We start from the raw sequence: 60,948 nt of genomic DNA on the forward strand, positions 1-60,948 counted from the left end.
ACATGTGCACATTCCTTGGCTTTGGAAAGGCTGCACAGCTCTTGTCTGGTGCCAAGACATATTTCTGGACAAATATTAACCAGGACTCCCCTGTATCCACAGGCTGAACACACAAGATGCACTCGGACAGACCCCGAGTAAGATTCATAGAGGACAGGGTTGGTACACTTATGGCTTCCACGGGCACCTGCATTTAAAAATAAATCTTTGAAAAAAAAAAAAAACCTCTAAAATGTACTGTATTACATCCCCATGAGTGATGGCAGTCTAAAGTCCTTTACCTATTATTTAAAAGAAATTCTCTAAACTTCCATCACAGGAAATTTGTAGGATTAGGTAACATCTATAACTGCTTTAAGAGCCAATTACTATGATGTTCAGCTATTCCTGAGACATGAATAAAAGATGGGGAGGGGCTATCCTTGGAATGTTCCCCTCCCCTACTTTTGCAAAAACAAAAAAATGAAATGATCTTCTATGGTCATGATTCTCAACCATGCACACTGAGCTTACTCTGCTTTTAAGATAGAGAAAAATAATCCAGTCATGTAGTGTTCAGTCTGACATCTGCTATTATTTTTTCCCTTAAAAGAAAAACAAAAACCTGATTAGTTCCAAAAATAAACCCCAAAGGAAAAAAAGCTCAGACAAGAAGGAAACCTCGTGGTTGGAAATTCATCACTGTGATTAACAGCGCACGAGCGTTACCTGCCGCATGCGCTCCTATCTTCAATGCAATTAGCACAATTTCCTCGTGATTCCCCACTGTTCTGAGCATTTATGTCGAACCCTTGAAGCAACCACTCTAATAGCAATGAATGGCAGGAAACCTCTTCTGGTACATAAGCAGACTTGTTAAAAACAAAAAAAAAAGTCTCAGGCAGGCAGCCCCTAGATGGTTCCTGGGCCCTGTTGCCTCAGAGATTTGCAAGGTGGTATTTCTCTGCCTCTCTGAAGTCACAAGGAAGCCCATTGCCAGCAACCGCTGCGCCAGCTGAGGCAAGTGCAGCCTCTGACACCGTGGGCCTGGGCTCTGGTGGATCTTTCTGCCATGATGGTGGGACCTTGTGCAGGGTGTTCCGGTGGGGGTTTGCAGCGATGGTGCAGGGAGGATAGAGGTGCAGACAGAGGAGTGACGTGGCTCGCTCGTTAGAAGCGAAAGCTCTTTCAGCCGCCAGAACAGACTGAATACCAGCAACACTGGGAAGGATAACGAGCAGGACTCCTGTTCAAGTTCACACACAATCCGTGCCTATAAGTAGTCACTGTCATTAACTGGACTCTGACATTGACCATGCTCTCTCTTACCACAGAGAGAGGAGTAGTGAAAAGGAGATACCCATCAGCCAGAGAAACCACACAACTGGTCAGGGACACCCAGCAACAAGGCACTAACTACCATTGCCAGGAGACAACTTTTGGGGATGTAGGGTACTCATCTTGCCTGTGCAAGGCCATGGGGGAGATACTTGGGGAGGGTCCGCTTTATCCACCAGTCCTTTGGTGCAAAACGAAGCATTGGCTCAGAAGATTGAGTCAATCAAGAAGGGACACAGAAGTAATTAAGTCAGCCCAACAGAGTAATGTGCATTTCATATCAAACGAGGGCTGGGTCTCAAAATCAAGATTTATTAATTCTTCAGATGTTCCAGCTGTACAAATTTTGTTTTGCAGATGTGCATACAACATGTTTACATCATAACAAAGGTAATGGTTAATAAAATATTATCTCCTTAAGGACTGAAGAGGCCAAAAGTTTCAACCATGAGTTATATAGGATGTACATTTATAGGAACTATCAAAAGTCTGACGTAAATACATATGTAACACAGCCAAAAAAAAAGCTGTGACCCAAAAGACCACACACTTTACTACATCTGTAAGAAGATAGAAAACAAGGTGACATCACACAGACTGAGCTGACTTAAGGACATTTTTTATTAGATGATAAACGCTATGGCCATGAACCAACATTTCTCTAAGAATTAACCATACAGTGTAAAGAAAGACCTTAAATCCCAAACTATAATATACTCCTCATTGTCCGTGTTATCTTCTAGACTGGTTGACACATTACATCTGACCCCTCTGATCTCTGCAGTGACCATTACTGGTGGCTGTCAGCAGTGTGAGAATAGCAAGTGCATTTTGCATAACCACCGCCATTGAGAAAAGGATCAATGAAAAGAATGGTTAAAACCAATGCTTCCTTTCATTTTCTTGACCATGTGTTTGTCTTTTAAGAATAAAAGCCCAAAGCACACCCATGCTGCCTCTTCTGTAACATCTTTACATGGTGAGATACTTTTAAACCCAGGTTTAGATTATCCACAGTAAGACAAGTGATTCTTTCTTGCATGCATGGATTCTGTCACGGCTGACTCATGAGGCACACAGAAATATGAGTCACAGGAAAGTCTATGTGACCATACGAGGCTCTATTTTAAGGCAAGTCAGTCTCTCTCTCTCTCTCTCTCCCACACACACATACACAGGACAATTCATCCACTAATGGACTTCATCATATAACCATGCCAACTAGAAAACCAGAAACAACGTACTCAACATAAATACAGTTACCAAACTGTAGAGACATTCATGGCTATAGCCCACAATAGCCAAGTGTTTTTTTTTATATGCCCCCAAATACCCAAGTCTGAATTCTAGAAAAAATACTTTAAGTTCTTCGATATCTTTGCAATAAGGCTTTCCACATAAGGCTACCTTTATGATAAGGTTACTTGGACAGAATTTTTGAAAATAACAAAAATGGGCACCAAAATTCAAGCTATTCTGAACTAAAGAGAGAGGTGTTGGTTTTATTCGGGATGGCAGGGTGATTTTGCTCATGGACCCAAAATTATACTTAAGCCAAAATCAAAATTAGGGTACATAGAATAAAATGCTTATTATTCTTAAGCATAAAACTGAAGAATCATGATATAGTTGGTCAAATAAATAAAGCACTATAGTGCAAAGCAGACACACACTCTACCTTTACATATATAATTCAAATAGAGCATAATCTATAACACGTAGATTACAGCTGGTTTTTAAATTCGTCTTAGTCAAACTTCACAGAAGTAGATCTAGTCTTTACTTTCAAGTTAAAAACAAGGCCTAGTGGCTTCTTTGAGGATTTCCAGTCAATGGCTTTCTAAAATGAAGTAACACAAATTCACGTCAAAAGTCATTTGGTGCATTAATGCCTACGCCATCAATTCAGGACCTTGGAAGCAAGGAATGATTGATACTACAAGACACGGACAAAAGAAAAATAAAAAAAAAGATAAATTTCTGCTCTAACCCAAAGACCTAGAGAGTCTATGTATTCTTAATTACTGAACATGTTCACACAATGCTATTCAGGAAAAATAAATCTGATTACCAATTACACTCACATTCAAAATGTTTTCCTTAAGACGGAAACAGTCCCACAATGCTCCAAACACAAAGCTAAACTAATAAATAAATAATAAACTAACGTTAAGGGAAATCTTTTTTTAAAAAGTTAGACAGTACTCATTTCTTCTACCAAACTCTCCATGACATTAAGAGAAAAAAATCCTAATTATTTTTGCCCAATAATTTAATCAAGTACTATAGAAAAATGTTGTTTTAAGGGCAGGTTTGGCAGGAATTGCTTTATTAAGTTTCCAAATTAGATTAAAAAAAAAGAAAACCGAATTCAAAAATATATATATAAAGATGATGGTGATGATGGTGGTGGTGATGATGGTGGTGGTGATGATGGTGGTGGTGGTGATGCTGACAAACACTAACACAGCTAGCTGTACACTGAGTAGCTGTAAAGATTCACAGCCCAAATTCTCCTTGCCCAGGATGCCAGGAGTCATCTGGCTGTGAGGTCACTGCTGATCCTGCTGCAGGCAGATATAAAAATCATCCTCGGTGTCGCTGGTCCCAATTCCACAGAGCTTTTCCAAGGCTGAGATGTGCTAACAGGTGGGGCGAAGGTGGTGAGGCCAATTAAAACGCATGTTCCTTTATTCGGAGCCATCTGAAGCCTGCTTGTTTAGTAATTAATTAAACATACCCCAGCTTCAATTCAAGCACGCTCGCACCTCGACACACAGATACCAACCAGCCACACCTTCTGCCCACAGAATGATTCATTCTTCTTGTAACTGGATAAGGAGAGCAATTAAGAGATTTGAGTAAAACCCACTTTCTAGTCTTGAGGGTGGCAGCCAGGTCAACTGTTATGACATCTAAGTAACTTGCTACTTCCTGCTCGTCTTGTCCAGTGATCTTACGTCATCAGCTCGGTGGCCAGGGTAAGTCCTGCTCAGTGTCTCCAGGGGCCATATTATGGTGCTCATGACACACCCTTGTAAAAGATACTACCCACGGTGACTTTCTCATCCCCACTTCCTCTCACCAGGGGCCTGGCTGCGGAAAACCTCTTCCCCAACCTAGATAATGGTAAGGCCAAGTTGATACCACTACAGACCCTAAACAGGAAAAGTAGAAAGAGAATCAAGCAGCAGAATCCAAGGAGTGAAGAAGCTAGAAGAGAAGAAAGATGCCTCGTGGACCAGGACTATACCAGTCCTGATGATAAACCCTGAGGGACAGAAAGAGAGACACCAGAATCAGCCCACTCAGCCAGGCGGCTGCACTAAGGTCTTATAGCAACATCTATAAACTTATAGTAGTATCTATAACCTTGGGTAACTTCTGTGCTTCTCTGGAACAAGTGAGTTTATTAATATAGGGATATAGATATCACCATTACACACACACACACACACACACACACACACACACACACACACACAGCATAAGTAGTACTTGCTTGAAATCTCAGCATTTGGGAGGCTGAAGCAAGAGGGTTTCAGATGCAAGGACAGACTGGGCTACATGTAATCTTAGATTTGAGACCCTGTTTCTAAAACAAAACCAGGAAGAGAGAGGCCTAACCAAGCAGCTTGTGCACAGTCGGCAGGAACTCTGTTATACTCTACCAGAGCTGAACTGCAACCCAAAAGATACATCTCTAATATTTATTTAATTTTGTTTCTTATGTGCACGGGCGTTCTATCTGCATGTGTGTCTGTGTACTACATGTGTGCAGTCCTCAGAAGAGGGTGTTGGGGCCCCCAGAACTGGAGGTACAAACAGCTGTGAGCTGCCATATGGATGCTGAGACTCAAACCCAGGTCCTCTGGAAGAGCAACCAGTGTTCTTAACTGCAGCCATTTCTCCAGCCCCCAAAAGCGGAAGCCAGAAGGCAGTGTCGGATCCTGCGGAGCTGGAGTTACAGGTGGTTGTGAGCCCCCTGATGTGCGTGCTGAGAAGCCAGCTTGGGTCCTCTGCAAGAGCAGTGCACACTCTTAACCACTGAGTGTCTCTCCAGCCCCCAGAAAGGATCCTCGAATTCAAACAGGAAGAGGGCTCTTCAAGGTCCGAGGTTTTCTCAGACAGTATCTGCCAGGCAGAGCTCCCCAAGAGTAGTCTCTGTGGACCCCACAGAACAGCGGCTGCATTTCCCATGACCTGACCATGGCGAGCAGCTTGTTCTCAAGTAATCCTCCTGTCTTGGTCCTCTGAGTGTTGGGATGACAGTGTATAAACAATTGCATATGGAAACAACGCCCATGAAGCAAATGTTCCTACTATGAACACACAAAAGAATTAAAGAAAAAAAAACTATCCAAGTATCTGTACCCATATGTAGTTTAACTTTTTTCTATGGCAATACCCCCTTCCCGAGGCAGGTTAACTATTAAGTCTTATTTTTTGAGACCTTTCTCCCCCACCACCATGTAGAACTCAGCATCATGTTTCCTTTGTAAAAACATACTACAGAAAGGTGCAGGGTTCAGTTCCACTAGGAAACTCAATTTTCAAGCTTTTCTATGGAGGCCTCATTAAAATATATAGGAAGGAAGGAGAGTGGAGGGAGGAAGGAAGAGAAGGGAGACAGGGAGAGAGAGAGGGAGGGAGGGAAGGTGGGAGGGAGGGAGAGATGGAGAGGGAGAGAGAGAGGAGAGAGAGAAGAGAGAAGAGGAGAAGAGAGAGAGGGGGAGGGAAGGAGGGAGGGGGAGGGAGGGGAGGGGAGGAAAGGAAAGGAGAGGAGAGGAGAGGAGGGGGGAAAAAGAAGGAGAGATTTCACTACCACCGACCTTTCAGCGTGAGAGAGGTACCCTGTCTGACTTAGAGAATCTAAGGTCAGATAATAAAAAAGCCTTCAAAGGAACCAACTAGTAAAAACAAATCATCCTGTGTCTTCTACGCCCAAGCTGTCTCTGTCTTTAGGCGAGTGAACAGAAACTCAAAGGAACCTGGGTCAGTGCAGAGGCAGCTGAACACACTCGGAAACAATTCAGTGTGCATCAACTGAAGAGCCGTTTAAAAGTCATCAGCGAGCACTGTCTCTGACTTGATTAGTGCCTTGTAAGGGACTTAGAGACTCTCATCAGCAGGACAACTTCTCGACTCACCGTAAAGCCTTCCCATCTGTTCCTGAAAACACATTGTTAGGAACTAATAACCTGCCACGATAAAAACACCATACATCTAGGAATACAAGGAAAATTCCCCAGCCTGAAGAGATCCATTGCCAGCATTACACTAATGGAGAAAGACTGGAAACTTCCCTCTGGGGCCGGGAAGAACAGGATGTCGCACTAGCCACTGACATTTGACACTGTACTGGAAGTCCCAACAGGGGCAATTAGGCAAGAGAAAGAATTAGAAAGTGTCTGGATTGGAAAGAAAGAAGTAAACTATCTCACTGAAGATGTTGTGACAGTAACAGAAAAACCCAAGAACCCCTTGGAAGCCATGAGAGCTGCTGAGGTGAATTCAGCAAGGCCAGAGGATATAATTAACATATAACTATCAGGATTACCGCGTGCTAGCAATGAACACTCTGAAGACGGAATGAAGAAAACAATACCCGCTGGGCATGATGGCACACACCTTTAAGCCCTGTATTTGAGAGGCAGAGGCAGGTGGATCTCCACGAGTTCAAGGCCATCTTAGTCAACTTCCAGGCTCGCCACAGTCACACAGTGAGACCTTATCTAAAAAAAAAGAGGGGGTGGGGATTCCATTTACAATAGCAGCAGCAGAGGTAGGCGGATCTCTGAGCTAGAGGCTAGCCCAGTCTACAGAGCAAGTTCCAGGACAACAGAGATTTACAGAGAAACCCTGTCTTAAGAAAACAAAGAAACAAAAACAGGAATAAATTAAACTGAGGAAGTGCGCACAGAAAGGTAGGACTCTCTGTCTAAGAAGCGAATGGAAAGACAGCCCACGTTCATGGTTAGAACACGTGGTACAAATGGGAAGATGGCCCACGTTCACAGTTAGAACACGTGGTACAAATGGGAAGACAGCCTACGTTCATGATTGGAACATGTGGTACAAATGGGAAGATGGCCCACGTTCATGAACAACCTGAGTTTCATGCCAAGATCCCACAGTGGAAAGGGAACTGAGTCCCAAGGGTCCCCCCCCCCCTAATCTTAGTAAATTAAATTTAGAAAGAAGAAAGTGATACAACTCTACAGTTCATATAGAAATACAAGAGACTAAGAACAGCTAAAGAGGGCCTTTGTTTTGTTTTGTTTTGTTTTTCGAGACAGGTTTCTCTGTATAACAAACAGTCTTAGCTATCCTGGAACTAGATCTTGTAGAGCAGGCTAGCCTTCAACTCATGGAGATTGACCTGCCTCTGCCTCCCGAGTGCTAAACTTAAAGGTGTGAGCCTCCACTGCCCGGCTGAAGAGTTTTGAAAAGAAAATTTCCTGTTTCTTGATTTCCAAACTTCCTAAAAGCTGTTCCTTCTGTACGGTTCTGCCATAGGAATCGCTGGAAATAAAGCCATAAAATAAACCAGTTGGCTTGCATCCGGATTCAGGATCTCACACTGGGAATATGACTTTTTCCCTATGGAAGTCAAATTCTCTTGCTGACTGGGTCAGATAGGAGGAAAACAGCAAATCTCATCAGAGTGACAAATCCAAATGGAAGACAGACAAAAACGTACACTTAATAACTCATCAAATATCAGTATACCAAATAAATCTGTTACTATGCTTCCTGTACTGGCTGGTTTTGTGTCAACTTGACACAAGCTGGAGTCAGCAGAGAGGAAGGAGCCTCAGTTGAGGAACTGCTTCCGTGAGATCCAGCGGTAAGGCATTTTCTCAATTCATGATCAATTGGGGAGGTCCCAGTCCATTGTGGGTGATACCATCCCTGGGCTGGTGGACATGAGCTCTATAAGAATGCAGGCTGAGCAAGCCAGGGAAAAGTAACCAGTAAGCAATACTTCTCCACGGCCTCTGCATCAGCTCCTGCCTCCGGGAACAGCTTGAGTTCCTGTCCTGACTTCCTTTAGTGATGAACAGCAATGTGGAAGTGTGAGCTGAATAAACCCTTTCCTCCCCAACTTGCTTTTTGATCATGGGGTTTTGGTGCAACAAAAGAAACCCTCACTAAGACACGTATCCCTTCTTATAAACAAATAGAGCACTTTAACATCCACAGCATGCAAATGCCTCTACTCTGTCCTGGGCAGAACTGTGGGCATTAACGGCAAAGCCAAGAACTAAAGTCTAAGAAAAGGAATCTCCCTATGGCAAAATAACAGGGAGTTCTAGCTTTAATGGAATGGGCATAAGTGAGGCTACCAGAGTCCTCCCTCAGACATAATGACAGAGTCAGATTTTGTAGGTGAAAGTGGAATAATAGTCCATCTGAATTCTACCCACTAATATCGCTTATGTTTTGACTTGGATTATTGGACTCAAGATGATATTTTTAAATTCCCACCAGAGCTACTAAATCAAATTTGAGTATAAGAAATAGATGCGATACATGTCTGTAAATCCTAGCATTCGGGAGGCTGAAGCAGCAGGATTGTTACCCAGATGAGGCTAGCCTGGGTTACAAAGCAAGACTCTGTCTCAAAAACAATAAAATAAGATGCAGTATAAATGCAGATGATCACATCTCATTTCCTAAACTGGCCGTGAAGCTGCATGAAAGATCAAAAGTTAAAGTGCACTCCTAGGAAGTGTAGCTCAGTGGTAGTGTGCTTGACCAACAACCTTGAGGTCCCAGGTTCAATCCCCAGTAGGAGGAAAAAGTACAATGCATCCTGGGATTGCCTGAGAGAATTGGGGAATCTCAAAGTGTATGTCATCTAGTGACACTTCACCAGTTTATGGAAGGTTCCCACGGCAAATGGGACAGTAGAGCATTAGCGTTCCCTCTGAAAGGGAACTGTCATGCCCATTCCCACAAGGGCAGATGGCGTCTAGAAAGGCAGGAAGCAAACACCGTATGAATGCTCGCCTAAGGAACCAGTGTATGCAGCTTTCCCTTACCAACTGGAGCCTGTCCAGAGTTCTCCATTAAAGCTTCCTGCTCCGCTATGACTGTCCTAAACAAGGCAACGACAATAACCAACTGCCTGTGCACACGCATGTGAACACACTCTCGCACATAGGAGCTTTTCTGAAATTCGACTGAAAGCCTAGGAGACTGGCTCAGTGGTAAGAGGGTTTGCTGAGCATGTATAAGGTCGGTTTTCAGCATTGGGCGTATGAACGGGATGAGGAAACATGAGAAGAAGAAAACCAAAGTCAAACATCCCTTAAAAGTAAGAGTTCCTTCTGGGTATGGTAGTGTGTACCTGTAATTTTAATGTTTGGGAGTTAAGACACCAGAGAGTTACTAGTTCAAGACCAGCCTGGGGTTGGAAGGCAGAGGTAGGCAATCTCTGTGAATGTGAGGCCGGCCTGGTCTATAAAGTGAGTTCCAGGACAGCCAGAGCTTAATAAGACCTTGCTGAAAGAGAGAAAGGGGGGGGGGGGGTCTAAGATATTCAGAATCCTAGTTCATAAAATCAAAAATATCAAACAAACAAAAATAAAATAAAAATCTGGGTTCCCTAAGGCATTGCACAATCCCAAAGCCTTTCTGATGTTTAAAGCCTCTGAAAACAATGACTTTTTAATTAGAACTAAAAGTGGGGAAGGAATCTCTAAAGCGTAAAAAGAAAAATATAGTTTAGAATATGTAAGTATGTATGTGTGCATGTACATATATGTTTGTGTGTGTGTGTGTGTGTATATATATGTGCATCATATGTATGTGTGGCTGGTGACCTAGGAGGCCAGAAGAGGGCATTCAGTTCTCCTGAATTCAGAGTTGGGTTGTGGGCCACCAAATTGATGCCAGGTCATTGGTAAGAGCAGTCAGTGTTCTTAACCACTGAGTCATCTCTCTAGGCCCTAAAGAAGAACTATTTTTAAAAGAAAGCCTCCCTACCTTTAACTTTGTAAAACAAAGTGGGGTGGGAAGGAAGGAGTAGATAAAAAGATCAGCAGTCTGGAATCAACTCTCTGCTGCCTGGCCTGACCTGACAGAAGTATGACCTTTCCCAACTCAGTCCAGTGGAGTAGACATCAGCTCTTGCTAGATCTGGGTTTGGGATAAAGGGTGTAGATTTTGGGCAAGGTAGACCAGAAGGCCTCCCGCATCTGTTCAGTTCTAGCTTCCTATGAGCCTGTAGATAATACTTCAGATTTGACTGGGTGGTGGTCTGCTTTACTGCACAAAGAATACACACCTATGTCAGGCCAGAGGGGGAATACTCTGCCCCTGTGTGTTAAGTTTGAAGCTGCACAGTTTAGCTGTATGGCAGAACTAGGAGTTTTCAGTTCTTTATTTTCATTTCTACAACAACAAAAAGATAAACAAGCTTCTAGAAAATACCCAACCAACTAAGAAAATTCTCCACATATCAACATTCAATTTCTGCTCATCTCCACTCCGCAGGGTCACAAGAGACTCGGGCAAGATGTGCGCTCAAAGATTTAAAAGGGCTGAGGAGATGGCTCAGCTGGTGAAGGTGATTGCTGCCAAGCCAGACGGACCCCAGAAACCACACAGTGGGCACTGGTAACAGACACCTATAAGCTGTTCTCGGACCTAGACTCTGCTCTCTCTTTCTCTCTCTTTAACACACACACATACAAACTACACACAGTAAAATAAATACATGTCCTTTTTTTTTAAAAAAATGATTACTTTGATATACTAACAGTTATTATGAATGAATAGATTTTAACATTTTTAAATAAAAATTTACAAATGTACAATCACATGTAACTACTAACTCCAAGGACAAATGGAAGTGTTTGAACAAGCAACTCAACAAAAGTAATAATAATTAAAAAAACAAAAACAAACAAACAAAAAAAAGAATCAGGCATGGTAGTGCGTGCCTTTAGTCTGAGCACTCAGGCAGCAGGTGGATCTCTGTGAGTTTGAGGCCAGTCTGGTCTACAGAGTATTCCAGGACAGCCAGGGTTATATGGAGAAACTATGTCTCAAAAAAGAAAGAAACAAACAAAAACAACAAAAGAGAAGTTATTAAATTATATGCCCACTTTCACACATATTCCCTAGTTCTGTTTTTTTCCCCCCTTGTTTCAGGGAATACAAATCAAATGTGTAAGAGTGATCAATCACATATGTTCAAATGCAGTAAATTCACAACAAAGACTTGGGTATCTCCCCTTCTCAGTGTTCTAGCTGAGGATATCTCTGACTCCCTGGGGTGGGTGTGGGTCCTCATGCAAGCATTAGTGCCACGAAGACCAAGCTGTGAAAGATTGCTAAAGGACATCTAAGAAGAAGACGCCACCCTGACAATTTTTGAAATTTGTTTATTTTTAAAATTTATGCACATGTGTGTGCGTCTGTGTGAGTATATGTTCGTTACATGTGTGCAGAACCTCACAGAGACCAAAAGAGGGCGCCAGATCCCCTGGAACTGGAGTTTCAGATAATTGTGAGCTACCACATGGGTGCTAGGAACTGAACTTCAGGCTTCTGCAAGAGCAGTAAGTGCTCTTAAACACTGAACCATCTGTTCTGGGTTTGTTTTTAAAGCAGCTGGATGTTGTGGCATGCACCTGTAATTCTAGCACTTGGGAGGCAGAGGCAGGAGGATTGTCACAAGTTTGCGGTCAGCCTTATGTATACAGCAAGAGACCCTATCTCCAAAAAAGCAAAATAAACAAATGAAAAAAATAAGTAAAACAAAAATCCATGATACCCAGAGAAAACTGCAAGAAAATACCAGTCCCTAACATGCTACAACAACCTACAGGATAAACCAACTCTGTTGTATTTTCTCACTTATGAATGAACCAGTTTATCACACCTTATCTCTTTGTTTATAAACAGTAGGTGAACTGCCGTTAGCAACATCCAAGTGCTTCCTGATGAAAGTCGGCCCCTGTGAAAAGTCGAGCATCCTCACTTCCTACCCAAAAGCAACTTAGAGCGCCTGTGTGGATTCCTACGCGTGGCTAACCATGTGCACATCCAGCCATGACATCTCCTTGTCTCTTCATACCAGTTTCTGCCACACATGAGCCTGTCTGAAACACACACTGTGAGGATATGGCAATGTGTGTGTGCCCTCAAGGGTTCCAGCTCACAACAGTACTATGCGTAGAGAGGTGAAACATATCCACATGAAGTATCACAGCGCCAGTAAAACTAAAGGTTACCATATTCTTACTAATAATATAGATGAACTATCATCTGCATACAATTTGCATAAATCACAAAACTTAAAAATAAATAAAACTATGCCATATGTTCAGTTAAAATGCAACAAAAATACATAAATAACAATCTAGTGTGTGAAGTCAGCATACCAGTGAAGGTGGAGGGAAGAAGCGGTGAGGTTTTTTTTAAAGGCCAGTATCACATGAATTCAGAAAAGGGAATTAGGGAAAGGGAAACGGTCTTGCTATTATTACCTGATCGTGGCAACGAGAAAGAAGTGTGGCCTATGGCAGTTTCTGTCAAGCCTAGAGAGGTCTGCAGAAGAAACTGCCGAGTCTGCTCACAGGAGACAAAGGTTTCGGCCCTAGCTCCTTAATTAGCACATCCTCTCTCGCCTTGGTTTTTCTACCTGTAACAGTGAAAGTTAACTCATGGCTAATACTCCTTTAGTAGACACTTCTGGCAATTCTGAGATTGAAAAGCACATCCAGGTCCCCACCCATTCCTTCACCCCTGATAATCACAGTATGCAAACTAAATTATTGGCGAATCAGTGACTTTGATGTTTCTGTGCGTTCACATGATTTCTTTATTAAGAGTTGTTGAAAATCCAATAGTCTCATTCATAGTTATGAAAATTGAGCACTGAATGGCCATCGCTTTTGCTCCATCTAACACTAGAGTCTAGATGGGGTAATGTGGTCTGTTGTCTGACATCCTCTCAAGAAGAGGTTTGGGGTGACTGATTCACGATGGGGAATCAGGCCAAATAATTGCATCTGTGCTGCCTAGAGCTGGCTTCGAGCTGACTTAGCGACACTCAACTAAGACAGTCAGCATTTCTCCTTTAATGACAACCTAGACGACACATTAAGTACTACTGTTGTGCCAAAAGGCTAAATAAATATCTTTTCTTCCTTTAAACCCGTGGTGCTGAGGGAAAGTAAAGAACTGGAGAGGAGACCTATGGGCTCTAACACTGAGAATATCAAACCATTTCTATTATCATTTTATGTTAGGAATTCCTGGCTATCTGAATGTTAGGACTCTTATGGCCTAAGTCACAGCAATGGATTCTAATATTGCCCAACAAAACACTGAACAATATAAGCTCTCTCCGTTCTCACATACTCTTTGGAAGTTACTTCAGGAAAGTGGGCAGCCTAACGAGGAAGAGAAAACACACTTCAGGTTGCACGAAGTTATTAAGATAAGGGAAGTGACAGGCACAGAAATGAAGCTGGGCACAGAGAAGTGTGCAAAGTTTTTCCAATAATATTTTTGCTTGTCTCTAGCTCCATGCTACAGTTTAAATTTGGGCCAACTTTTTAAAGTATTTGTTAAACAGTTCGCACATGTGGCATATGTTTCCAGGATACTTCTGACATTGATATGAGAAATTATAAAACATTTAGAAATGAAAATGTTAGTCTCAAAAATAACACTGTAAGTTCCAAGCTTCTTCTGAATTCGTTAAGACGGAAAAGCATTTGGAGAATGGTGTCTTTCTACTTTCAAGCGTTCAAATAATGGGCTTAACAACATCCCACAACAATGGGCCTGCGAGATTCTGCCAAGGCAGAGACAAGACCAAATAAAGCCAGGTCCTAAAGTTTACTCTTGGTGTCACCGGTGTGTGTGAGTGGTCCCCGTCCTGTTTACTCCATAAGTAGACTGCTTTATCCCTTCAACTGTAAAGAATATCGTTCGCCCCATCAACACGATGACAACGCCACTGCAGGGCTCACCCAGGGAGAAACACATGAATAAGAAGTCGTGTCAACTCTCAATCAAATCAAGTGTGAGCAAGGACTGATTCACAACACATTAATTCAGGAACTCAGCCGAGAGGCTCCTACTATACCTAGCCGATCTAAACTTGAGCTCGTGATAACACTGCACAAAGCTATGGTAGATGAAAGTGATAGGTAATGCCAACAGAACAATCCCACTGACAACACAAACTCCTCCAAGAATTCTTCCAGGCACTGTGATAGGATACATATCTCCATAGCCAACTGTAGTCATGGAGATAATCACCCACCAGCAGGCAGCAGGGATGCTGGCGAAGTCCTTGTTGGATGTTTCCAGGTCCAACCCGTGTTCAAGAAGCTGAGAAAGTGCACTAAAGATTGCCATGGCAACACAGATGAAGACAAGTAACATCACCATCTCTCGGTAGCATCGCTTGAGAGTCAAACCCAGCGTCTGCAGGCCAATGAAGTGCCGGGCGAGTTTAATCACCCAGAAGATCCGCATCATCCGGAGCACCCTCAAGGTGACTCCAGCCCTCTGGAGCTGCGAGTTCTCGCCTGTAAACACTGTCATTAGCACAGAGATGTAATAGGGCGTGATTGCCAGCAAGTCAATGATGTTCAGGGGTCTCTTGACAAACTCACACTTGTTTTTGGAGACGATGAACCTCACGATGCACTCCGCGGTGAACCAGCCTATGCAGATAGCTTCAATTATCCTGTCGCGAGAACAAAGGAAGAATTGATCATTTTATTTTTAAGCATTTTAATAGCTCTCAGATTCTTCACATAGTACTACACTGACACATTAAATCAGTCACTTTTTCCAGAAAACATGAAGAACAGATAATGGTAACATCACCAGACTTACCAGGACGCAACATGACAATAAGTACTACAGTGATAACTGAATTTCAAAAAGTTCTTAGGCGCTAGCCTACAGGGAACACCGTTTGAAAGGAGGAGGGTTTTGGTTTTTCACCCATCATTAGCACTTGAGAAAAATCTCTCTAGTATTTGGTGGTGTGAACTTAGCTTAAATTGGTCTAACCACGTGAGATTTCACATATTCTTTGAAGACAATGGTCCCCAACTATAGGTCCGTCAGCGGAGAGTGGGACAGGAGTGTTTGTTCCTAGAAAGTGAAAAATGTCCTAAAATGTGACTCTTCTTCTACCCCCAGTAGGCTTGTGTGGGAGACCCCGAGGCTGGGGAACTCTTGGGAAGTTCTGGGTTCACTTCCCTCAATCTGGAAAATAGGCTAAGGACTCCTGGGCTGGGCCAAACCACTATTGAGATCTCCCCCAAAGACCACCCCCCCCCCAAAGACGACAACTATTTGGTTTGTTACTTTTATAATGGTTTTTATGCAGCATATAGGTTTAAGATTTAAGGTGGTGCATGTCTTTAATCCCAGCACTTGAGAGGCAGAGGCAGGCAGATCTCTGTGAGTTCGAAGCTAGCCTGGTCTACAGAGTGAGTTTCAGGATAGCTAGGGCTACACAGAAAAACCCTGTCTTGAAACACCAAAAAGATTTATTTATTTTTATTTTATGTGTATGAGTGTTTGCCTGCATGTATGTATGTGCCCCATATGTGTGCAGTACCCGCAAGAGTCCAGAAGAGGGCATCCAATCTGAACTGGAGTTACAGCCACCATGTAGGTGAGAGGAATCCAACCTGAGTCCTCTGGAAGAGCAAGTGCCATTATTTCTCAAATTTCCTATACCACTGTCCATGTTAAAATAATATTTGCAGAGCCACTTAGAAATAAGGGGCAGGATTCTTAGAAGAAGTTGCCACTTGAAGCACCCCCCCACACACATTCAATTTGAGCATAGTGATTAGGAAGCTCTGACCTGGAAGAACAGCTAATCCAGAAATAACTGTAGACTGACTTAAACATTTTAACTCCAAGTCCAAGGTACTGTTGGTATCCATCATTCACTCTTCACATGTAACCAAGGAAGCAGGTAGAAGGAGGCAGACAGCACTGTGTAAAGAAATAGTCTCAGTTCATACCACAGGAGCCAAGCTGCCCTGGATGGCACGTGAACATGTGAAAACGAGTAAATACAATTAACTGGGCTTCCTTATTGCGTGGCTTTCTGGGGCCGTGAAGATAAACTTTATTCATTTTTACCTATTTTTTGAGTAAGTATTCATCTTCACATGGTTCAAAGCTACAAAGTGGTGGTACACGCCTGTAGTCTCGGGACTTGTGGAGTGGAGGCAAAAGGATCAGGAAATTACTACTAGCCTCTGCCACATAGCAAGTAGGAGGTCATTTGGGCTTCATAGAACCATACCAACACCCTCCCCCCTAAATGCAAAAGAAGAATGCAGAAAGGAAAATCTCAGCTAGGTATGATGATGTGTGTCCGTAGACCCCAGGAAACCTCAGCCAGGCATGGTGATGCGTGGTAGACCCCAGGAAAGTCTCAGCCAGGCATGGTGATGCGTGGTAGACCCTGGAAAGTCTCAGCCAGGCATGGTGATGCGTGGTAGACCCTGGAAAGTCTCAGCCAGGCATGGTGATGCGTGGTAGACCCTGGAAAGTCTCAGCCAGGCATGGTGATGCGTGGTAGACCCTGGAAAGTCTCAGCCAGGTATGGTGATGTGTGCCTGTACACCCCAAAGTTTGGATGCTGATGAAGGAAAATCACTATAGTTTTTAAGTTAAGGACCAGTCACAGGAACCTCTGAAAGAGTCGGATGGTCTCAGTCTCATCCTATCCTCCAGCCTCCCAGTCGCCCTCCCTGGAGGCAAGAAATACAGTAGATTCTTATAACTCCTTACAGAGTTACTTTATGTATGATACAAACACATAGTACCCATCCCCTCAGCATCTCTTGGGGGTCATTTCTTTCAGGCCAGTGAATAAGTTTTCTCAATGGGGAAGTGGGAAGAGTATACGTATGGCTGGGTAGGTGCATGCATTCACGTGTTTATATACTACTCTCTACCTTATGCCCTTGAGACACTGTCTGTCACTGAACCTACAGCTAGGACAGAGGCCAGCAAGCCCCCTCGCTCCTGTTTCTGCCCACCCCAGCACTAGAATTACTAGTGCACAACTATGTCCAGCTTTTTACATGGCTGTTGGGGTTTGAACTCAGGTTTTTACAGCAAATGCTTTTACTCACTAAACCAGTGGTTCTCAACCTGTGAGTCGCGACTCCATAGGGGTCACATATCAGATATTTAGACTGGGAGAGCGCTAAAAAGAAAGGGGGTGGGGGTCGCCAGCCTAGTGCAGAGGAAACAAGACATAGAGGAGGAGAGGTAAAAGCCACGAACCACGCAGCGGCATGTAGATAAATAGAAATGGGTTAATTTAAGTTATAAGAGCTAGTTAGAAACAAACCTAAGCTCAGGTCAAGTTTTCATTATCAAGTTATCAAGTCTCTGTCATTATTTGGGAGCTGGCTGGCGGGACAGAGAAAAAGATTCATTACAATGCCATCCACTAAGAAAAGTGACACTAGAGGAGAATTATGAGTTCCGGGACAACACGGGAAACATGGTTGAGATCCTGCCTCCAAAAAAAGGAAATGGTGGTGAGGGAGACAGAGGAGCGGGGTGGGGAGGGAGGACATACACACACTAGGGATGAAGAAGCTGGACATATTAATATCAGCAACTGAGGGCAGAAGGATCAGGAAGGGGGTTCAAGGTCAACCTATCTTAAAAGCAACACAAACTTAATTTTTTTAAAAAGCTTCCTTGTTTCTTAAATATGGTTCCACAGAATGCCTGAATGTTTGTATAAAACCAGTTCAGGCAGTTCCCTGGGACATTAGACAGTTCTTAATCTCTGGCTCCCCAAACTAGGGTGAAACTTATACTGTACATGTGTTATGTGCTTCATATTTTTATTTATTTTATGTATGTGAGTGCTCTATCTTCATGTATGCCTGCAGGCCAGAAGACGGCACCAGATCTCATTACAGATGGTTGTGAGCCACCATGTGCTTGCTGAGAACAGAACTCAGGACCTCTGGAGGATTAGCCAGTGTTCATAACCTCTGAGCCATCTCTCCAGTCCCATGGGTTTTTTTTTTTTTCTTTTTGAGACAGGCTTTCACACTATAGCCCAGGCTGGTCTAGAACTCACTGGGTAACTTGGGCTGGCTTCAGACTCACAACAATCTTCCTGTCTCAGCTTCCTTAGTGCTGGGATTCCCAGTAAAGGCTACTAAGCCCAGCCGAATCTCCTTGCTTCTCATCAGTTCCCATTTTTTGCAAATATAACTGTAGGATAAATCCTAGACTTGGAAGAAATTTCTGCTACATCTGCCCAACCATTCCCACAGAGGTTATACTACACGGCCCTCCTACCAGCAACACAGGCAGTACCCACAGCACCCCAAAATGTAGCAGCATGGAACTTGGAGATCTCAGTCACTCTAACAGATGGGAGCCACAGTCTTGCTTGAAAGGGTACTGAGAATACCCTTATGTGCTTTTTTCTGTTCCATGACCTACGCCACTTGCCCCAGGCCTTTAATCTCCTAGCATACGCGATGGAGATACCACAGATACCACAGGGCATGTGAAGTATCAGACCAAGTCAGCTTACTTCTCCATCTTGGAAAACTGTCCACGGCTTTGCCTATAAATGTGTTTGTCCTAAGAGGCAACAAGCTACGGTCTGCAGTCTGAATCCATTCAGTAGTCTTTTTTTTTTTCATATGACATGTTTTTAATGGTTAGAGGAAAAATGAAAGAAAAAGAGTTAGAGTCTATGACATGAAATAACCACATGAAACTGGACTTCCTGTGGCCACAGTCTTACTGGAACGCAGCCATGCTAGCTTACATCTTCTGCTTGTGGTTGTTTCCATGCTACAATGGCCAAGTTGAGTGAGTGGTCGTGACGGCACTAAGATGGCTTTGCAAGGCCCCATCGGGCCTCAGGACCTTGGCTGCTTCTTTTGGAGTGAATGGCAGTGTTTCCAGCTCACCATACGGTCACCAGGAGGCCAGCAAAAGTATCCTAATGCCCTGAAGAGGGAGATGAGCAGATGACATCACAGCTGGGCCAGCCATTTCTCTACTGTGGGTACGCGGCTCTACTCATGGGCTTTCTGATTGACTGAAGCATTCTGTCCTCACTAGACTACTGGAAGCTGCTGTCATGAAGACTTCAGTAAATCTGGGGGCTCAGCAAACTGGGCGGGCCATAAACCTTGGAAGAGATGAGGAAGCGGAAGGAACAGGTTTCAAATGCACTCTTTGAAGAAGCATAACATCTCTTCTACCTGGTTACACATTCCACACGTTCCCCATGTTTCTAGACTCCTTGAGGCTAGGCAGGGTCATGTGCTCTACCCAATGGGCAATGAAGACAGGAGTATAGAGGAGTAGGTGAGCATTCTTGCCCTGCTGTGGTAGCCCAGAAGCCATGTACTCTAATGGTCCAGCATGGAGGGTGGGGCCTCCACCAGCTCTATTCTCTGACTCACTGTGCACAGAGCATAGGCACTGTCCACCCTGACCCAGACCAGACACAGTACGTGATCAATAACTAAATCTTTGCTGTGTTGAGCCTCTGGTACCTCTACCTTGCTTGCCATCCTAGGTCGGTAATAAACCAGTGAATCCAGCAAGCAGTAAACTGTGCACTCAGAAGGAACTCCAGGAAGACACTGTAGTAACAGATATTCCTCTAAATCTGAAGACCAGAAATGAGAAATACTCAAGAATCTGGATTTTTCTGAGCTTTGACATGATGCTCTACACGGAAAATGCCACACCTGACCCCATGAGTCAGGTTACAGTTAAAGCAGAAGAACACTAAAAGTATCGTAAAATGATCACCTCCAGGCCATGTGCACAATGAATAGGAAACATAAGTGAATTTGGGGGTTACCCTAGATAACTTATTACATGTATGGAAATGGAGAGGGCACCCCTCAAAACTGAGCCACCTCTAGTCTCGAGCATGTCAGGTAAAGGACTGATCCTCTGTAATGATTTCAGTTTGCATAGTTGCTTTTGGTCAAAATAGGTCTGTTTTCTAACTAATGGACAATGTGTTTTCTCCAGCCAGACATGAGCAGGGAGCTACACTTGACAGCAAGAAGTGCATGTTCTTCTCCTTTGATGGGTGAGCCCCGTCCAGCAAGTACTGATGTATGTGTTCCTAGGGCCCCGTCAGCTCTAAAATCCTAAGATCTATTACTTTCCGAAGAGCAAAATTCTTAATTGTGCCCAAAATACCAGAACATTTTCTGACTAATTATTTCCACCAGCAGCCAAAGTTGCTTACATTAAAAAGGAGGAAATTCAAATGATGTGGAATAATCTCTCAGTAAGGGAATTCAAAGATGCAAGCCTGTCTGTAATGAGGTCCTGGGGGCTTCACTGCCGGCCCCCCAAGTCAGATGAATTCTCTCTAGATTCACACCGAGGGATGAATCAGCTAGGAACCCTGGGCACTGCTTCTACCTAGGACTATGCCAAGGCAACCTCCATAAACAAACACCTGAAGCCTGCCAAAAAACCCCAGCTTCCAAAGGCTTCCAAATGGCTCTCACCAAAGCACCAACAACTGTAGCGAAAGTCCATACTGTTTGCTGAGTGCCATGGCAAACAATGGCACGCTTCTGAAGGCTCTTTCCATCAAAGGCAAACAGGAGAGCTGAGATGACACCGGGGGCACGCCTTGGAAGCCTATTCTAATTGCACTGCTAAAAACAAACAAAATGTTTCCAAGTTCCTGAGGCCCTTCAGATGGATGCTGTGCTAAGCACCATGCAGACAATAACCTTGACTGATCCTTTCCAGAATTCTAGGAAGTGTGTGCTTCCCCTGAGATCTCTATTACAGACAACAAGCCCAAAACTGGCTGGTTAACCATCTTTTCTAAGGTCACACTACAGGACTGCAGGGGCACAGGTAATAAGCACAGACCTGTAACATGGAGGGCCTTGCTTGTTGGGGTTTCTGTCCTGCCCAGTCCCTACAGTTGTTAGGTCTCAAAGAATCACACAGAGGTCTCCATAAGTTATAAACTGATTGGCCCATTAGCTCAGACTTCTTATTAGCTCTTGTAGCTTGTATTAACCCATTATTCTTATCTATGTTAGCCACATGGCTAGGTACCTTTTTCAGCAGGGCAGGTTACATCTTGCTTCTTCCATGGTCTGGGCAGGACTATGGAGGAATGGGCTTCCTCTTTCCCAGAATTCTCCTGTTCCCCTTGCCCCACCTATACTTCCTGTCTGGTTGTCCTGCCTATACATCCTGCCTGGCTACTGGCCAATCAGTGTTTATTTAAAACATATTTGACAGAATACAGAATTGTCCTGCACACAGACCTACAGCCTTTAGAACCGTCTGGACACGGTGACACGGATGGTTTTTCTGACAGCAGCACTGTTAATATTAAATGGTCGGTCTTCGCATGCATCTTTGTTTCCACAGCTTCTCAACTCATCAATAGTCTATCTCAGGAGTGGGCCTCTGGCAAAAGGATAAGAACGGCCTCTGTCTTGTCCTCTACCGTGTTGTGAGGAAGCCTGAAGACCATTGATACATCAGTACTGTCTTTGGACTTCCCTGCTGAAAAATCACGAGCCAAGTGAAGTTCTGTCTGATACACCGTAACAGCAGCAGAAATGGATTGAGACGGTTAGAAGGTAAAGTCTTTCTGATCCTGGAAGACTTTAACCACTGCCTGCAAACACCAGCCATTACTGGTTGCTGGTCTATTTGTCATGGCAGAAGGCACTTCTGGGAATGACTCTGTTAAGGGAAGAAAATGCTTCATGGTATTAACCGGTATCTGTCTCCATCCCATGGGAAAGGACACAAGGACCACCAACTGGGCCGGTGAGGTGGAAAGTCTCTTCATCTGTTCCCCATGCCATTGTACTACCCAAACTTTCAAACATAGAGAATTCAAACAGATACATCAAATACTTACGTATTTATTTTTATTCAGCAATTACTTATGTATTTATGTATTTATTTTGGCAGTGCTGGGCCTTGCACCTCTGGGCAAGCACTCTAATGCTAAGCTCAAGGTTCAATAACTGTCTTAAATATGTTGTGGCCACCAATTCCTCTCTTTATCCATCAATCTCATTCTTAATGCAGATCAACTGCAGACACCAATTCATTTCCTCCTAAAAACTCAGGGTGCACCAGTTTGTATTTGCTTAATTTTTCTTTTGAAATAAATTTTATATGGTGAAATGTCCAAATCTTAAGCTATATTCACTGAGTTTGTATTTTTTTTAAATAATTTATTCTTGTTTTATGTACCTTGGCGTATTGCCTGCATGTACGTCTGTGTGAGGGAACTGGAATTCCAGGCAGTTTACAGACAGTTGTGAGCTGTCATGTGGGACTTGAACCTGGGTCCTCTGGAGGAACAACCAGTGCTCTTAAGCACTGAACCATCTCTCCAACCCCATTCGCTTTGTTCTGACAACACATTTAGCCTAAACCCCTATCAAGTCAAAGCTTTTACATCATGCAGAGCTCTCTGCTTGACTCCTCCTGCCTCCTGCCCTCATTTCCCACATCTACTGGACACACAGTGAGCATACAACAGTTGTGTGCCCAGCACAGCGTAAGTAGCTTTTGTGGACACTGAAGGCCTGGCATGGCTTCTCCACGACAGCTGGTGGGGTTGTTAATGGGGCAACTGCTAGGTGGAACAGTGGAAAAATAAGACATATCATCAGATTCACGTCTTTGAAAGGATAAAGGACACACTGGACATCCTCCAGCCTCGTGTGTGCAGTGCACTCATCCCTGTGCACAAGCGTGGAGAAGACAGAGGTCAGGGGATGCTCATGGACACACTGAGCATCCTCCAGCCTCGTGTGTGCAGTGCACTCATCCCTGTGCACATGGACACACTGAGCATCCTCCAGCCTCGTGTGTGCAGTGCACTCATCCCTGTGCACAAGCGTGGAGAAGACAGAGGTCAGGGGATGCTCATGGACACACTGAGCATCCTCCTGCCTCGTGTGTGCAGTGCACTCATCCCTGTGCACAAGCGTGGAGAAGCCAGAGGTCAGGGGATGCTCATGGACACACTGAGCATCGTTCAGCCTCGTGTGTGCAGTGCACTCATCCCTGTGCACATGGACACACTGAGCATCCTCCAGCCTCGTGTGTGCAGTGCACTCATCCCTGTGCACATGCGTGGAGAAGCCAGAGGTCCACACTGAGTTCCTATCTCACTCTCCACGTTATTCTTTGAGGCAGGGTCTCTCACTGAACCTAGAGCTCATCATGTCATCTACACTGACTGACCGGAAACCCCAGGGTCTGCACATCCCAGTCCTACAGAAAGTGCTGGGGTCAGACACTTACACCCCCATGCTCAGCTCTCACATGGGTGCTGGACACCTGAATTCAAATTCTCATGCTTGCATGGCAAACACTTTACCCACTGAGCCATCTCTCCAGTGATAGTGTTCAGGCATCTGTACTGGCCTGCCCTTGGGGTCCTGACAGGATACATCCTCAGCTGTAGCCCCTAAGAGCACCTTCTGTGCACATTCACTATGTTCCCTTTTAAAAGGTGGGCCTTGGGGCTGGAGAGATGGCTCAGTGGTTAAGAGCACTGACTGCTCTTCCAGAGGACCCTGGTTCAATTCCCAGCACTCACATGGCAGCTCACAACTGCCTGAAAAATCCAGTTCCAGGGCAATCTGACACCTTCACACCAATGCACATAAAATAAAGTTAAATAAATCATAAAAAAAATTTAAAAGGTGGGCCTTGCCCATCTCCAGTCTCTTTCTCTCTCTGCTTCTCTACCTGTGTCTCTCTGCCTCTCTCTTCTCCGCCACTCCTGTCTGCAGACGCTGGTCTACCTTCTCCCCTCCTCCATTTTCCCACTCACAATAAAAAACTTCTCCACCTGAGCTCTTTGCACGGTGGCTTTCTCTCTCATGGCACTTTCTAAAATGACAACATCCAGCTTTGCCCAACCTTTAAAGGGAAAGCAAATCCTATTACGTGCTAGCTACACCATGCACGAACCTTTGGTACTTTACACCGAGTGAAAATAAGCTGACCCCACAAAGATAAATTCTGTGGCACTGCTGATATGAGGACTGAAATAAATAGTTAATCTAAAACAGAAAGTGGAATTGTGGGTAGCAGGGGCCAGGAATTGTTTGCTAGGTATAGTTTCAGATTTATAGGTTGATAAAGTATCCGAAGTCTATTTTATAACAATGGGACTACTTAGCACCACTGGACTGTACACTTAAAATGTCTTTTAAAAGGTACAATTTGATATGTGGGCTTCTTAAAAACCACAATTAAAGAAATATACGGGCAGTGATGGTTTCAGATCCACGCCCTCAACACTCAACCTGGAGCCTTAACCTGGCACTCCTCACTGCAGAGACACCTCACCCTCCAGACCAATGACAAAAAAAAGGTATTCACCTTGCCATTAGTTAATGTTCCATTACTTCAAAAAAAAGTGATTATTCTTATGAGCAACAAGCAGAACCTTTTACTAAAACTCAGTATGCCAAGGACACCTAGAAAAAACTGGATAGCTGGGCACAGCCATGGCTCAGCGATGAGTACTTCCTAAAACACACATGACAATAAGCCTGGAAAATAGAATAAGAGCCTAGAAATGCTTTGGTACACAATAAGTACTCAATAAATTATGACTATCACAGACTGTTACAACTCCTATTATTATTGTCCTTTGGCCAATGTACATAAAATTAAAGTAAATTATTTTTAAAAAACAAAACTCAGTGAATACAGCTTAAGATTTGAACATTTCACCATATAAAGTTTGTATCAAGAGAAAAAAATTAAGCAAATACTAACTGCAACACACCCTGGGTTTTTTGGGGGGAAGGGAATCAGCGTCTGCAATTGGGCTGCATTAATTGAGCATGCATAGTCTTCACGCACAAAGGATTATTTTAATGTTTTCCTGAGTGCAAAGAGAAACGGCCAAGGCTTCATTGCCTGAAACTCATCTGAAATTGAATTGCCACTAGACCAGTCTCGGGAGATTGGTCCTTTAGGAGGGTTTTATGACAGCAGGGCTCTACCTTTGCAAATGGATTCACATCAACAGTGGCAGGGAAGGTGGGGAATGACAGAGCAAAGTCGGATGCAGCCTCTGGCTTCCATGTGCTCGCAGAGGGGTGCACCTGCACACACATGCACACCCGAAGCTGCTCAGCATCCATCACGAGAGTGGGGTCCCCCTCCTTTACTCTTTGCTCTTCTGCCTCCCAATGTCTGGAGGGAGGATGCAGCTTGAACGGATGCTCCAGCCACATGTGGATCCCCCGGTCTCGACTCCCCAGCTTCAGAAGTGAAAGCTAATGCCTTTTTGCTCGTTATTAATCACCTAGTCTGTGGTCTCCTGCAATGGCAGCACAGACCAGACGAAGGCAGAACTCTTGGAAGGCTTTTGCCTATATTCTTACGCACTGATAGTTGCAGCATAAACTGTTCAAATGTCTTACAGGAGCAAGCGGCAAGATCTATCAAGCTGAACAGTGCACACGAGTACCAGCCGCCCACTCAGGGATTTATCCTACACAGGCACCCACACACTTCCAAGAACATGTATGATGAGAGCCATTACTTACAATACCCAGGATAAAGAATATATAAACGTCTACCCACAGGAGACAGATTATGTAAGTATGCTTCTGAAAGTTATTATTGGTTCAAGCTGTGTGAAATTATCAAACAAATATCCAGTTTTATATCACGCAGCCGTAAGAAGGCGCTTTGCCATATGCCATGTAGTCAGAAGAAAGATGTATCACTGTATGCTGATGTAGGATATTCCTCAAGCCATAGTGGTATCAGTGAGGCGCAGAGAGCACAAACGCCACGTTACAATTATGTGCAGACAGTGTGCATGCATGTGCACCGGAAATATACATGAGACTCAAGCCAGGAGTGGTGGCACATGCCTGTAACCCAAGCACTCTGGAAGCTCAAGCAAGATGGTGGTGAGTTTGAGACCAGCCTAGACTATACAGTGAAATTCAGCTTCAACAATAGAGTGGGGAGGAGAGGGGGAGAGGGAGAACTGTTTCCCCTGAAGGGCATCCCGCAGGTCCCATGCAAGGTGGAAATTCACTTTTCACTCTATTCCCCTTTGTACCACCAAATGCTTTACCAGGTGCACGCATTATTCTTCCAGTTTAGATGCTTTGAAAGGAAAAAGAATGGCCAAATAAAAAAGCAGTCATCGTGATGGAGCTGTCAGCGGGTTGAATCAACCCAGACAACCCGAGGAGAGCCGTGAAAGGAAAAGGTAACCCCACGCACCCAACTCATCCCCAGCTTTCAGGCTTGAATAACACACGAGGCATTTCCAAGTTCCAATTACTTTTTTTTTTTTTTTCGTTTTTCAAGATACCGCTTCTCTGCGTAGCCCTGGCTGTCCTGGAAGTCACTCTGTAGATCAGGCTGGCCTCAAACTTGGAGATTTGCCTGCCTCCGCCTCCAGGGTGCTGGGATTAAAGGTGTGCGCCACCACCATCCAGCTTCCAATCACATTTGTAACAGGCAAATGCTGTGGAATACCACACAGTGAAATAAAAAATTTCAATCAGCAGCTCACCAGTACCTAGTGTCTTTCTTAGGTCCTTGGAAAAGTTTTCTCTGTAATAATTAGTTAAATGGGGGAAAAGATGGGCTCTCTCTCTCTCTTTTTTTACACTTGGTTTAAAGGAAACAGAAAATCAAATCAAACATCGACATCACTTATCTCTGGACCCACACTGGTGCGAATACAGACAAACAGATGTTGAGCACTTTCTCAAAAGCAAACCTACTTTTCTCTAAAGGTATATGCATTAGTTCATTTAATTCTGGCCACAAATGTACGAGACAGGTTTTGCTCTTATCCTCACTCAGAAAGGAGAACACCAAAGCAAAGGGAAACCAATTACTCCTGCCACAAAACAGATCACCATGACATCATCAAGTATTTTCATACACTATGGATGTGGGAATTTATGGAGTTTTGTTGTTGTTAAGTTTTTAGATATATTTATTTTATTATGTGTAGATGAATGTTTTGTTTGCCTGTTTGTCCGCACACCTGGTACCCTCTGAGTTCAGAAGAGGACGTTGGATCCCCTGTGACTGGAGTTTCAGATGGTTGTATGCTGCCGTGTGGGTACTGAGAAGCCAACCCAGGTCCTGTGTCAGAGCAGCCCGTGTGCCACTGAGCCATCTTTCCGGAGCCAGAGCCATCTCCCCTGAGCCCGAGTCATCTTTCCAGAGCCCCTGAGTCATCTTTCCAGAGCCCCTGAGCTATCTCTCCAGAGTCGCCAAGCCATCTCTCCAGAACCCTGAGCCATCTCTCCAGAACCCTGAGCCATCTCTCCAGAGCCCGAGCCATCTCTCCAGCCCCTGTACATGTTCTTAGCACTATAGTTCATGTCTCCTGGTCATTTTATGTTCATTGCTTGAGATTCTGTTTCCTCACGACTCCCATTAGTCGCTCAATTTACAGAGAAGGTTTATCTTGTCTCCGTGTTTGGCGGCTTTGGTCCCTGGCTGTATGGCTGTACTGTTTCTGAGCCTGAGATGGGACAGCAAGCACATCCTCATGGCAAGGAGCTTACGGGGACTTAAGGGAAACAGGAAGAACATGGCTCCACAATCCCATTCCAGGGCATGCCTTCAAAGATCTCCCCCACTATGCCCAATCTCTTAAAGTTCCTACCACCTCCCAAGTTGGGGACCAAAACTGTAGCACCAAACTCAGGATGCTATAGACGGCCACTTCTGAAAATACGTGGCAGGATTAGGGTAGCGGTGAATTTAAAGGCTATACTTCCAACATCAGGGGGACTGGCTGTGGAGACAGGGTCTCCTCGTGCAGAGTTCAGGGGCTGACACTAATCCGCTGCATTCTTCCTCTTATCTATACCTCCAACCCCTGTCCTTGTTTCCTTAGAAACACAGCACTGGCTCCACCTCCCAACCACAGATTCCCCTACGGTTCCTCTGTCTCTGTTCTGAGAATATAGACACTGGACCCACACTCTCTACCGACAGACAGGGACTGATGGCCCTCTGCAAAGGAACAACCGAGTTCCTGCCTGCTTATCCAAAGACTCCAATTCTAGCCCTGTCAGACTGGGACGACACACCCAACACCGAGATCCATCAAAGGAGAGCGTTTCTGTGGAAAACTGATGGCAATTGTTACTAACGACCCTCACCTCCTCTGACTCCTGTTGGGATAATTAATTCCATTGCCAATCCAAATAAATGTCAAGTTCAGGGCGACAGCACCTGAGGTAGCTTCCTGCTAGGAACTCTGTCCTGCTTATGCGAGAGATGGACCCCCAACACTTCAGAGAGATGGGCTTTGGATTCTCTCATGTAACAGGCTTTCCTCTAAGTTTCTGAAGTGGAGACATGAATTACTGAAAGCACAACAAACAGGAAGGATGGTATCGTGGCCCTCCAAACGCCAAGTCCCAACCTACATCCACTTGTGCCCCATACAGCTCCATCTATTTTTCTCTTCCTCTGTTATTCTGAAGCCGACCGCAGCCTCAGGATATTATTCCCTGGGGGTGTGATATGGCTATGTGGGAGACTTTCTGTCTCACCACAGGGGGGAAGCGCACAAAAAGGAGACAGAGTCTCAGCATTTCCTTCAAGATCATAGCTCGAGGGTCTACTCGCCTCCACCAGGCCGACTACTCACTTCTGCTGACTTCTAATCGTACCGGAGACTAAAGGCCACACCTCCCCCATGTGTGTCTTTGGAGGACGGACAGTTGAAACATAAATGACAACGCTGGGAAATTACCCCAGCATCTTGCCCCACTGTCCTGCCCTGGCATTCAAGAAGGAAACTTTTACTGGTTTAGTCACCTGACACAGGCCAGGTGTATGTGGGGTGATGCAATGTCCAAGAGCAAGGATGGGAAGACAATCTATGAACCTGGATGTGGTTTCAACCCCCAGGACACGCTAATTCTATCATCACATAATACGTTTAATTCCGTCCTCTGTGTGAGGCTCTACAGAGCAGCAGAGAGGTGGAGAGAAAGCACTAGAGACAGAATTAGAGCTGTAAAATGCACACCCGGGAGGGGCAGTTAGGGAAGGGCACACCAGAACTCTGCGCTGTTTTTGCCACTTCTTGTGAGTATAAAACTACCCTCCAATAAAAAGGTTTTATCTTTTAACTTTTAAAACAGATTTTAGTTTTATTTATATGAGCATGTGTATGTGTACTGCACACATGTGTTGGTGCCCAATGATGCCAGAAGAGGGTGCTGGATCCTCTGGAGGGTGGAATTACAGGCGGTTGTGTGCCACTGGATGTGGGTGTTGGGAATGGAACTCAGGTCTTTTGGAAGAGCAACAAGTGCTTAGCCACTGAGCCATCTCTCTATTACATTTATTTATTAATTGGGGTGTAGGTGTGTGCATATATTCCTGGAAGTCAGAGGATATCTTGCAGGAGTCAGTTCTTTCCTTTCATCATGTAGGTCCTGGGGAATGAACTCAGAAGGTCAGACTAGACAAGTGCCTCTACCTACCTCACTTGCCCTGAAAAGATTTTTTTTTTTTCAAAACGAAGAAAGGCAGGAGAGATGGCTCAGCAGTTAAGAGCACTGGCTGCTCTTGCAGAGGCCCTGGGTTTGGTTCCTGAATTCACATGTCAGTTTATAGTTTCGGGAAATCCAACACCCTCTTGTGGAGAGCCAGCACCAGGAATGGATGTGGTCCATACAGATACATGTAGGTAAACATGCATATACATAAAATAAAAAACAAATACATCCTTAAAAATAAAGAGAAAACTCAGTCTGAAAGAATCTGTGAAACAAACCGGGTGTGGTGGCGCATGCTTTTAATACCAGCACTTATGAGGCAGAGACAGGAGGATCTCTGTGAGTTCAAGGCCAGCCTGGTCTACAGGGTGAGTTTCATGACAGCCAGGACCACACAGAGAAACCCTGTATTGAAAACAAAGCAAAACGAAACAACCAAAAGAGAATCTGCAGAATAGTTAGCAAGTCCAGGCATATAAACTCAAAAAAGACCAGTCAGACTGCACTGTACCGAGCGATCCAGACTCCTGAAGAACTCACCTAATGGGCTTTGTAGCTGGGCAGGCAGAGACGCTATTTGGTCTTGGATTCCCTACTCCCTGTCTAAATAAGAACTGTGCTTGCTTTCTAGAGAGCCTGGTGACTTCTGGATCAGCATCCAGTAGACAGAGCTGGCTGCCACACTAGGACAGACTGAGAATCCAAACCAAACGTTCTCATCTGGTTAACTTCAGTCTCCTTAGAATTCTTCTTTTAACGTTTAATTATTTCTTTATCCCTAGTTCGTGTGCATTGGTGTTCTGCCTGCATGTGTGTCTGAGTGAAGGTGTCTGATCCCCTGGAACTGGAGTCACGGACAGTGTGAGCTCTCGTGTGGGTGCTGGGGAAATGAGCCCAGGTCCTCTGGAAGAGCAGACGGTGCTCTTAAGTGCGGAGCCAGCTCTCCAGCCCCCCCCCCCCCCATAATTCTTTAACCATGTACCATGCTAAGAGATGAAACTCCTTACCGATAAAAAGACCAATACAATAAAAAGTCAAGTAAATAATAGATATAGACGTGATAAATGTAGTAATCACCACACTTAATTGAGAAGAAAGTTGAGTCTTCCTGCAGTTGGGCAATCATAGACACGTCTTTGAAAACACCTTGATTTAATCTGGCATGGAGGGACCAGCACAAGCCAAACGAGGGAAGAGCTGGGTAAGCAATAACACTTTTAAAGCGAGACAATAAAAGAACAATAACACAATTCCTCGGGGAGGTAACGGGTAATAAAGATGGAACGGGAAAGCTGAAGCTTCTCCAGTGGTAATAACGGGACCACTCTTGGGGACCAATAGCAGCTGGTGTGGTGCCGCTTCCAGAACATCATGTCGTAGCTGTAGGTAAGTGCCTAGCCAGACTGTCAGGTCCCTAGCTAACAGGGTGTGGTGTCTTGAACAAAAATGGCTCCCAGCAGTTCACTGATTTGAAGACTTGATCACCAGGGAGTGGCACTACTTGGAAGGATTAGGGGGTGTGGCCTTGTTGGAGGAAGTGTGTCACTGGGGGTGGGCTTTAAGGTTTCAAAACCCCAAGTCAGGCCCAGCGTTTCTCTTCCTGCTGCCTGCAGATCTGGGTGTAGAAATTTTGGCTCCTTCTCCATAAGGAGCATGTGTGCCTACGTGCTGCCCTGCTCCCTGCCTTGATGACAATGGACTAACCCTCTGAAGCTGTAAGCAAGCCCCTATTAAATGCTTTCCCTTAGAAGACCTACCTTGGTCATGGTGTCTCTTCACAGCAATAGCGCATCCACTGAGGCAGTGGGGTTATCATATAGGGCTGGTAGGTGGAGGATTGTATGGTAAAGGTTAGGAATCCACCTTTTACTGTATTTGTGAAAAAGCTGGATTTTCACAATTGGAATGTACAGTATTTACTGTAACTTTAAAATTTATTAAGTGTGTGTATGTACGTGCATGTGCACACAACTGCATGTGTCTCGTGTGTGTGTGTGTGTGTGTGTGTGTGTGTGTGTGTGTATACTCATGGGCATGGAGATCAGGACACAATTTTGGCAGTCACTTCTCTCCTTCCACGTTGCGTTCCAAGTGAGGCCATGAGGACCACAAAGCAAGTGCTTTTCCCTATTGGGCCAGCCAGGACTATCATTTTTTAAAATAATGTTTTAGGGCTGGCAAAATGGCTCAGCAGGTAAAGGTACTTGGTGCCAAGACTGACAACCTGAGTTTATTCCCTAGAACCACATCATGGAAGGAAAGAACCAACAACAAACTGTTCTCTGACCTCTGCATACGTGCACCTGTGAGTATGTGCATGTGTGTGTGTGTACATGTTCGCGTGTGCACACACACACACACCACCCACACTAAATTTTGAAAAAAGCAAACAAACCAAGCCCTTAGGTAGATATTATTACTAGCCTTCAGGTCCACTAATTTCTTGTTGCCGTGGTATCACACCTGCTTTCCAGATGAGGACACAGCCCCCAGGCATAGAGGGATGCCAGGTCATGGGCACTTCGGCTTAGGGAGAAGCTAGTTGGAGACTAGCACAATATTTCAAACAAAACAAAAGCAAAATACGAAAGACTCCAAAGCATGGATGGCTGCGAGACAATGAAAAGGGGGTGTCGGGGTGGGCTAGGAAGGAAGCAACATATGTCAGGGTACTCCAGAGTCCTTGGTGGTCACGTAAGATGTGCAAAAGGAAGACAGGGAGACACTGCTGCTGGACAGGCAGAGGGTGTGACAGTCAAGTTGTGGCCTTAAAGGCATCCATTGAAGATTTGACAGTAGGTGGAGCCACTCACTCATTATTGTTCCTTCCGTGGTTACTATGTGCTGGTCCCCGTGCCAGGCCTGTGAGGCAGAACTGCAAGTGAGTGTGGGAACGCTCAGGGTGGAGGTGTGGTCAGTCAGGAAGCTCCAGTGCTCACCCAGGAAACACCAAGACCAAACTGGCAGATGCTACACACAAAATGAAGTAAAGCAAGGGGGACGCATCCGAGAGCCTCTGACGAGAAGACCCCGCCACTGGCTGGCCATGCACAGCATAGTCACCGCAGGGAGGATGCGGGCAGCCAGCACTGCCTGCAGGGCACAATATGGCCGTTTATCTGCTGTCTTCCATGGAGGGCCTGTGGAGTGGTGAGGATGAAAAGGAGCCAGGCAGAGCCTCCGAGGCTTTCTCTAAACAGAAAGACAAGTGAAGAAAACAAAAACGACTTAGAGTCTTCCTGACATGGCCACTTTGATCATTCTCCAGACTTTGGAGCTGCTACCCTCCTTCCACCTTTATGTGGGTCCTGGGAATCAAAGCCAGGCCGCATGGCTCGTGCAGCAAGCACTTCTGCCACTAAGCCATCTCGCCGGCCTTCTCTTGACTTAGCTGAAAAAAACAGCAATCATCTTTAGGAACAGAACTAACTAATGTAGGAATGTAACCAACCCCATCCTTTGGCTGGCTTGTCACCGTCTCACAGAGAGCTTAGGTTGTTTTGTCCTTAGCTCTCAAGTGGTGCCTAAGAATCTGGAACACTGAGTCTCTGACTGACCAAGAATCAGCGGGTGATATTTCACCAAAGCCATAGCCTGGGTTTCGGAAGATTACCGTGTTCCTGGTAAGCACTCACAAAGCACAATCTGAAACCTATGTTCTAAAGACTTGCTAGAGAGCCACAAAAACCCACACCAGCATCTGACCTCCCAGACCTTGCTCTCCGGTTCCATCCGGCTCCCCTCTCAGCTCCATACGGCAGCTTCAGGGTTCCTTTCGCACAGTTCCACATACAGGCATTTAATCTAAAGGATGCTGGAAGGAACCCTTCAACACAAGCCTGTCCCTGCTCCCCTCCCATACAGTGCTGAGCTGTGTGGTTCTCTGCATTCAAACGGCAATTCATTCCTAAAAGACTCACAAGACGAGAAAGGGCATCAACGCAGTACCTTCTTCAAACAAGACCTAATGAAAACTGATACCAATTCTTTTCCTTAATAACATTTTGATTTCAACTATAGCTTGTATCTACAGAGTAACTGTAGGATATATATGTAGATATAAATACTATATATATATATAGTATATATTCTCTTTCTCTCTCTCCCTCTCTCTCTCTCTCTCTCTCTCTCTCTCTCTCTCTATATATATATATATATATATATATATATGGTGTATGTATAGAAAACAAAGTTCAAAAGTTCATTTTTCAAAACTACTCAATATTAAGCCAGGTGGTGGCGGCGCACGCCTTTAATTTGAAAGGCAGAGGCAGGTGGATCTCTTTGTGTTCAAAGTCAGCATGTTCTACAGAGTGAGTTGCTGTTACACAGAGAAACCCTGTCTCAAAAAAACCAAAACCAACAAAACAACACAACAACAAGAAAATAAAAAAAAATGCTCAGAAGAGTAATGTTTTTAAAGTGAAGACACTGGGCTGGTATTATTTGCCATTTTCTAGGTACAGATAAATAATGCATCCAGACTTCAAGATTATTACTTTAAATAATTATAATTATCCAATTATGTATAATAATTGAATTATTATAAATTTACATTATTTCCATTTAATTTCTGTATACTAGGTACTCACTGCAAACATTAAGATATCAATAGTCAGGGGATGCAAAGGAGCTAGGCAGAGCCTCTGAGGCTTTCTCTAAACAGAAAGACAAGTGAGGAAAACAAAAACCACTTAAAGTCTGACTTCTGCAAATACAGTTTCTAACACACATATAAAAACAAAGTTTAAATAGGGCATGAAGATTACAGGTAGTAACCTATAATTATAGTCATTCAGAGGAAGAGGCATTTTATAATCTTCAGGCTAGCCCGGCCTATGTAGTTAGTACTGAGACAGCCTGGAAGAGGAAGTAGGAAGTGAGGCCTCGCCTTAAAAAAAATCTGTGAGTTCAAGGCCAGCCTGGTCTACAGAGCAAGTTCCAGGACAGCTAGGGCTGTTACACAGAGAAACCCTGTCTCGAAAAACAAAACAAAATATTCCATCAATTCCATCCATCAAGCTCTGTATTGGTTATTTTTCTCACCACTGAGATAAAACAGGACAAGGAGACAGCTCAGGGGAGAAGGGCTCACGCTGGCTCAGTTTCAGAGGAAAGCCAGACACCATGTGTGGGAGTCACGTGACGCTCACGGCAGCAGCGCCAGGAGGAAGTGGTTCCTCAGCCATTCGGTTGACCAGGAATCAGAGTTCATGTCCCCAAGGACACACCCCCAGTGACCCACTTCCTCCAGAAGTATCTACAGCCTCCCCCCCAAATGAGCGCCATCACCTGGGGACCAACTACCTAATCACATGAGCCTAGGACAGGTCATTTCAGACAGGAGCAGGAATGTGCTCCCTGCTCAAGGTTCTGCCCCTCCACAGGCCCTGAGCAATGGGACTACAGCAACCAAGGTGGATCTTCTGAAACCACCAGCCAAAATCACAGCACCCGGAGGAGCCAGCGCTGCCGTGAGTACTGAGGTAGAGAAATGACCAACCATCACCAGATAAGTTAACATGATGATTATGTCACAAAACGCCTGGGTCACTCTCTCCTTGTCCCAGCACATAGGAAGCAGTCTCTGTCATCTCAAGGCCCCTATCTTCACACACACATACCAGCTTTCTTGGTATCCCATCAGGCTTCCTGGCCTGGTCTTGACCAATCCCCACATCCCCACAAGAAAGCCTTACCACTGACTCGCAGCGGGTCTCGTGTGTCACGGAGGTCTACTGTTATGGTACTTGCTCCCATTGTAGGCAGCAACAATCCTTTAAGTGTGTGTGCGCATGTGTCTGTGGATGCAGGTACCCGAGGAGGCCAGAAAAGAGTTTCAGATCGCACGGGGCTGGAGCGTAAAGGCAGACAGCGGTGAGCTGCCGATGACGTGGATGCTCAATGCTGTAGATGCTGGAAACCAAACTCAGATTCCCGACAAGAGCAGCATGTGTCTTTAGTCACTGATACTCCAACTGCCTCCTTTTTTTTTCTTTTTTAAAGATATTAACTCCTTTTGTTTGTTTGTTTGTTTTTAAGGCAAGAGTTCTCTGTGTAGCCCTGGCTGTTTTAAACTTGCTCAGTAGACCAGGATAGTCTTGAACTCAGAAATATGCCTACCTCTGTCTCTGAAGTGCTAGGATTAAAAATGTGTACCACCACCACCTCCAAAAAAAAAAAAAAAAGAATTGCTCAGCAGTGGTGGTGCTCATCTTTAATACCAGTACCCAAGGCAGAGGCAGACGGATCTCTGTGAGTTTGAGGCCAGCCTGGTCTACAAAGCTAGTTCCAGGACATCCAGGGCTACACAGAAAAACCCTGTCCTAAAAAAGCCAAAAACAAAATGTACCACCTAATGGCATTTAGTAACATGTTAAGTACATTAATCCTGTGATAAATTTTATCATGTGTAAATCTAGTTTTATCAGTTTATTGAAATACTTAGGACAAAATGAAATGGGGTTTTGCGGGTTTGGTGTTAATTAAGAAAACAATTAGGGGGCTGGAGAGATGGCTCAGCAGTTTGGAGCATGTCTTTTGCATAGGAACCAGGCTGGCGGCTCACAATGGTGGCTCCCTCATAACTCCAGTTCTGGAATCTGACACCCTCTTCTAAACCCCATGGGCACCAGTGTAGTTGGAGGCTGCTTGTTTTCCAGCTGCCCAGACCTGAATAATCACTCAGAAACTGTATTGATTACAACACTGCTTGGCCATTAGCTCATGCTTATTTCTACTCTTACATCTTAAATCAACCCGTCTCTATTAATCTGTGCATCACCACGAGGTCACAGCCTACCGGTAAGGTTTCAACATCTGTCTCCTCTGGTAGCTACATGGCATCTCACTGACTCCGCCTTCTTTCTCCCAGCATTTAGTTTAGTTTATCTGCCTAGCTCTATTTTGCCCTGTTATAGGCCCAAGCAGCTTTTTTATTAACCAATGGCATCTAGAGCATACAGAGGGGAATCCCACATCACCTCCCTTAATGGGATAATAGGTAGATTAGTGTGAGCTTACTCCACTAATAATAATAATAGTAACAGAGTAAATACTTGTGAGCTATTATTTATAGATGACTTACATTGTTATAGATTCTTGTATACTATTACAAATTCAAACTATATTTGTTATATTAAATATGAACCTATTTCTGTTTATAATATTGGTACACCTGTGCAAAGTTATTTTGTCAGAGTGTATGCATGCATGTTTCTATATCTGTTTATTTTGTATGTTGATACAATTTTAGGATATATTGATCATACTGCATTATACATTTCTACCCCTGATCAAGATACTTACGCATTATTTACATTTGAGGACATTGTCCTCATTTGTTGAACAGTTGTTTAAAGATTATTTAATATTCTAATATGAAGTCTTAGTCTCTAAGTTATATAGGTATTAAGAATTATAGGTCAAAAGTTATGCATGTTTGTCACTTTTATAATTAGACTAATCAGGTTCTTTAGATACATAGAGACTGTAATCTGCATAGACAGGTAATCTTCAACCACTTCAAAAAACCTGTAGAACATGGCATTTAAATAACTTAGGGTTCTGTTGATGTGAGACATGATTGCTCCTGGAAGCACCCATCTATTCCCAAGAGAATGTTGAGCACCGAAGACACTCCACTTGGAGCTTGTTTTCTTCTTGACAAAACTGGCCTTTGGGCAAGAAACTGCCCATGTCTCGACCACTGACAAAATGCACAGTGTCTGGACTGGACAGGCAGGATACAAAAAAAAAAGCTACCAAATTTTGCCAAGACAGAGTAAGATGGTTATGAAAAATTTCCTGCCTCTGAAAATGGTCTTTTAGTTTTACTCTAGGCCTTAGCCAAAGTTGGTTGCTCCAAAGTTGCAAATGAGACATTGGGTGATTGCCCAGGTAGCCTGTTGTCTCTGTCATCTACTGCACATTTTGGAAGCTTCTTGATTGCACTTCCTGCCTATTCAAGTAATATTATCTCCCTTCTCTGGCCTTCGATGGGATTGAAGACTAGATAGTCGTGGTTACTGTCCTCTTATGACTTAGCCAAGTCATTTCTAATACAACACTTAGACTTCTTAAGATAAAACAATTATTAAAACATTTAGCATCTGTTTTTTGCTTAATATTGTTTATGCTGGTTTTAACTCTAATTTTTTTACTTGATATCTGTTTTTATTGTATATAGTTTTGTATTGGGTTTGAAACTCCCTTATTTAGACAATTCAGCCAATGGCCTTGAGAGGCTGGACTAGGTTGGGCATGGTTTTGGGTACCAAAAGGTGCATGCCCACTACGCGCCCCCTCACACCTGGATGCAGAATCCATTCCTGTTCCCCATGGTGATCTGAGTTCCCCTTTAAATAAGGAACCCCTTATTATACCCTATTCGGAGCTAGTGTGGGATTACTTTATTCACGTTCCCCTTCACACCAGGTATGTGCATACTATGCATTCATACACACAGGGAAAAAACTCATACATATGAAATAAATAAGTAAATCTTTCAGAAGACAGAAAGCAATTAGAAGCTATGTAAGCATGGGAGGCAGAAGTATTGAGTACAAGGCTAGCCTGAGCTGCACAGCAAGGGACATCCAGGGCTACACAGCAAGACTCCATCTTAAAACAAAAACCATTCTAGGAAATGAATAAACCAGAGGGCTAGGAGATCGATCGGTGAGGAAACTGTTTGCTGTCCAAGCACAAAGACCTGAGTTTGATCCTCAGTTTTCACGACAAAGCCAGGCACTGGGGGACCGAGAGGGTCCCAAGAGCTCAATGGTCAGCCATCCTAGCCTTGTCAGTAAGCCAGTCCCAGGGACAGATTCTGTCGCCAAAGAGCAAAATGGTTTCAGTTCCTCCCCCACAAACAAAGCAAGGTGGACAGCTCCAGAAGACACCCAAGGTTAGCCTTTTACCACCACACAATTGACACACATACACCTACACATGTGTAAACAGGCTCACACATACTTGTGTGTGCATGCACACACATGGAAATGACTAGCTAAGTCCCCGGTGGAGACGGGGAAAGAACTTACATCTGACAAAGCATCCAGAATGTAGGAAAAACTCCTAAAACTCAGTAATAAATGCAAAAACACAAATTTTAAAAAATAGGCTACAGGGGCTAGAGAGATGGCTTGGTGGTTACGCGCACTGGCTGCTCTTCTTGAGGACCTGGGTTCAATTCCCAGCACCCATATGGCAGCTCATGACAGCCTGTAATTCCAGCTCCAGGAGAACTGCTACCCTCTGCTGGCCTCTTCAGGCACTGCACACATTATTGTGGAGACATACATGTAGCCAAAATACACATAAAATAAAAATTAGTATTTTTAAAAATCAAGGTGCATATTTGGACAAGCACTCATAGTAAGATATGTAAAATGCCAATATGCACATTGAAATGATCAGCACTCTTATCAAGACAATTAAAATTACTTCAGTGTGGTGGTTGTCATCTGAAATGTCAGCACTTCGGAGGCTGGGGCAGGAGATCATCATCAACTTGAGGACAGCCTGGGCTACACAGAGCATTCCAGGCTAAGTGGGCCATAGACCTGTCACACACACACACACACACACACACACACACACACACACACGGGTTGGGGGGTGGCAGGAGGAGGAAGGGAGTAAAGGAAAGGAGGGAGGGAGGGAACCAGATGGCACACACCTTGAATCCCAGCCCTCAGGAGGCAGAAGCAGGAGGGTCTCTGAATTCAAGGTCATCCTGGTCTACTGAAGGAGTGCCAGGACAGCCAGGGCTATACAGAGAAATCCTATCTTAAAAACAAAACAAACAAAATTAAATAAGTAATAAAAAATTAAAAAGAAAGAAGAAGAGAAATGAAAAGCACAGTGCAATACTAACACCTATCCAACAGAACTAAAACTACTGAGGTCAGTACTGATAAAGACTTCACGCAACCAAAACGCCTAACAGCTCACATGGTTCTCCCCAGAGTGGGAGCACAGCTGCTCCGTGGTGCTCACCAGGTTCTCCCCACACTATGGGAGCACAGCTGCTCCGTGGTGCTCACCAGGTTCTCCCCAAACTATGGGAGCACAGCTGCTCCATGGCGCTCACCAGGTTCTCCCCACACTGTGGGAGCTCAGCTGCTCTGTGGTGCTCACCAGGTTCTCCCCAGAGTGAGAGCACAGCTGCTCCGTAGTGCTCACCAGGCTCTCCCCACACTGTGGGAGCACAGCTGCTCCGTAGTGCTCACCAGGCTCTCCCCACACTGTGGGAGCACAGCTGCTCCATGGTGCTCACCAGGTTATCCCCACACTGTGGGAGCACAGCTGCTCCGTGGTGCGTCTTTGATCAAGGACACTGTGCACAACTTAGAAACCAAAAACACTGTCAGGAAGACAGGACACAGAGAGAAAACCTGAGGAAGTCATAAAACAATAAATATACAGTAAATAATCAAGGGCTGACCAGGTGCCATGCACGGTGTGGCATGTCTAATCCAGCACTTAGGGTGGAGGCAGGAGGCTGTGCACCGGAGGCAGGGAACGAGAGAAGGTGTGTGCTGGCAGTCTGCTGCATTTACTGGCGGGTACAGCAGAAAAAAAAATGTCTCTTTTGAATTTTTGAGACAGGATTTCACATGCCCCAGGCTGGAGATCAACTCACTAAATAGTGAATAACCTTAAACCACTGATCCTCCTGCCTCTACCTCTGAGTGCTGGGGTCGCCAGTGTAAAGGTGGGAGACAGGCCCTCAGACGACAGAGGGACCTGTATGGGCCCTGAGTCCTATCTGGGTGCTCCTCAGTGGAGCCCCTCTGCCTCTGGGGGGAATCTCCAAGCAGATGAATACATGTGTCTGATGCCAATAAATAGAATGCTTGAAAATACTGTATACTCCATAAATTATATCCCCCCAAAAGACTTGATTTTAAAAGCTATTTCATGTGTACCAAATCAGCAATGTGAGTTTGGTCATGGAAGCCAGCTAGGACGCTGAGCACTGTGGCCATTACTCCCCTGATGGTAAGGGCATAAATCCGTGCACCAATTCCAGCTGCTACCAGGAGAGATGTGCTATCTTCCATCTACAAACAGGTCCTATCTGCGCACTGAGACATGAACGAAGCCATTTACTGCAGCACCGCTGTAAGGGAAGGTGTCTACAGACAGATGTAAAGATGCATCCCTGCCTATTATGAGGTGAAAGGACCGTGGCTATGAAAATCAACATCACAACAGAAAGGGCCAGCAGCAGGCTGGGCTGTGACATCATTCCTAACAGTCATAGAAACTCCAGTGTAAGCCGGGCGATGGTGGCGCACGCCTTTAATCCCAGCACTCGGGAGGCAGAGGCAGGCGGATCTCTGTGAGTTCGAGACCAGCCTGGTCTACAGAGCGAGTTCCAGGACAGGCTCCAAAGCCACAGAGAAACCCTGTCTCGAAAAACCAAAAAAAAAAAAAAAAAAAAAAAAAAGAAACTCCAGTGTAGTCTGAGTGCAGGGTGTCCCCCCGGAACACCCATGTTAAAGGCATGGCTTGCCACTTGGTACTATTACTGGGAGGTGGTGGGAATTTTACAAGGTGTAGCTGAGCTAGCGGGAGGTCTTTAGGTCATTGAGTGCGTGACCTGGAAGTGAAAAGCAGGACCAGGCTCTTTATCTTCCTTTGTGTTCCCTAGCTTTGAGGTGAGCAATTTTGCTCCCTCATAAGCTTCCACAGACACAGAAGGAACGACAGGCCCAATCAGGCCTGGCTCCCAAACCTCCCAAACTATGAATATTTTCTCTCTTTAGGTTGACTGTCTGATATTTATCATAGTAATGGAAAGCTAACAGGCACGAACATACATGTATGAACATACATATAAAGATTTTCATCTCACCATGTAGCACAGGCTTGACTTGATCATTCTGTGTAACCCAGACTACATTTGAATTCATAGCAATCCTCTTGCCTCAGCCTACCAAGTGCTGGAATTACAGACATGTACCATCACACTCAGCTTATAAGCACTTACACATATAATTTATTTTTCTGTATGTATGAAGGAACATGGACATGTCCTGAAACCTGTGTGGCGGTCAGAAGCCCACTGTGGACATCAGCTCTCTCCTTCCACCATGTGGGTTCCAGGGACGAACCGGCACAAGTACCTTTGCCCACTGATCCACCTCCCCAGTCCTTAAATGGATTTCTAATGTACAGAAGTCAGAAGACAGTCACTGCTGTTTCGGGGTATTTGTTTACACTGTGGGAAGATGTGTTATTGTGACTGGTTTAATAAAGAGCTGACAGGCCCCTAGCTAGGCAGGAGAGAACAGGTGGGACTTCCGGGGAGAGAAAGGCAAGATCATTAGTGAGACACAGAGGAAGTCGGGCGTACAGAATAAATGAGAGGCAAAAAGCCAAGTGGGAAAACATAGAGTAATAGAAACAGGTTAATTTAAGTTATAAGAGCTAGTTGGGAACAAGCCAAAGCAAAAGGCCAAAATCTCATAATTAATAATAAGCTTCCACGTCATTATTTGGGGGTGGGTATCCCACAAAAAAGCCCCACTACGCACTGTGGATTTCAGTAGGAAGGAGGCGCCTGGTGGACTTAAAGGGTGTGTGGTGGCGTTTGGTATTCTATAGTCTATACTTGTGTTTGAGCCAGGGACTCTTCTATGCATTTCAGGCAGTTTGGGAACTCAATATGTAGATCAGGCTATCTCTGAACTTGAGGCATTTCTCCTGTCTCAGCCTCTGAGATGCCGGGAAAACATGCTTGCGTGGCCACACCAGGTCTATAATCTGTGTATCTGTGTATCTTCACTCCCTAGAGACTCTCTTATGCGTAATTTCCTCCTCCTCCCCCACTCCACTCTGAGATAGGATCCAAGCATACAAGCTAGCCTCAGACACGTAGTCAAGGCTAACCTTGAACTCCCGAGCCTCTGGTCTCTGTCTTCAGAGTGCTGAGACCACAGACCAGCACGGACATCCCCTTGGTAAAGCATGTTTCTTTTATTTTACACGCCTGACTTATTCTGCTTAAGCTTTGGTAATTGCTATTCAAGAAAAACACGTTTTGACTGGCATAAGAAATTCTTCATTTAAAAAAATGCCTGAATTTTGTTTTACTTTCAAGTCTGTCATATTTAAGAAAAATCCTTCAGAAGATGTACTGTAATAACTTACTACCAACATTTAAATAAATTATACAGGTTAATTGAGAAATTGGAACAATTTGTTTTAAAAACCCATTGTATACTGTACTGTTAACTGGTGAAATTTAATTTGTATCTTTCTAGGGATTGTGAAAAACCTTTTTCATTGAACTTAGTTCTTAAATGACATATATAACAATAACTATCAATTAGGTTCAATTTGGTCTTTCATTTGGCTTTTGTAATATGAGTCAAAATTCCTCGTGCATCATTTATACACCCAAAGACAGAGTGTGCTGTGCAGGGAGAACTGGGTCTCCAGCTAAGCACACTCGGGACCAGGAGCTGGATTCCTCAATGCTCCCCATCCTGTCACCAGCCTCACGGATTGCCCAGCATCTCACCTGAACTGAAGACACTCATTACCTCAATGTGTTCAGAAAAACAAGACAAAAAAAACCCTAAGACCATTCCTGGCATTGTCGGGCACGTGAGGTGAGGCCTACCTCATTTCCTTCACTCGCTCTGCACCACACACAAGGTGCACGAGCAAAGGTGTTCACCATGTGACAGGACGGGAACAAAACTGTGATAATTGTCTTTCTGGGTCTGGGTTACCTCATTCAATATGATGTTTTCTAGCTCCATCGATTTGCCTGCAAATTTCAAGATGTCATTTTTTTCTGCTGTATAGTACTTCAGTCTGTAAATGTATCACATTTTCCTTATCCATTCTTCAGTCGAGGAACATCTAGGTGGTTGCCAGGTTCTGGCTATGACAAACAATGTTGTTATGAACATATCTGAGCACATATCCTTGTGCTATGTTTGAGCATCCTTTGGATATATACCCAAGAGTGGTATTGCTGGGTCTTGGGGAAGGTTGTTTCCTAATTTTCTGAGAAATCACCACACTGATATTCAAAGAGGCTGTATCAGCTTGTATTCCCACCAGCAATGCAGGAGTGTTCCTTTTACCCCACAACCTTTCCAGCATAAGTTGTCATCAGTGTTTTTGATCTTGGCCATCCTTACAGGTGTAAGATGGAATCTGAGTTGTGTGCTGGTCTCTTTGATACGCGGCATGAGTTCCTCTGCAGCACAGCTATGTGTCGTCTGGGACTGCACATAGAATACACCAATGGGCCGAGTGATGCAGATTACAGAATGCTGACAGGGCTGGATGTGGGGTTGAGGCTGGCCTGGAACTCACCCTGTAGCCTAGGCTAACCTCACACCCTCAGCCCTCCTACCTCAGCCTCCAGGGTGCTGGAACCACAAGCTCACGTCACCATGGCCAGGAATTCACCTTCAAGATTGAATTTTATCAATAGCAACAAATACTGCCCACTGGTCTCCTCAAACACTTACCTCATTCATTTCAGAGAAAATAATCTGCTCCACATTCAACCCTGGAAAAATGGGGAGTATCAGGGTATCAGTAGTATTCCTGACTACAGTAATTACAGCTATGAGGTAGCGACGAAAATAATCTTATGGTTGGGGTCCCCACAACCAGAGGAACTATATTAAAGGGGAACAGCATTAGGGAGGGGGGACGCACTGCACTAAGGTATCTTAAGGGCCCTAAAATCATAAACTTCCAACACGTTGCTAAAGTGCCTGCCCTGATTTACCAGGACCTAGTCCATGAATTCAGGGTTTGGTCGCCCATCCCCTCTGCACTCACCACACATTTACCAGCACAGGGTACATGTGAACTCAGGGTGCAGCAATCAATTGTGACTGTACCCACTGTACCCCGCCATCTCACAGTCTACTCCTACACAGTGAACCTCCGAGGTGTCAGAGACAGAACCCGGGCATAAATATCTTGACAGAGGAACGTTAGAAATGAGGGGAGGGGAGGGGGATGAATATGATCAAAGAGCTTGGCGGATGTGTATGAAACTCTCAAGTTCTCAATAGTTGAATCAAAATAGAAGGGAGGGACGGAGGGACGGATGGACAGACAGAGGGAGGGAGAGAAAGGGAGAGGGGGAGGGAGGGAGAGAGGAAGGGAGGAGAGAGAAGCTATGGCCTTCTTGGGCTACATAGAAACTTCCAGGTCAGCCTAGACAACTTAGCAAGACCTTATCTCAAAATAAAAACAAAACAAAAAGCCAGCATGAAGCTGAGCATAGTGACATACACCTTTAATCCCAGCACTTGGGAGGCTAGAGGCAGGTGGATATCTGTGAGTGCAATATCAGCCTGGCTTATATAGCGAGTTCCAGGACAGCCAGAGCTACATAGTGAGACTCTGTTTCAAAAAAAAATCATATATGTGTGTGTGTGTGTGTGTGTGTGTGTTGTGTGTGTGTGTGTGTGTGTGTGTGTGTGTGAATCAGGCAAACCTTGACTGAATAGAGTAATTGCCAGCTGAGAATGTGATTTCCCTTTACCAAGCACAGAGTGTAGATAAAGTCCTCAGTCCACCCCAACTAGGACTGGATAATAAGTTTCGGTAAAGAGAAAGCGGAACAATTTGGGGGTCAGGATGCCTCAGTAGGATCCAAGGGCAGCAGCTGACACCAGAATCACGAGAAACAACCGTTAGTCATTAATCTTCAGACACCCAAAAAGATGGAGCAATTGCTATGCTGATTTCTACAAAGTGGGAAACTAGGGCCCAGAGAAGCACTGTGCCTGAGAACTCTCGGCTGGACACAGAGGAAAAAGTACAAGCTTGGGCCAGGCCTGGTGGTAAAAGTCTGCTCTCCTATCTGAGGCTGGCTGGATGATCACAGGTCCTGCCTCAGTGGGCTGCTACAGAGCTCAGGACCACCTGAGGTAACCCAGTAAGATTCTGTCAAAATAATAAAAATAATAATAATAAAAGATTTAGGCATACAACTCAAAGGTAGAACTCTTACCTAGCATGTGTGAGCCCCCGGGCTGAAGAATGCTGAATTACTAAATGTGTGAACTCAGATCTGAGTGAGGTCATCATTTCAGAAGGCGGCGGGGGGGGGGGGGGGTGACACTTCCTCTGTAGGTAGCCAGGTTGTCTCTTTGGGGGCTTGCTTTTTGAGACAGAGTCACACATAGCCAAGGTTGACCTTGAACTTGATCTCCTGATCCTTTTGCCTCTGTCTCCCAAGTGCTGGGCTTATGGTCATGCACCATCATGTGACCTGAAGGTCACATTATTACAACTGCTCGATTTGCCAGACAGTGCACAATCAATCACCATAGCTGCTTTTCAATGAAACCTTAGACACAGACACTGAAATCTGAATGCCTTACAATGTGGAGTAGTTTGAATGTAACTGGCCCCCATAATCTCATAGGGAGTGGCATTAGGAGGCGTGGTTTTGTTGGAGTGGGTATGGTCTTGTTGGAGGCAGTGTGTCGCTGTTGGGGGCAGGCTCGAAGGTTTCCTATGCTCAGGATGCTGCCTAGCACCTCAGTCAACTTCCTGTTGCAAGACGTAGGGCTCTCAGCTACTACTCCAGCACCACGTCTGTCTGCATGCCGCCATGCTCCCCGCCATGATGATAATGGACTAAACTTCTAACTGCAAGCAAGTCTGTTAAATGTTTTCTTTATATGAGTTGCCATGGTCATGGTGTCTCTACAGCAAGAGAAACCTTAACTAAGATAAAATGTTAAGTCACAAAATACGTCGGAATTTTGTTTCTGGTTTGTTTTTCAAAGTGTCTGCAGGCTTTTATTTGAGACACTGCTTCTGCCTGAAGCCTTACAAGTTTATACGCCAAGAGACCTAGCTTTTCTTTTTCTATTTAAAAATCCAACCAGTGAGCTGGGTGTGGTGGAATGCACAGAAAATTTGAGCATATTTTATGCTTCTATAAACTCACAACCAAACCATATGATTAAAATAGCATGGACTGCCATTTGTCTGTGCATGGGTTCAGGTCACACTGTAGAAAACAATAATCATTAAGTCATCCATTCCTCTGTGTGTGTGTGTGTCTGTGTGTGTGTGTCTGTGTGTGTGTCTGTGTGTGTGTGTGGGGGGGGGAAGGACAGACAATAAGACATTGCCTAAGAATTGGAAAAACAGTGAGTTCAAGGCCAGTCTGGTCTACGGAGCTATTTCTAGTACTGCCAGGACTACACAAAGAAACCCTGTCTCTCGAAGAACAAAATAAAACAAAACAAAGAAAAGAATTGGAAAGCTAAAGCCAAGAAAGTTTAAAATCTACTTTAGGGCTGGTGTACACACACACACACACACACACACACACACACGTATGTTATTGGAGCTACTACTTCCCATTACTTGGTGAATTTGCCCCCAGGCCCACATGTATCGGGGACCCCTCTGGCTTGATCACTCATTAAACAGTGAATACAATTCTCGCCTATGAGGTAGGTCTGCCCCCATGCTAAGGGTCTATGAGAAGGGTCTAGCAGAGAGAAGTTCAGGCCGTGGATGGTGAGCGGAGAATCAGAGGCCATTTTCCAAACTGTATGACTGAAACCATCTTGTTGAAACAGTCTCAGGCAAGTGCTCACTGAGTGACTCACTGAGTGTATGAGCACACTCATACACTGGACTACTACCCAGACATTAGAAAGAACAAGCGTAGTAGGCCATGGTGTCGTAGACCTATAACCCCAGTACTAGGGAGGCAAATGGTCAGGATTTCATGGTCAATCTGAGCTATTCTGCCAAATTCCATTAAGAACGAAAGGAAAGAAGAGGCAAAAACGAACTGATATGGACAGAGTTCCAAGATGCATTGTTAAGTGAAAAAAAAAGAAAAGAAAATTCTTGGGGGCCAAAGAGATGGCTCGGCAATTGAGGGTGTGTACTGCCCTTGCAAAAGCCCCATGTTTCTTCCCTGCACCCACATCAGGCAGTTCCCAACCACCTCCAACTCCAGTTTCAGGGAATCTATGTTTCTTGCTTCTGCAGCTGTCTGCACAGACCCATACATACACACACACACACAGACACACACAGACACACACACACACACAGAATTCATTTTTAAGAGAAAACTACTGAATAAGATTATAGGGTAACCCCAGTTATGAATATTTTTACCATATGTATAATATACACTCTTATCTATGCATATGTTTACATGCATGTGTGCATATCTATGTGTGTAGTGCATGGAAAATTCCTGAAAGAATATTCAGATACAGGAAGTGGAACAGAGGATCAAGAGTTCAAGGTCATCCTCAGCTACAGGAGGTTTAAAGCCAGCCTGGCCTACAAGAGAGAGAGGTCGGGAAGAGTACCCAGGAACTTCATGGAGCCTGAGGAAAATGGTACATGGTATTGCTTGACATTCTACATCCCCCAAACACATGTGGGTGACATTTTCATTAAAAATGATAAACAAAAATAGCATTTAAAATTATTTGCTCACCAAAGTGAGAAAAAAAAACCCTTTATTAGAAAAAAAGGCATTGACAAAATAAACTTTCCACAGAATGGTCTAACTGGCAGCAGACATAAAAACCCTCCCCACACTTGAAAGTTCAGGGGGAAAGAAGAGGGTTTAACTGAGGCCCTGGGTTATGTCCAATCTTATCAGAGATCTATTAATTACCAGTTGAAAAAAATAACCGTCTTATCTGCCGCGTGAAAGCCTGGAGACCTTCCATCTGCAATTTCAATACTGCTCTTATTTTTTAACATAGTCCAAAGCCCATTGGGTTTATGTAATATTGAACACAAAGGCAGGGAAAAAAAACACAATTGATTTTTAAATTTCCATCACCTCGCTGCTTCGTTTTGACTCCTGAAATTTTCTTAACAGGGGCTTAAAGCAACACGAGAAAGTTAAACACTTTAGAAGCTCCTCAAATTCTTAGCACCACGGCGGAGCAATACAAATAAAAGATCAAAATCCCCACATGAAGCAACTGCAACAAAGAACGGCTAAAGAATAGATCAAAATTATCATAAGGCTTTGCAATGCCAAACTGATTAAAAACTCGGAGTCATCCTACTGCGTCTGACGGAGAGGACCCGAGCCCACAGATAAAGGGAGCAGGCACAGCTATTATACTGGACCTGCCTGACAGAAGTAGCTATCAAAGGGTATATTTTTTTTTTATAAAAACAGCCACTAACGTTTAATAATTTTTTCACATTTCTTAAAAAGGATTTATTTACTTTTAGTTTACATGTATGAGTGTTTTTGCATATATATATATATATATATATACACACACGCATACATACACACACACATATGCCTGTGTTCCACACGCATGCAGTTCCTTGGAAGCCAAAAGAGAGTGTGAGATCCCCTGGAACTGGAGCTGCAGATGTCTGTGAACCATCAGGTGGATGCTGAGAGCAGAGCCAGGTCTTCTAGAGCACCAAGTGCTCTTAACCACCGAGTCATCTCTCCAGCCTGGGGTCTCAGGGCATAATCAGGGTGCTCTCAGATCGGCAGTCTTTCTGCTCAGCTCTCTGAGTGCTGGAATTTGTGCATGCGCCACCACAACAGGCAGAAGCTTAGTAATCTTACAGGGTAACTTCTCTATACGATACAGTGCCTAAGAGAACAGGAATCTCAACTCTAGCTAGCAGACAAAACTGCCTGGAGAATCTACTCTATCTAATCACTCTGATAAAGCGAGAAAAGCACGCTACCAAAGATGAATTAGTTATACTCCATTTGTTCATCTGGGGGCCTGTGAGTGTTCACACCACAGAGCTTTGCTAAGATGTCATGGCCCTCTCCCGAGTCGGCTACAGTCATACAGCAGGGGAAATGCTCTCTGATTCTGATTTTCTGATCCACCTTCTGGGGTGCTCCTCATGATATCCCCAAAGAGGAAGCAGACCCCATAGAAAAGAACTGTATTTGGTGCTCAGTATGTGTGGGCTGGAGTGGTGAGACCAGAGGCACCATGATGCCTGCAGGTCTGAGGACATCTTCACCCAGTCACATCTGATTCCTTCCTAGTCCAGGGAACCCTTACATTATGAAGGTCCCCAAGGCCAGGTAAGATGGACTGGCCAGTGATACTCTTGACAAGAGTTAGGAGGTGGAGCCTATGAGAAAGGAATTAGGCCCCTGGGGTAGGATACTTGAATGGGCTGTTGGGACCCTGGCTCCTTCCTACTTTGCTTCCTGGACACGAAGTGTGCGGTGTCCCATGCCTTGTGCTCCAGCCAAGATGGGCTGCACTGCCATTGCCCCAAAGCAACAGGACCAAAAGACCATGGATTGAACCCTAGGAGCCATAAGTCAAGATAAACCATCCTTCCTTGCAAGTTGCTCCTGTTGGGTATTTTCTCAGTGATGGAAAGTTGATACACCTGCCCTAGGAGATGTCGTAAAAAATACATCACTGATCCAAGTCCAATCCCTTCTCACCTTCTCCAGAACAGTGTTCCTAGGCAGAGGCTCACCTTCCTGCCTGACAGGTCTTAGAGTATCTGTCTGTTGTTGATCCCTAAGGAGCTGGGGACATGGCTTAGCAGGTACTTGGCAACATGCATGAGGCCCCTGGGCTTAATCACAGATATATATAAAAAGTCAAAAACATCAGAACATATATGTTCCTTTTGAAAACCTCCAGGGGGCTGGAGAGATGGCTTAGCGGTTAAGAGCACTTGTTCTTACAGAGGACCTGGTTTTGATTCCCAGAATCCACCTGATAGCTCATAAACACCCATAGGTTCAATACCAGGGATCCCATGTCCTTTTCTGACTTCCACAGGCACCAGACATGCATATGGTGCACAGACATACATGAAGGCAAAACATGCATAAAATAAAATACATAAAACAAAAATAAAAACAACAAAAAAGACACACTTCCGTGCCTGAAGAGATGGCTCAGTGGTTAAGAGTACTCACTGCTGTTCTTTCAGAGGACCCAGGTTCAATTCCCAGCCCTTACATAGCAGCCCACAACTACCTGGAATTCTCACACAGACATAGACGCAGACAGAACACCAATATATATAAAATAAAAATAAATTATTTTTAAAAAATTTCCAAAGTTTGTGTCATGCTTGTAAGAAAACGCAAGCTCCTTCCACACAGGGGGGCTCCTCTGCTCTGTCAACTTCTTCCACACATTTGTACTGGGAATAAATTCCAGTCCAGCAGATGGGCAGTTCTTCTATAAGCCAGGTCCTCTGCCTTCTCAAAACCTTTGCATTCACTACTGTTCCTGCCCAGAACCCCCTTCCCTCCAGTTTCCCACGGCTCTGTCTGCCCAGGATTCAAGGTCACCTTTTGCAATCTGAAATTCTCGGGCATTGGTTTACTGTTTTCTGTCTCCCCACCCTACTATCTGTCTAGAAAGTTCGATGAGACTAGAAACCCCACCTCATGAACCTGTGCACCCATGGCCTGCTAGTCACAGAAACTTACGCAGTGACGGATGCTCAGAATCCCCTCACACACACCCAGAAAACGTTTTGCCCAGGCTGGCCCAGAGTCAGCCTCATGATAATTTGTTTTAACTATCATCTATTTTTTCCTCAATTAACAGCAAAAATCTGCTTGAACACTAGGCAGTGCTCTGTGAGAACAATAGGCCGTGGTGGTTGTCTTTTTTTTCCTCTTTTTTTTTTTATTGATTTTTATTGAGCTCCACATTTTTCTCTGCTACCTTCCCTGCCTCTCCCCTCCTCCTTTCAGTCCTCCCTCCCCCCAAGGTCTCCTTGCTCCTAATTTACTCAGGAGATCTTATTTTTTTCTACTTCCCATGTAGATTAGATCTATGTAAATCTCTCTTAGTGTTCTCACTGTTGCCTAAATTCTCTGGGATTGTGGTTTGTAGGCTGTTTTTCTTTGCTTTATGGTTAAAAACCACCTATGAGTGAGTACATGTGATAATTGTCTTTCTGAGTCTGGGTTACCTCACTCAAAATAGTGTTTTCTAGCTCCATCCATTTTCCTGCAAAGGTGGTTGTCTTTTACCAAGGGTCTTAGAGAACAAAGTATTTCAATTCATAAAGAATGAATCCACAACTTTATCCCAACAGCTCTTTAACCTGTGTGGCAGTTTGAAAGAAAATGGTATTCAAGGGGAGCGGCACTATTAGGAGGTGTGGCTTTTTTGGAGTAGGTATAGCCGAAGGAACTATGTCACTATGGAGGTAGGTTTTAAGGTCTTCCTTGGTCAAACCTGATTTTTCTTAACACATAATGAATCCACAGGCCCTCATTTCCTGTGGAAGCAAAAGCAAAACCCTCTTCTCCAAAGTAACATGCCTTTTGACTTAAAATTTAAAGTCAAAGCATAATATATATATATATATAGATAGATAGAGAGAGAGAGAGAGAGAGAGGTTTAATCCAGCAGCATTTATAATCAAATGTCTTCTAGCAGCTTTCGCTCCTTCCTCAGTCATCAAACAATTTAAAGAAAACACAATAACACAGAGTATCCAGACTCTCTGTATTTTTCATCGTTACGTGGCTTTACTTTAACCTCTATTTCTTTTATTTTTATTTTTAATTTTTGGCTTCTTGAGACAGGCTTTCTCTGTGTATCTTTGGCTGTCCTGGAATTTATTCTGTAGACCAGGCTGTCCTTGAACTCATAGAGATCTGCCTGCCTTTGCCTCCCAAGTGTTGGGATTAAAGGTATGAGCCGCTATACCCAACTACTCTCTCTTTTTTTTCTTTTTTCTTTTAAGGACTTTATCCTTTTTTTTTCTTTTCCAAGCCTACATATATTTTTTAACACACTGTAAATTGTCTAGAGGCTTTTTTGTCTGAAACTATCTTTACTGTATCTCTCTTTTAATTTGCTGAGCGATATGGCTAGGATTAAAGCCGTGGCTTTGACAGCTGGATCCAGCCCATTCCTTAGCTTTCTGGGATTCTACCCTCATGGCAGAGGTACTGGCCAGAGCCATGTTTATTGCCACAACTCTATGGCATTTCAAGGTCCCTGCCACACCAAAAACGCACAGCCAGCTTTTCATCAACACCAGTTAAGTGTTTTGTAGCAGAACCTCTTTAAAGAGCTGCAAGGTTTTGTAGCTAAAGTTGAGTCAGGAAGCTTCTCTTAAATGAGAGTATTTGCCTCTACCAAAGAGAGCAAGCCCGAGAAATTGCTGCTACCAAGAAGCCATGTTTAATGCTGTTATTTTGTGTGTAGAATTAGTTCCCAAGCTCTCTCAGGTTCTCTGTGGATGCAGCTGTCCACATGTTGGTCACCATCTGTTGACAGGGGTTTCTGTCCTGCCCGGTTCCCACAGTCGTTAAGTCCCAAAGAAATCACACAGTGGTCTACATTAATTGTAAACTGATTAGCATATTAACTCAGGCTTCTTATTAACTCTTATAACTTACATTAGCCCATAATTCTTGTCTGTGGCTTGGTACCTTTTTCGGCGAGGCAGTCACATCTTGCTTGCTCTGTGTCTGGCTTCCTCTCTGTCTGGGTGATGACTGTAGACTGCAACTTCTCTCTTCCCAGAATTACTGTTGCCCCGCCTCTACTTCCTGCCTGGTCGCCTGCCTCTACTTTCTGCCTGGCTACTAGCCAATCAATGTTTAGTTAAAATACAAGTGATAGGGTACAGACCATTATCCCACAGCACTCCGTCTCAAAAATCGAAAAAAGGTGGAAAGTGACTGAAGAAGGCATCTTACATCAATTTTTGGTTTCTACACGCACACACACCTGTGTACACACCTGTACATACACTTCTGAACACATAACCTGCACATGTGTGTGCACACACACACCTGTACACACCCACACAAATCTCTGTGTGTGCACATTTCACTCCCCCCGGCCAGGTATGGTAGTACACACACACCTGTACACACACACATACATGCTTAAACACACCTGTGTGTGTGCACCATCCAACTTCCAAGCTAAGTATGGGGTACTACAAACCCACACCCGTACACACACATGCACAGCCACACACATCTGTGTGTGCACCTTCCACCCCCCTAAGCCAGGTATGGTAGTACACACCCACACACCCACACCTCTGTGTGTGTGTACATTCCACCCCCTTCCAAGTCAGGTATGGTAGTACACACCCACACACACCCACACCCCCCCCCACACCTCTGTGTGTGTGCACATTCTACCCCCTCCCAGCCAGGTATGGTAGCACAGGCCTGTAATCCCAGCATGTGGGAGGTCAAGTTAAGCAGGAAGACGAACACCTTAAAGTGTATCCTTGGATACAATCGAATCTCAAGCCACCCTGGGCCACAGGAGATGCTGTCTCAATATCCAGCTACCCCAAGCCCCCTAAGGAAGGGAAAGCATGTTCCGAGCTGGCATGTTACACACCTGTGATCTCAGGACTAAGGAGGTTGAGTCAGGAAAATTGTTGGTTTAGGCAACGTAAGATTGTCTTGAAAATAAGATGGCAGGGGGAGGGGGGCTGGAGAGATGGCTCAGTGGTTAAGAACACTGGCTGTTCTTCCAGAGGATCCTGTTTCAATTCCCAGCACCCACGTGACAGCTCACAACTGTCTGTAACTCCAGTTCCAGGGGATCTGACAGCCTCTCACAGAGTATATACAGTCGGAACACCAGTGCACATTAAATAAATAAATCTTTTTTAAAAATGGTGGTGGGGGGATATGAATGAGTTTACCTGCCTCCAAGGACTTTTCTTCAAATCTAGCATAGGAGCTACAATGTGTTTACAAGGAAATGCCATCTAGGAAGGTCGTGACAAATGACATATAAACAGTACAAACTAGCAACCTCTCAGGGTTGGGAGGGAACATCTCCCCATAAAGGCTTTGAAGAGAACCTAAGTTGAGCCTGAATGATCATTTCATGGGGTTGGCAACTGCACTGTGAGGGGCACGGAGGCATCTTGGGGACAAATGATCAGGACAGACTCGACAGAGAAGAGGTACTGAGTGTTCCCAGCTCCCGGAATCAGCCTGGCCTGGGGCTTCCATCTTTACACTGCTCTGAAGAATCTCACTTCTTCCTCGTATAGTCCAGAGTTGTTATTTGGTCTCTATTCTCACAAGCTCTTGAACCCCTAGCGAAGACTTCCGAACTCTTTTTTGTTTTTGCAGGGTTGGGGATCGAACCCAGGGGCTTTTGTACAACTGAACTAACGTCCCCAGCCCCCTGCTCCTTTCGGGGGACAGGGTCTTACTGTGATGTAGCTCAGGTCTCCCTATGATGGATCACAGGCTCCAGCTCCTGACCCTTCTGCACTGAACGCGAGTGGAAGAATGACAGCTGTGTGCCTCCACGCCTAGTCATCTTTCCTGGGTCCAATCTCCTCCCTCTCCAACCACGGTACATACTTAACACATTCTCTACTTTCTACAGATAAGGCCTCGGCACAGATGACACAAACCAACCGAGAGGTAGCCATGGCTGCAAAGTAGAGTTCTTCACATTATTCAAACATACTCTCCAGCCACCTCACGCGCTATCACTGGATTCTCACTCCCTAAACATAACATACAAGTTTCATGCCTATGCCCACGCTGTTCCTTTTGCTGGAAAACTCTATTTTGTTCTCAAGCAAGACACAGGATGGTGCAGGTTGCATAAACCAGTTTATATAAGTGACACCCCCCTGCCAGTGTCGGACAGTGCACCACTTTTCGAGGATGGCTTGTTTCCACCCTCCGTGACCTTGAAGGCTTTCTCAGAATAACTCAACTCTTGGAAACCCATTGTGCCTCTGAGTTCTGCATCAACTTTTCTTCACAAGAAAGTTACAGTATTTGGAAGTCACAGCTGCAGCGAGTGAGCAAGTGGAATACTCAAGTGACAGATTGTGATGAGATGAAACAAGATTGGTGAGCTGGGAGGCCGCGCCATAAATAAGTAGCGGACACTTGCCTAGCAGGTTACCGTTAATGGCACGTCTCCAAGGGGAAGGAGGTGACTTTGGCTTTACTTAGTGGATTCCTGGTCAAAGGAGCAAAAGGATATAGCCTCACGGTAGCTGCCACAGGCTGGCAGGGACTGAGAGACTATAAAATGCCAGCGGAGGCTTCCTGTGCCAAGTGCGACATCCTCATCCGTGTGATCTGGGATTACAGACACTGGCTTTCTTATACCTACACTCCCAGGGAAAACCTTAAAACTGGGCCATTAAGGCAAGAAAAACATGCATTTGCCTGAAATATCTGTGTATCTAGGAAACAGTTTGACTTGAATAATTATATACGTACTTAAGATACGTATACACAAATAAGCCTTACTCTATCTTTCTCCCTTCCTTTGCAGCCCCTTCCCCCATCTCTGCCGCTTCCGTTCCTGGTTTCTCTTTTTATCTAAAATCAGTATTCAGTCTAATGCTTTACATGAATGATCTTTCTCCCCCAAAATCCCCCCTTCCTTCAAAAAAAAAAAAGTAACCACTCACTGAGTTCCCTGTTCTAGCTTACTTCTCTCAATGTAGTCAACTCCCTCAAAATCTGTATTTATCAGACAGCCCTCCTGTTTGCTTTGCTGATGAGCTCGGTCCACCACTAACCTTTGAATTCTGTATCTGTTGATGAATAATTTCAAAGCCGGTCAACTCAGGGCTCATTTTTTATGACGTTCCCCAACACAAAAAATCAAGGTCACTTTATTTATTCAAAGAAGTTAATTTCATTGTCTTTTTGGGGCACCAAGGAAATAATTCCTATCTGTCATGTGAAAACAGAACCAAACACACAAAACATTATAATGAGTTTCCTGATTTACTTCTTTTCCAAGCATCGATCTTGGATTTCACACCCAGGTGGCATACTGGTAATGGTCTCTGCTACTAGCCCCTTGTAGTTACTCCTAAGATGCATACAGAAAGCTCCACTCCCTAGAGGAAGAGTATTCTCCAGAAGCTATCCACTGCTGGACAAACAAACACCAGGGTCTCTAGCACACCCAGACCCATCAGGAAGACTCCGGGGTGCAACCTGGACTTCAGAGTGAATGGAGGGAAAAAAAATTAAAACAGAAAGTGACTGGAGAGGGGGAACCTTCAAAGAACTCTTAACAAAGGGTAAAAGAGATTGCACAGTTTGGGTTTTATGCCCAAAATGGCCGTCTCCTCTGAAAGTCCAACTTTAGTCTGCTTATTCCTCCCACCAAATATGCAAAATAAACTCACTTGTTCTAAAAACAGAAACGTGTTATCGCCATTAAGAGGTAAGTACGAACCCAGGAAAGATTCAAGTATTTTCCTTTCATCCTAGTAAGGGAGGGTGGGGGTGGGGGAGACACTTAACTACTGAATCCTGCTTCTGGGTTTGGGGAAGTTTCAGTTTTTCTTCTCTCCCAAAGTAATGGCTATTTTTGTTTTCTTCCCCACACTGAAGACCCTTTGAATGAAACCGTAAATCTTTAATACCACACAGTGGACAGGAATTTGCCAGGCCCGTAACTTGGTCAGAAAGAAGGGAGGAAAAGGGCACGGACATCCATTATTCAGAGTCTAAAGCTCAATTAGCCTCCTTCAGAATTCGGCAATTCCATCCCAGCACACATTATGCCAAGGCTGTGCAGAATATATGGGCAGTACAGCAGACCACATTTCTACGGAACGAGACATCATCTTTTCAAACACCACCCGTATTGGCACATATTTCAAAGTGCTCTTAGCTCAAAATGAATTATCGCGTAAATTATTGCATATTAGCAATAAAAGTTTAGGGAATCTAGTTAGAAGATTGCTATTTGCTTAGAATTAAACTACAAAGCCTGGGGGTTTTACCCTAAAAGGTGAGGTCCAAGCACACCCTGGCTGTGCCTGGGAAAGAGGGGCGGGGTTGGGGACCCATACATCACTGGGTTGGAGCGCCAGGGGTCTCCTGGGGCAGGAACAAGCCTGGCAGGGTCACCAGGCAGACAGGACGGAGACTGGACGGACAGCACGGACGAACGAACGGACGGGACGGGACGGACTGGACGGGCAGAGTAGCAGTGCGTCCTACCCGGAGGGCTCCCTCCCAGGGCCGGCGGAGTACCTGCTCCGGTCATCCAGGCTGCGGTTGTCGGCGGCCGCTGCGCGCCAGTCGGGCAGCGTGCTGGCGCACAGCACCACCATGGAGACGATCACGAACACCACGGACACGCTGGCCAAAATCTGCGCGGCCAGCGACGACGTGGGCTCCTCGAAGGTGCGCCGCATGCGCTCCAGCCAGCGCCGGGAGGGAGCCGCCTCGGACCCGGCCGGGCGAGCCTGCTCGCGGCCCGGCTCGTCTGCCGCGTGGAAGGTGTGGGTGTCGGACATGCGGTCGTCTAGGCGCCGCTGGCAACAGTACTCCAGGTGCGCGCCCTCCAGGCCCCAGTAGATCATCTCGTTGTAAAAGGAGAGCTCGCACATCCGCGGCGCGAAGCGCAGCTTCCCGTGGCCGCGCACGTACAGCAGGATGAAGCCGAAGGCCTCCGAGTGCCGGTCGAAGAAGTACTCGTTGCGCTCCCGGTCGTAGTCGTCGCACACTTCGAGCACGTCGCGCTCCGAGCGGCAGCCGTGCAGCCGGCTCACGCGGCGCAGCGGGAAGTCCTTGAGCAGCTCCCGGGACAGCGAGTACCGGGCGCCGCCCACGTTCAGCACCACCGAGGCCGCCCCGCCGCGCCCGAAGGTCATGGCTGGCCGCCCCGGGGGCCTGCCCACCGAGCGCACGGGGTGGCCGCGCCGTCGGGGCCCGCGCTCCCCAGGGGCTCGCGCCCCGCGCCGCCTGGATCCCCCCGCGGTGTCACTGCCGCCGCCCCGCGCTCCGGGGTTCGCTCTTCGAGAGTCCCGGTGGGTGTCCGCGGCTCCAGGCGGTGCCGGCCTCCCGGAGGGCGCGCGGTAGCCAAGGCGCCGTGGGCAGGGCTCCCCGGTCCCTGATGCACGCAGCCCGGCAGCCGTCCAGAGGCGAGAGGCAAAGTGAGCGGGCTCAGCGGCGGCGAGGAGCGGGCTCCGGGAGCCGGGGGCGGGGCCTCCCTCACCGTCCTCCCTCGCCGTCCTCCTCCTCGCCCGCCGGCTCCGCGCGCTCCTCTGCTCCCTCCGCGCGCACCTCCTGCCTGCCCGCGCCCGCCCGCACCTCCCGGCTCGCTCGGGCTGGGATTCCCCGGCGCCCCGCCCCGGACCTCGGGCTCCCCGCCTCGTGACGCCGTGCGCCCCCGCCCGCAGTGGCCGGGAGGGCTGCGTGGGGCGTAATGCTGGCTGCGGGGAGCCCCGGGGCCATCGGGATGACCTGCACACCTCTCTCAGGTTCCTTTAAACCGTCCTCGAAAGGAGGGGCGGGAAGGAGGGGTGCAGAGGTGAGGACCAAGGTGCGAGATTGGGAGTAGGGAGCAGACGGCGTCTGGATGAGCCATTGCCAGAGACTGTTCGGTACCCGGGTCGGCTTCTAAGGCCGCCCTGAAATATTTCTCAAAGCAAGCAACCTAGTCGCGGCTTTGCTTGCCGACTTTGCGCTTCCTTTCCGCGCGTGGGGCGCCCCACGTGCGGTGCGCTCCGAAGGCGGCCGCGCACCCAGCCCCTCAACCCCCACCCGCTCCACGCGCGACTCCAGAGGCCGGCGGACCCGCCCCGGCTCCCTTCTCTTTTCCAGCCTCAGGTCCTGAAAGGGAGCCTACATCGCTCTCACGATGCCTCTCGTGGAGTGGGGTGGCAGTCCGGAGAGAATCTTTCACTGGCAAAACCCAGAATGTCTCATTGCATCGGTCTTGCATTCTCCTTTTCATGCTGTCTCGTTGTCCAGTCCTCCCCTCCCCCCTTGCACCCCCGTGCGACTGCGGCACCGACCCTCCAAAAGCAGAGACGGTCTTAAAGCTTGGTGAAACCAACCACACTCTGCAAAGCCAAGGGGAGTGGGGTTCGACTTGGCAGACATTATTTCAAACAGCAGTTCACACATCCGACACCGGCAGCCCAGCCCGTCAAAGGCAAGAAACACGTGAGTTGTATGTAATGGAGATGATGTTAGGATGCAAAACAAACACTGGAAGAAAAAATATATAAGGGTGAAGGGGTAGGATTCGGTCCTATGACCACGGAGTACCTTGAGGAAGGGTTTTACTTTCCTCTCTACTTTTCGTAATTTTGTAGGACTGCCCCGTGTCCGCTAGAGGTCACCATAAAGAGTCATTTGCTCTGGTTCTAGGGTAGATACTTAGGGAAACACAGCCGCTTGCAAATTTGAGTTCTCTCTTGACAAAGTCACCCTCGATGGTTCTTAGAGAATGAAAATCTCTGTAAGCTGTTTATCCCTAGACTCGATTTATTTTTTAAAGCACTTAATGTGATTAAAAGCTCAAAAACAAGACTTATTTATCTGCTAAGTAGCTACTAAGCGAGGAAAACATCCTGAAGGAAGTGAATTCAATACAGAATGGAAAGGGGGGTTGGCGGTGAGTTGGCAGAAAGGGCGGGCAAAGGAGTCCAAGTAGCAGGTTAGTGACAGTGAAGAAAGCTAATGCATTCGCCTGCTGAAACAATGGGAGTTCCATGACCTGTGTCCTTGCTAGGCTGTCAAAAATGGGATCCCTGAAGCTTTAACCAGAGAAGTGGCCAGATGAAAGCCTTATTTCAGGAAGATGCGCTGCCCTCTGCGTTATACTAAGGAAAAGGCTCTTTCAGCAAGCCAGGAATAGAAACCCCAACCTCTGGTCAGTAAAAATGAAGGCCAGATAGGAGAAACCCGGTATCTAGCAGGTCTTGGTAATGGATAGATTTATCCCAGAACACACTGATGAAAGAGAAAAAAAAGCACCAGCCTGGCTTCACACCAGTAAGAGCAAATTCCTCAGGAGGTTGTTAAAAAATACTTCCTAAAAACATCACAAGCAACAGAATAGATATTGTGTTGGTTATTTACTTGAACATTACTATATTTATTTCCTGCGTTCTCTCTTCAAAGTCCCTTTACAGTCTGCTGTTGGAAGCAGTTAGAGAAATATCTCTTTTTAAATTAAATTTGAGCATAGAAAACAAATTAATTTGGTGACAATGCGGTTTATGTTTCCTAAGTATATTTTTACAATATTTCTTGGCAAGATAGGTTTAAATCATTTCATTTGTTTAGAGT

At 45.3% G+C, this 60,948-nt stretch overlaps 1 protein-coding gene across 1 annotated transcript; it reads right to left on the reverse strand.

The window, feature by feature from the left end:
- Positions 1-13,145: 13,145 nt before the first annotated feature.
- Kcng3 (potassium voltage-gated channel modifier subfamily G member 3) lies at positions 13,146-59,546 on the reverse strand. Its single transcript, XM_041631167.1, has 2 exons — positions 57,865-59,546; positions 13,146-15,040 (listed from the first exon to the last, which is right to left on the reverse strand). The coding sequence occupies exons 1-2, from the start codon at positions 58,518-58,520 to the stop codon at positions 14,395-14,397; spliced, it is 1,302 nt and encodes a 433-aa protein (XP_041487101.1). The 5' UTR covers positions 58,521-59,546; the 3' UTR covers positions 13,146-14,394.
- Positions 59,547-60,948: the final 1,402 nt, after the last annotated feature.

Source organism: Microtus oregoni, unplaced genomic scaffold (genome assembly GCF_018167655.1).
Source record: "Microtus oregoni isolate MIOR12 unplaced genomic scaffold, Mior012 000036F_ref0000092, whole genome shotgun sequence".
NCBI classification, from domain to species: domain Eukaryota; kingdom Metazoa; phylum Chordata; class Mammalia; order Rodentia; family Cricetidae; genus Microtus; species Microtus oregoni.

What these genes read in the sequence shown, in the direction of transcription:
- Kcng3 (XM_041631167.1), bottom strand. Translation starts at nt 58,520, where the DNA reads ATGACCTTCGGGCGCGGCGGGGCGGCCTCGGTGGTGCTGAACGTGGGC. An exon ending in CCTGGGAGGGAGCCCTCCGG is followed by an intron (nt 15,041 to 57,864) that starts GTAGGACGCACT and finishes TTCTCGCGACAG; the next exon opens with GATAATTGAAGCTATCTGCA.